General features: G+C 41.4%; 3 protein-coding genes across 9 annotated transcripts; all 3 read right to left on the bottom strand.

The window, feature by feature from the left end:
- Positions 1-3,727: 3,727 nt before the first annotated feature.
- On the bottom strand, positions 3,728-25,506 carry LOC120051113 (ADP-ribosyl cyclase/cyclic ADP-ribose hydrolase 1). Of its 2 annotated transcripts, none has more exons than XM_038997783.1 (10): positions 25,393-25,506; positions 24,061-24,183; positions 23,829-23,952; positions 8,628-8,754; positions 8,261-8,399; positions 7,672-7,754; positions 7,420-7,493; positions 7,236-7,328; positions 6,841-6,927; positions 3,728-3,984 (listed from the first exon to the last, which is right to left on the bottom strand). In XM_038997783.1, the coding sequence occupies exons 2-10, from the start codon at positions 24,113-24,115 to the stop codon at positions 3,888-3,890; spliced, it is 879 nt and encodes a 292-aa protein (XP_038853711.1). In that variant the 5' UTR covers positions 24,116-24,183; positions 25,393-25,506; the 3' UTR covers positions 3,728-3,887. The 2 variants fall into 2 exon arrangements, with proteins under 2 accessions (XP_038853711.1, XP_038853712.1); XM_038997784.1 differs by lacking the exon at positions 3,728-3,984 and adding an exon at positions 5,193-6,254.
- Positions 25,507-25,531: 25 nt separating this feature from the next.
- Positions 25,532-31,749, bottom strand: LOC120051111 (tripartite motif-containing protein 29-like). 5 transcript variants are annotated; one of them, XM_038997778.1, is made up of 10 exons: positions 31,130-31,749; positions 30,924-31,019; positions 30,249-30,482; positions 29,939-30,098; positions 29,625-29,671; positions 29,296-29,535; positions 29,029-29,169; positions 28,462-28,719; positions 28,201-28,305; positions 25,532-25,634 (listed from the first exon to the last, which is right to left on the bottom strand). In XM_038997778.1, exons 1-10 carry the CDS (start codon positions 31,715-31,717, stop codon positions 25,623-25,625), a joined length of 1,881 nt encoding a protein of 626 aa, XP_038853706.1. In that variant the 5' UTR covers positions 31,718-31,749; the 3' UTR covers positions 25,532-25,622. The 5 variants fall into 5 exon arrangements, with proteins under 5 accessions (XP_038853706.1, XP_038853707.1, XP_038853705.1 ...); XM_038997779.1 differs by lacking the exon at positions 25,532-25,634 and adding an exon at positions 27,772-27,992 and having other exon boundaries at positions 28,462-28,692; XM_038997777.1 differs by lacking the exon at positions 25,532-25,634 and adding an exon at positions 27,772-27,992.
- A 12,162-nt stretch (positions 31,750-43,911) lies between these two features.
- Positions 43,912-62,557, bottom strand: LOC120051114 (cingulin-like protein 1). Of its 2 annotated transcripts, none has more exons than XM_038997786.1 (17): positions 61,633-62,557; positions 61,284-61,373; positions 60,876-61,109; positions 60,558-60,707; positions 60,044-60,280; positions 59,752-59,856; positions 59,273-59,524; positions 58,769-58,864; positions 53,643-53,867; positions 50,138-50,249; positions 49,879-49,902; positions 46,633-46,682; positions 46,256-46,486; positions 44,937-45,062; positions 44,448-44,684; positions 44,258-44,362; positions 43,912-44,074 (listed from the first exon to the last, which is right to left on the bottom strand). In XM_038997786.1, exons 1-17 carry the CDS (start codon positions 61,666-61,668, stop codon positions 44,039-44,041), a joined length of 2,346 nt encoding a protein of 781 aa, XP_038853714.1. In that variant the 5' UTR covers positions 61,669-62,557; the 3' UTR covers positions 43,912-44,038. The 2 variants fall into 2 exon arrangements, with proteins under 2 accessions (XP_038853714.1, XP_038853713.1); XM_038997785.1 differs by having other exon boundaries at positions 46,256-46,489.
- Positions 62,558-72,089: the final 9,532 nt, after the last annotated feature.

The raw sequence follows: 72,089 nt of genomic DNA on the forward strand, positions 1-72,089 counted from the left end.
AAAACATTTTACCATAACTGAAAGGAAAGGGGTAACGCCGCTCACCATTATATTTGTTTTTATTTTATTTAAACAACTACTAAAAGCAGGGGTTGGAACCAAAATTATTTTTCAGACTTTTAGTTCTGAACAGAAGAACTATTTTTTTCGTTCAATTGCCACTGTTCCAACCAGCAAGATAAAGTTCTGAACCACTTCGAAACAAAACAAAGTACTGGCTTATATCGTTCATTTCTTTTCCTTTTTTAACCTTTCAAATCAACCGTTTTTTTCCTCCATTTTAGCTAATTAAATTAGGCTACTTAACCAATCAGTGCAGATAGAGTAGGCAAGATATTTGTTCACATGCACAATGGACAGACAAGTGTAGCCTATGACGCCAGATGCAACTGAAATGTTGCGGGTGGGGAGAGAGCGAGAGAGGGTTGAGGAGAAGTCTTGAAGCACTGGACATCTTGTTATGACATGCGTTATCTGAATTAGGTCCACAGAATTACAGTGCATTTGGATAGTATTAAGACCGCTTTACTTTTTCCACATTTTGTTATGTTACAGCCTTTTTCTAAAATTGATTAAATCATTTTTTCCCTCATCAATCTACACACAATAACACAATCCCTGCCGCTGAAAAACATCCCCACAGCATGATTCTGCCACAACCATGCTTCACCGTAGGGATGGTTCCAGGTTTCCTCCAGACATGACGCTTGGCATTCAGGACAAAGAGTTCAATCTTGGTTTCATCAGACCAGATAATCTTGTTGCTCATGGTCTGAGAGTCTTTAGGTGCTATTCGGCAAACTCGAAGGGGGCTTTCATGTGCCTTTTACTGAGGAGTGGCTTCCATCTGGCCACTCTACCATAAAGGCCTGATTGGTGGAGTGCTGCAGAGATGGTTGTCCTTCTGGAAGGTTCTCCCATCTCCACAGAGGAACTCTAGAGCTCTGTCAGAATGACAATTGGGTTCTTGGTCACCTGCCTGACTAAGGACCTTCTCCCCCGATTGCTCAGTTTGGCCGGGCGGCAAGCTTTAGGAAGAGTCATTGTGGTTCCACACTTCTTCCATTTAAGAATGATGGAGGCTTTTTTTCTGTTTTTAATTTTAATACATTTGTAAAAATGTCAAAAAACCTGTTCCCGCTTTGTCATAATGGGGTATTGTGGGTAGATTGCGGAGGATAAAAATAAATATTTTTTTTTTTAGAATAAGGCTGTAACATAACAAAATGTGGAAAAAGTCAAGGGGTCTGGATACTTTCTGAAGGCACTGTATAATAATGAATATTATCAAATCCATATCAATGATAACATAACAAGGGTGGCCTAATTTCTGTTGCAGATTTTCTGAAGTTATTGTGGTTCTTGAAGTATTCTAAGGATATTATTATTCTAAGGTTATTAGGTTGAATGTAGGCTACATGATTGATGATTTTTTCCCACAATGTCTTTTTCCACAATGTTGGCCTTCAAATGTGTTTTCTATAGACCCACACAATAATTGTCGGATTGTCGGAAACAGATTTGAACTTAAATCGCCAAAGATGTGTCTCTAATTCTGTAGCATTGTCACGTCGTGTGTGTAGGTGGCAGGGAAGTCAGGCGCAGGAGAATCAAACTTGGTATGAATGGAGTAGTTTAATAGCTTAAAAAACACAACTCCAAAACCATCGACAATAATAAAAGCAAAGTGGGTACGAGGACCCGTCGCGCACCAATACAAACTTCACGAGCATGAAAAACAAACAATCCCTGACAAGGACATGAGGGGAAACAGAGGGTTAAATACACAACAGGTAATGAATGGGATTGGAACCAGGTGTATAGGGAGACAAGACAAAACCAATGGAAAATGAAAAATGGATCAATGATGGCTAGAAGACCGGTGACGTCGCCCGCCGAGCACCGCCCAAACAAGGAGAGGCATCGACTTCGGCAGAAGTCGTGACAAGCATATACTAGAAAAACATTTAAAAGTATGTAATACAGCCAAATTTGTCTTTCCAATCACAAACTTGAGCGGAATAGAACTATTACGTTTTGAGAAATAGTACTCATGCAAGAGGCAAATCTCCACACTTCGCACTAGAAACTTTTTCCATTACTAAAAACATATTTTTTCTATATGCCTTTTTCAGATTGACTCCACTGTTCGATTACTTAGCCTAAAAGTTAGCTCACAGGTTTCAGGGTATGTTAATGGGAGAGAAGAAGGGAAGAAGGCAGGAGCAGCAGCATGCCGCGTGAGGTGCGTGTTGACAGGGTCACCAGCTACAACTCGGGACAACATAATTGGAGCCGCCAATGAATTACCTCGTACCCCTCCACATCGACTCGGTACTGGTAGCACTTGTATATAGCCAAGTTATCGTTACTCATTGTGTATTTATTATAACTTTTATTTTTACATGTATTACTTTTCTATTATTTCTCTATTTTCTTTCTCTCTGCATTGTTGGTAAGGGAAGAGGTCCCTGAACCAATAGTTGGTTGTATTTACTAAAGTAATATGGGGTGGAAGATATTGGAGTTTTAAGGAAGTATTTTGTATTTAAAGCCCATTTGCATTCATAGAAAATAACCAAAATCATAAAATACTAACTAATTGCCGTAGATTGTACAGAGGAGGCCCCTGAATCAATAACAGTTGGCACTATTCAGGCCAAAAAGATCATCAAGGACATCAACCACCCGAGCCATGGCATGGTCACCCCGTTATCATCCAGAAGGCGAGGTCAGTACAGGTACAACAAAGCTGGCTTCTATATCAAGGCCATCACACTGTTAAATAGCCATCACTAGCCGGCTTCCACCAAGTACCCTGACCTTATTTTTGAACGAAACTGAACAGCAAAAACAAGGGGTGTAACTTGTTCGCTATCGTCAGCTGATTTAGAATATGATATTTCTATCATCCTGGCATGTTCCTCGAAGAGGTATTGACGAGAAAAGTCTGAATCTTTAATATTAAGCCAGTGGTGTGTATTCATGGATGCCAGGGGAAGCCAGGCTTCCCCAAAAAATGTTTCAATAATTTACAAATAAAAAAATATAAAATGTATCTTTCGTCTCTGTGTTTCATAAAAACAACACCCCTCTCTGTATGTGTAGCCCATCTATCTGATGCTGTCTGGTCAAAAATAGTATGACATTGTTGCCACCTGTATCATTGAATGCAAGGGAAGCCAGCAGCATTTGGCATTCCTTGATAAAAAAAAAGTGTAATAGCCAATCAGCGTTGACCTAAACCAGAGAGTAAGAGGAAGCGAGAGGCCCAACTCGGCGGAAAATCTTTCTGTCTGTCCCTCGTTTATCAACCAACCGTACAATCTAATCCGACTGTAAAATAGCCTTGTGGTCATTTTCACGCAAAGATGTGTATTTATCAATGTGAATGTGATCGTTTGGTGTGCACAAATCCCAAGTCTGCTCTGAGCTGGGTGTACACAGTTTTACAGGTGAATAAGTGGTGCTGGTTTTGGAATACATGATAAAATAGAACATGATTGTCAAAGTACATAATAGACTAATAACTGGGTTTGATAAGTAAGCAAGATTAGGGACCAATCAGAGAGCAGGGTTATGATGATGTCATTATGAAAGGACCAATCAGAGCAGGGTTATAATGATGTCATTATGAAAGGACCAATCACAGAGCAGGGTTATGACCATCCCATTATGAATGGACCAATCAGAGAGCAGAGTTTTGACAATGTCATTATCACATAAATATAATTAATCTGTCTTTATTTCAGTTAAAATCAACAAACATAGTAAACAAACAGCAAAATGTGTGTATATCTAAAGACAACTTGGATAGAGTATAATGCATTGAAAAGTGACACATAGCCTACTATGGGGGTAATATTTTTAGGGTGGATGTAACCTATCTATAGATGTAGCCTCTGTCTGTGCAGTAGGCTGTTAGCACAGGGCAGGCAGGAGAACTGTTGAGGGTTCCGGATGCACTGGAGGATCATCAGAGTTCTGCGAGGAGACATGAAGATTCAAAATAACAATGTGCACTCTACCGTGTTTAGGGTTCTGTTCACTTTCCCAAAATTCCCAAGTTTTCCAGAAATCCTGGTTGGATATTTCCCAGAATCAGGATTGAACTAGAAAAGGACATTTCCTAAGGAAAATGTGTCTGCTTGCTAATCTTAAAGTGTTCATGCTTGTGAAATAGTAGTGTCAGTGACTGCAGTAATGGTAGTAGTAGTAATGGTAGTAATAGTAATGGTAGTAATAGGGTTGTCATAAACAATGGGTTACTTAAAAGTGAGTTATTTTGGGGTGGTTTGTAGGTGTAGTTATTGAAGTGGGTTATAGTGGGTTAGTATAGTAGGCTAGCGGGAGTACTATAGCATCTTAAGCCATATCATGTGTTTTTAAGCTCTCAAAATGTTTTAGTTTGTGGCAGAGACTTCAGTTTAGAATGTTGAAGCCTCCATACCGCCATTGAAATGAATGGGGATACAACAAACTTTATAGATTATGAAGTATGATGGCTTCCAAAAAGCGGTGTTGAGACAATCTAAGTTGAGTCAGTCTGCACAACGTTGGGGCGGTGTTTGTAGCTGGAACGGATCAAGCCAGCGGCAAATATTTGTTTTGCCTTTGAAGTCTATGGAGCTTTTATCCTAATTTAAAACGGTTATAGTCCAAAAAGTACAAATAGCAACAACAATCTTTTGACAAGCAATCTACAATGAACAAAAATATAAACGCAACATCCAACAATTTCTATTTTTTTACTGAGTTACAGTTGAAAGTAAATTGAAATAAATTCATTAGGTAGGCCCTAATCTATGGATTTGACATGACTTGGCATGACTTGACATGACTTGGGAGCCCACCCACTGAAGAGCCAGGCGTGGTTACACGTGGTCTGTGATTGTGAAACCGGTTGGATGTACTGCTAAATTATCAAAAATTATGTTGGAGGCGTCTTATGGTAGAGAAATTAACATTGAATTATCTGGCAACAGATGTGGTGGATATTCCTGCAGGCTCCCTCAAAACTTGAGACATCTGTGGCCTTGTATTGTGTGACAAAAGTATACATTTTTGAGTGGTCTTTTATTGTCCCCAGCACAAGGTGGAGCTGTGTATTGATCATGCTGTTTAATCAGCTTCTTGATATGCCACACCTGTCAGGAGGATGCATTATCTTGGCATAGGAGAAATGCTCACAGAGTTGTAAACATATTTGTGCACAACACTTTTGAGAAACAAGATTTTTGTGTGTGTGGAACATTTCTGGGATATTTTATTTAATTTTACAAGTTGAGTCAGTCTGTAACATGTCAAAGTTGGTTTGGTCTTTGTAGCTTTAACAGTTCAAGAACAGTGGAACATCCAAATGGCGTTTCTAGCTTTAAAGGTTGAAGACTAGTTACAGTCCAAACTTTTACCATGTTAACCTATGCCAATTGAAATGCATTGAGATTTATGCAAATATGGTTGTAGTGTCAAAAATAATCAGTAGTATCCCCCAATTTTTTTTCAAGCAAAAGTCTCATGGTAATGTGTGTGCTGGGAGTCGGGAAGCAAGTTCAGGGAGTGAATAATTTCATAAATGAACGAAACATAATACAAAACAAGAAACACGAACAACGCACAGACATCAAACTGAAACAGAGAGGGAGCACATGTGACAGCATCCCCTCCCCAACACGTGGCTCCAGCCGCAGGACACCGACCAAAATGACGATCCCGGGGATCAGGAGCGGACCGCTCACCTCTGCTAAGGCGCAAGAAACCTGTCGATCCTGCAGAGGCACGGGAGCATGGCGACTTAAAGCACTGGAGAGCGCATACGTGACATTACCCCCACCCCGGCGCGCGGCTCTGGCCGCAGGACGCCAACCACAGGGACGATCCCAGGGATCAGGAGCGGACCGGTCACCTCTACTGAGGCGCAAGAAACCTGACGAACCGGCTGAGGCGTGAGAGCCTGATGAGCCGGCTGAGACCTCCCTGGTTGCCTTGGTTGAGGCACGGGAACCTGTTCACCTAGCTGAGGCATGGGAGCCTATCGAACCCGCTGACGCATCACAGCCTGTCTATCCCGCTGAGGTATGGAAACCCGTCGAGCCATCAAAGGCAGGAGAACCCGTCAAACCCGCCGAGGTATGGAAACCCGTCGAGCCAGCAAAGGCAGGGGAACCCGTCAAACCCGCCGAGGTATGGGAATCCTACAAACCGGCTTAGGCCTCCCAGGTAGTTCCGGTTCTGACTCCCGGACCAGACATCACCTCCAACACAAAAACCAAAAAAACTCTGATGCTTCCCTTTGGTGAGGCGTCATTGTGTAACGTGTGCGCTGGGAGTCGGAAAGCAAGTTCAGGGAGTGAATAACATAATACAAAACAAGAAACATGAACAACACACAGACATGAAACTGAAACAGAAACAATGACACCTGGGGAAGGAACCAAAAGGAGTGACATATATAGGGCAGGTAATCAAGGAGGTGACGGAGTCCAGGTGAGTGTCATTATGTGCGTGATGCGCGTAACGATGGTGACAGATGTGGCCATAATGAGCAGCCTGGTGACCTAGAGGCCGGACAGGGAGCACACATGACAATCAGTGGTAGTCTGAACGTTTTAAAATTGCTTTGGTGTTGGTAGCTTTTACGGTTTTGGCGCTAGAGGTTCCAGCAGATGGCAAATAATAATAATAAGTACGAACAGTTTCTAAAGTTTGCTTTGCTTTCAGCAAGCATACCTAATAAGCAGGAATACTCAGGATTTCTGGAAAACTAGAAAGTTACCGAAATGTTCAAAACAAATTGTGTTTTAGTGAAGTAGGAAGTGATGAAAAGGTGATGTGACTTACAGGTCACTGTCTGTGCAGGTCCAGCGGAACCCTCTGGTCTGTAGGACATTGATCAAATCCACAATGGAACCCTGAGTGCAGGATTCTCTAAAGGAGGAGAGAACGAGGATACATAAAGTACATAATATAGTATTTCTAAAGGTTGTTGTATTGTAGACAAACCATTTGTATCTGATGCAACTTGACAATAACATAATTTGCATGACATTTGCATAGATAAACTTATTTTGTGTTGATATTGAAAGATATGCCCAGTTCGTAACTTGGGTGTTTATCTAGGGTTCGTTCCAAATGGCACCCTATTCCCAATGTGGTGCATTACTTTTGACCAGGGCCCAACGGGCTCTATGTAGGGAATAGAGTGCCATTTGGGACGCATTCCTAGTCATTCTCACAGGAAGGGTCCCTCCAGGTTGGCCACCACCTTGATGTTGACATGATCCACCATTCTGGGGTTCAGGCTGTCCAGCTCCACACCCCCAAACATGCTACAACAAGATGAAAAGGACCAGAGTGAAACAATCACTACCACTGTTAGACCACTATGTACTGTCAGTGGCTGTCACGTCTTCGCCTTACCTTTTCCTGTTGAAAGCATTCTCTATGGATCCATTGAGCAGCACTGTGATGTTGCCACATGCCGCTGCAGCAAACTGGCAAACATACAGAGATGAGGCAATCATAGCCAGACATAGTACACAATATACAGTAGACATGTCATGCAGTCACCCAGTATCTCAAAATCACAAGGAATATCCCTACCACAAAAATATTGCCATGAGATTAGTGGCATTCATGTAATTTAGGCTACCATTTTGTGAGTGAGCTTACGTTTTGTGAGGCTTGTCTCCACAAGGAATAGACAGGATGGTTTACACACGTTGACCAGTCTGGGCAAGAGTTGAAATCAAAGCCTAACAAAGAGAAACACATGAAGGAGCTTCATAAGAAAGAGACAGCCATTTTTTACATAGAAAAACCACCACAGAGACAAAGTCAATGATATCTGCTGTGAAGAGTACGTTATCCTTCTAAGGAAAAGGAAAGTCATTCTCCTTGTTTGATTCGTGTGCAGAGCAGGAGGGGGATCTCTCCTGTGCAAAATTGGAAGAGTTTACCACAGAGATGGGGGTGTAACACATGGTGTTGTGATACAGCTGCACTACATAACACCCTATGTGTGCGATATCCCCCACTCGGTCTCAACTTCCTGTAAGCACTGATCCAAACATTACATCTGTGGTCAACCACAGAGCCCCAGCCTGTCATATTGTGACCTCTCTCCTCATCAGGGGCTTTGGAGTGATGACTTGGCACCCACTGGAACAACTGTTCCTTCAGTTCTTTTGTGAACAATGTGAAGAGAGGAATCATAACTCTCTCTCTCTCTCTCTCTCTCTCAGACCATGATGAATCCTACCTCTGTCTTTCTCTTCCTGTCCGCACCAGATGAGGTCATTGAACATGTATCCCACCAGCGTGTCCTCCAGGGTCCAGAAACGACGTGTTACAGCTGCATAGCTGTGCATCAGCTCCCTGGTCTTACTCCAGAACAGCAACTACAAAAACCACAAGGGCAACAAGCACAAACCAGATACTAGATATCAGAGGAATCATACAGTAGATACTCAATAAATCAAAGATACTCAAAAACACAACACAGTCAGTTACATCCTCAGAGGATTCAGGGCCCGTATTCATAAAGTGTCACAGGGTAGGAATGCTGATCTACGATCAGGTCCCACCTGTCTCGGATAAGAATCCAGCGCTGCCATGGTGATACTCACCTTACCACATGTCAGAGTCTGTGGTGTGGCATGGAACATCCTTTTGTAGTCCTTAATCTTCACATTACAGCGAGACTTCCTCATTACAGCCTCCTCAAACTCCCTCCAGATCTCCTCACAGTCATAGCTACAGTAACACACACAGCACTTTTACCTACAGTACCAGTCAAAAGTTTGGACACACCTACTCATTCCAGGGTTTTCCTTTATTTTTACTATTTTCTACATTGTAGAATAATAGTGAAGACATCAAAACTATGAAATAACACATATGGAATCATGTACTATGAAATAACACAAATGGAATCATGTAGTAACCAAAAGAGTGTTAAACAAATCAAAATATATTTCATATTTGAGATTCTTCAAAGTAGCCACCCTTTGCCTTGATGACAGCTTTGCACACTCTTGGAATTATCTCAACCAGCTTCATGAGGTAGTCACCTGGAATGCATTTCAATTAACAGATCTGCCTTGTTAAAAGTTAATTTGTGGAATTTATTTCCTTTTTAATGGTTTTGAGCCAATCAGTTGTGTTGTGACATGGTAGGGGTGGTATACAGAATATAGCCCTATTTGGTAAAAGACCAAGTTCCTATTATGGCAAGAACAGCTCAAATAATCAATGAGAAATGACAGCCAATCATTACTTTAAGACATGAAGGTCAGTCAAGCTGGAAAATTCCAGGAACTTTAAAGTTTCTTCAAGTGCAGTCGCAAAAAACATCAAGCGCAATGATGAAACTGACTCGCATGAGGACTGCCACAGGAAAGGAAGACCCAGAGTTACCTCTGCTGCAGAGGATAAGTTCATTAGAGTTAACTGCACCTCAGATTGCAGCCCAAATAAATGCTTCACAGAGTTCAAGTAACAGACACCTCTCAACATCAACTGTTCAGAGGAGACTGCGTGAATCAGGCCCTCATGGTCGAATTGCTGCAAATAAACCACTGCTAAAGGACACCAATAATAAGAAGAGACTTGCTTGGGCCAAGAAACACGAGCAATGGACATTAGACCGGTGGAAATCTGTCCTTTGGTCTGATGAGTCCAAATGAGATTTTTGGTTCCAACTGCCTTTTCTTTCTGAGACACGGAGTAGGTGAACGGATGATATCTGCATGTGAGGTTCCCACCGTGAAGCATGGTATAGGAAGTGTGATGGTGTGGGGGTGCTTTGCTGGTGACACTGTCGGTGATATATTTAGAATTCAAGCACACTTAACCAGCATGGCTACAGCATTCTGCAGCGTTCTGCAGTGATATTCCATCCAATCTGGTTGGCGCTTAGTGAGACTATCATTTGTTTTTCAACAGGACAATGACCCAACATACCTCCAGGCTGTGTAAGGGCTAATTGACCAATAAGGAGAGTGATGGAGTGCTGCATCAGATGACCTGGCCTCCACAATCACCTGACCTCAACCCAATTGAGGTTTGGGATGAGTTGGACCGCAGAGTGAAGGAAAAGCAGCCAACAAGTGCTCAGCATATGTGGGAACTCCTTCAAGACTATTGGAAAAGCATTCCAGGTGAAGCTGGTTGAGATAACTCCAAGAGTGTGCAAAGCTGTCATCAAGGCAAAGGGTGGCTACTTTGAAGAATCTAAAATTGATTTGTTTCACTTTTTTGGTTACTACATGATTCCATATGTGTTATTTTATAGTTTTGATGTCTTCAAAATTATTCTACAATGTAGAAAATAGTACAAATAAAGAAAACCCTTGAATGAGTAGGTGTGTCCAAACTTTTGACTGGTACTGTATATCTAATCATAGATAACATTTAAAAAAATATGTAATGTTGAGAACATGTTGCATATAATGAAATAAGATCCCTTACGAAAAAAACACATGAATTTCACGTAATCACGTGATCTCATGTGATTTTATGTGAAGTTAATGTGATAACATGTGACAACATGATCTCATGTGAAATAAATGGACAACATGCGGATGCAAAAAACATGTAATGCCATGAAACTACACATGACATTTGAGCACGTGATAACCCAGGTGTTAAATGCCATTGAGAATATTTTACTTTAAAAATGCTTAATTTACATTAATTCAATTTAAACAGTCTGCAGCGTTCTGCAGTGATATGCCATCCAATCTGGTTAAAACCCTGCAGGTTTTAGTTAGATTCTGTTTTTTTCCTTGGCCATCCCCAACAACATTTTTAAAACATAGTGTCATGGTCCTCTTGATTACTTGGGACTCAACTGCTGCGTCACCAGGTCTGTGGACATAAAGGAGATTGGCTATACATATTGCCTAGAATACATTTTTACATTTTTGCACTTTTCCTAAAGTATATACAACAACTTGAATGTGTTATTTCGATAAAATTACATTATGCTGCTCTATTCTGATTTCAATTAGTGTAAAAAATATTGTTTTATTTTGTACTGTGACCACACTTGGGACTCAGCCTTAATGGGCTGCAGGGGCAGTATTGAGTAGCCAGATAAAAGGTGCCCATTTCAAACGGCCTCGTACTCAATTCTTGCTCGTACAATATGCATATTATTATTACTATTGGATAGAAAACACTCTCTAGTTTCTAAAACCGTTTGAATTATATCTGTGAGTAAAACAGAACTCATTTGGCACAAACTTCCTGACCAGGAAGTGGAAAGTCTGAAAACTATGCTCTCTTCTAGGTCCTGCCTATAAATGGGCATGATACGTATTAGTATACATGCACGTCATACACCTTCCCCTGGATGTCAAGAGGCGGTGAGAGAAGAAATGGGGTGTTTATCTTGGTCTGAAGTGGAATAAAAGCTCTTGGAATGACGTGTCACCCATTTCCTGTTTTCAGGAAGGCGCGAGGAGGGACCTGGATTTGCCTTATGAAAAGCTTTCGTTATAGGCGACTACTATCTCCGGCTTGGATTTTATTTGATACATGTGACCATATCATCGTAAAGTATGTTTTTTCAATATAGTTTAATCAGATTATTGAAATTTTTTCGGGAGTTTTGCCGTGTTCCGTTCTCTTCCGTTTGTTGACATGGAGAGATTCGTGCCACTTGGCTAGTGTGCTTGCTAAATCGAGAGGGAAAGAGGCCGTTCTAAATCCAAACAACGATTGTTCTTGACAAAGGACCCCTTGTACAACATTCTGATGGAAGATCAGCAAAAGTAGGAAACATTTTATGATGCTATTTCATATATCTGTCGTACATGTGAACTAGTCGTCGGCGCCCAGCTTTTGGGTACTCTCTAGCTATACCGAAGCTGTATGTCGTAATGAAGTTATTTTTAGAATTCTAACACGGCGATTTCATTAAGAACTAATGGATCTATCATTTCCTATACAACATGTATTTTTTAGTTATGTTTATGAATAGCTATTTGGTCAGAATATGTGTGTCAGAAAAAGTGTCAGAAAAATATCCGGACGTTGTGGGAAAAAGTAGCTACGTTAGCACAATGTATAACCACTGATTTCAGCTCTAAATATGCACATTTTCGAACAAAACATAAGTGTATGTATAACCTGATGTTATAGGACTGTCATCTGATGAAGCATATCAAGGTTAGTCAAAAATTATATATCTTTTGCTTGTTTGTTACGATCGCTAACTTTTGCTACTGGGAAATGGCTTGTGTTTCTGGCTATTGTGGTAAGCTAATATAACGCTATATTGTGTTTTCGCTGTAAAACACTTAATAAATCGGAAATATTGTCTGGAATCACAAGATGCCTGTCTTTCATTTGCTGTACACTATGTATTCTTCAGAAATGTTTTATGATGAGTAATTAGGTATTTGACGTTGGTGTCTGTAATTATTATGGCTGCTTTCGGTGCAATTTCTGATTGTAGCCGCAATGTAAACTATGATTTATACCTGAAATATGCACATTTTTCGAACAAAACATAGATTTATTGAATAACATGTTATAAGACTGTCATCTGATGAAGATGTTTGTTGGTTAGTTTGGTTGGTTCTTGGTTAGTTAGGTTGGCTTTGTGCATGCTACCTGTGCTGTGAAAAATGTCTGTCCTTTTTTGTATTTGGTGGTGAGCTAACATAAATATACGTGCTGTTTTCGCTGTAAAACATTTTAAAAATCGGACATGTTGGCTGGATTCACAAGATGTGTACCTTTCATTTGCTGTATTGGACTTGTTAATGTGTGAAAGTTAAATATTTCTAAAAAATATATTTTGAATTTCGCGCCCTGCACTTGAAGTGGCTGTTGTCATATTGATCCCGACTTAGGGCTTGCAGCCCAAAGAAGTTAACTGGGATTTGAACTTAATTAAAACCTCTTGGTCGCTAGCAACCTGAAATGTCCTGCTGCATGTCCTTCCATACCGCCAATATTTGCAAATGTATAAAACAAAATATTTTTTAAATATCACATCTACATAAGTATTCAGACCATTTACTCCATACTTTTTTAAGCACCTTTGGCAGAGATTACAGCCAGACAGGATAGGGTTGAGGCACAGATCTGGGGAAGGGTATCAAAACATTTCTGCAGCATTGAAGGTCCCCAAGCACACAGTGGCCTCCATCATTCTTAAATGGAAGAAGTTTGTAATCACCAAGACTCCTCCTGGAGCTGGCCACCTGGCCAAAGTGAGCAACCGAGGGAGAAGGGCCTTGGTCAGGGAGGTGAGAAAGAAGCCGGTGGTCACTCTGACAGAGCTCAAGAGTTCCTATGTGGATATGGGAGAACCTTCCAGAAGGACAATCATCTCTGCAGCAGTCCACCAATCAGGCTTTTATGGTAGAGTGCCAGACGGATGCCACTCCTCAGTAAAAGGCACATGACAGCCCGCTTAGAGTTTGCCAAAAGGCACCTAAAGGACTCTCAGACCATGAGAAACAAGATTCTCTGCTCTGATGAAACCAAGATTGAACTCTTTGGCCTGAATGCCAAGCATCACATCTGGAGGAAACCGTGTGTGGTCCCGTGTGGCTCAGTTGGTAGAGCATGGCGCTTGCAACGCCAGGGTTGTGGGTTCATTTCCCACGGGGGGACCAGGGTTCAATTCCCACGGGGGGACCAGGATGAATATGTATGAACTTTCCAATTTGTAAGTCGCTCTGGATAAGAGCGTCTGCTAAATGACTTAAATGTAAATGTGAAACCTGGCACCATCCCTACGGTGAAGCATGGTGGTGGCAACCTCATGCTGTGGGGATGTTTTTCAGCAGCAGGGACTGGGAGACTAGTCAGAACTGAGGCAAAGATGAATGGAGTAAAGTACAGAGAGATCCTTGATGAAAACCTGCTCCAGAACGCTCAGGATCTCAGACTGGGGCGAAGGTTCACCTTCCAACAGGACAACAACCCTAAGCACACAGCCAAGACAACGCAGGAGTGGCTTCGGGACAAGTTTTTGAATGTCCTTGAGAGGCCCAGCCAGATCCCGGACTTGAACCCTATCGAACATCTCTGTAGAGATCTGAAAATAGCTGTGCAGCAACGCTCCCATTCAACATGACAGAGCTCGACAGGATCTGCAGAAAAGAATGGGAGAAACTCCCCAAATATAGGTGTGCCAAGCCCGTAGTATCATACCCAAGAAGACACGAGGCTGTAATCGCTGCCAAAGGTGCTTCAACAAAGTATTGAGTAAAGGGCATGAATACTTATGTAAATGTGATATTTCGTGTTTTTTATTATTATTTTTTGCAAAAATTTAAAAAATAAACAGTTTTTGCTTTTTCCTTGTTGGGTATTGTGCATAGATTGATTAGGGGAGAAAAAAATGTAATACATTTTTAAATAAGGCTGTAACGTAACAAAATGTGGAAAAAGTTAAGGTGTCTAAACACTTTCCGAATGCACTGTGTATACAAAGGTATGTGGACACCCCTTCAAATTAGTGGATTTGGCTATTTCAGCCACACTCGTTGATGACAGGTGTAATAAATCGAGCACACAGCCATGCAAACATTGGCAGTAGAATGGCCTTACTGAAGAGCTCAGTGACTTTCAACATGGCACTGTCACAGTATGCCACCTTTCCAACAAGTCCATTCAGCTGGAATGGTGTAAAGCTCGCCGCCATTGGACTATGGAGCAGTGGAAACACATTCTCTGGAGTGATGAATCTGGCAGTCCGTCGGGTTTGGCGGATGCCCCAATGCATAGTGCCAACTGTAAAGTTTGGTAGAGGAGGAATAAGGGTCTGGGGCGGTTTTTTATGGTTCGGGCTAGGCCCCTTAGTTCCAGTGAAGGGAAATCTTAACGCTATTGCATAGAATGACATACTAGATGATTCTGTGATTCCAAATTTGTGGCAACAGTTTGGGGAAGGCCCTTTCCTGATTCAGCATGACAATGGCCCTATGCACAAAGCGAGGTCAATTCAAGAAATTGTTTGTCGAGATCGGTGTGGAAGAACTTGACTGGCCTGCACAGAGTCCTGACCTCAACCCCATCGAACACCTTTGGGATGAATTGGAACGCCGACTGCGAGCCAGGCCTAATCGCCCAACATCAGTGCCCAATCTCACTAATGCTCTTGTAGCTGAATGGAAGCAAGTCCCCGCAGCAATGTTCCAAAATCTAGTGGAGTGCCTGAAGAGGGGAGGCTGTTATAGCAGCAAATGGGGGACCAACTCCATATTAATGCAGATAATTTTGGAATGAGTTGATCGACGAGCAGGGGTCCACACTTTTGGTCGTGTAGTGTAGTTGTCCTCCGGCTACACCATAATGCTACCCCAGAGAGTGCTGCTGAGGCTACTGTAGACCTTCATTGCAAAACAGTGTGTTTTAATCAATTATTTGGTGACAATATATTTTGTATAGTTTTACCTAAAAAGGATAACTTTAATGTTTCACAAAATAAAAAAAAATGAAATTCACTGTTGAGGGTGGTTCTTCCCTTCCTCCTCTGAGAAGCTTCCACTGATTTCACAGCTACACATATGAACTCACATGGTACAGTTCGCTACCTTGTAAGTACAATGGGAGGGCAAACTGTAAACGGGGGGACCGGAGGTCCCTTTTAAAATTTTAAAAGACATTTCCTGCAATTCTACACTTATTATTCCTTTCTTGATTGGTATTTTGAGGGGTATATGGAGGAGTATTTTGAAGATAAGTGGAAGACCCCCAACCTCAGAGAGATACATTTTCCGTTTTATAATGTTATTCTAGAAATGTTATGAGTGAAAGAGAAATGTGCAGTGTTTAAGCTAATTCCATGCAATTCTACACATTTTGACAATGGGCAGAGATAGAAATTTGCTGTTTTAATGCTGATCTCATGTTATTCTTCACATTTTGCCACGAGGATGAGAAAATATTGCAATTTTAAAGTGACTGTCCAGTGAAAATCTCACTTTTAAAAGTTCATATTCTGTTAACTCACACAGAAATAATGACTTACCCTTTTCTCGCATTTGTGGCCAAAGCATACATTCGAGAAAAAACACTTAATAAAAAAGCCCACCTCAAACAGACCATTTAAAAACTGCTTGCTATTTCCTCATAGAGGATGATGTCATCCTCCTGAGGAGGATGAGCTGGCCTATCAGCGGTCTACTTGCATTAATATCTTTAATGACCGGTATACACCCTCACCATTGTAATGGCTTCCGTCGGTAGAAGGAGAGGAGGACCAAAGCGCAGCGTGGTATGTATCCATATTTATTAGAATACTTTTTCTATAATGAACAAAACAATAAACAGACGAAAACCCAACGAAGCTACAGTCCCGAACTAGAGAACACAAAAACAGATGAACGCAAGAACAGGAACAATCACCCACAAACCAACAGTGAAAACAGGCTACCTTAATATGGTTCCCAATCAGAGACAACGTAAAACACCTGCCTCTGATTGAGAACCATATCAGGCCAATAAGACAAACCTAAACAAAGAAACACATAACATAGACTACACCCACCCAGCTCACGTCCTGACCAACTAAACAAAGACTAAACAAAGGAAATAAGGTCAGGAACGTGACAACCATTCTGTTGTTGCGGTATGCCCACAGCATTCCAACACAGAAAAGTTACTTTTTAACATACATCATTTAAAAAATGTGGAAGTAAAACAATTTCACTTATATTAAGGATTAATTAATTGTAGGTCATATTTCATAGAAATCTGGAAACACTGGACAGTTACTTTAAAGGTCGACTTTGGGCAAAAACAAAATAATAATGGCTTTATACTGTGCAACTGATCAATGCACCATCATACCAGGTCATTTAATGCTTAAAAAAAGGTATGAATAAGATATTTGGCTACAGAAGTGCAATTTCTTACCGATCTCTCTAGCTTTCATCTTCATCCAAAACCAAATCCTGTGAAATGACCTCAACACACACTGGAGGAGATACTGGCTAGCTACAAGTAGCTATCTTAGCTAACAAACTACCTACGTCGGTCATGGCGTGCATGACCAGAATGACACATCGATGAACCACCAAAGGCACACCTCGTTTCTCTTAAAAAAATTAAAAGAGGAGGACTGTTTTTTGTGCCCAAAAAGCGACCATTAAAGCTAATTTCCTTAAATTCTACACATTTTACCATGGCTTATGACGTGTTCATATGCTATCTGGGGTGACCCCGACCTCCAGGGACCCCCAACCAATTATACAGGTACTGGAGGTGCTGCAGCAATTCCTGGTTGTGATGGTAAAACTGGAAGAATTTGTGCTGTTGCAATAAAAAACTATTAAACAATTTTTTCAATATTGACTTAAATGATAATGTGATTGAGGAGGGGAGAGAAAAAAACATGAGATATTTATAAACGGCTCCCATTCTGCATGGAGAGCGCTCAGCTCTGTTTTGTAAGCAGTGCACCCATGATATGCTCTTATCTATTCAGTTGGGGGGGGGGTGTCTGGAGTCGGACACGAGCTCTGCTGTACTATAGGGCAGCCCCCCACACCTCTCTGATTCAGACACATTTCATTTGTACAACTGACTAGGTATCCCCCTTTCCCCTTATAGAGAGTTTAGTTTGGGTTAAGTTGGGTCTCTTTCCCTCTCCCCCTTTTCTTTCCCGCTCTCCTCACTCTCTCCCCCTTGAGATAGATATCAAGTGATCTGGAGCAGTACTCGCAATAGTTTTCCACTTCTACTTTCTTAACAGCAAGCATCATAAAACATTATGACACGGTCATAACCATGTCATAATATGTCTTAACAGCTGACATAACTTGTCATAACCTGTCATAATACAGTCATGACACATATTTAGACCTGTTGTGACATATATTGCATTATTTTATGGCTGGTTATGACACCTACATAAGAGTGTTAAAACCCACAAAACCTACCGCGGTAGTTATGTTATGTCTGGTTATGACACCTACATAAGAGTGTCAAATCCCACAAAACCTACCACACAAGGCGAAGCATTGTAGATTACACCATAGCCTACTTGAAAACTTCATGTGTATGTTATATAACATTTTCTGAAATGTACCATATTAAATTATTGTAATTGTGCACACATTGATGTCAGACATGTACCTACTGTACCCCAATGCTCTGTTGCTGATGACTGGGATGAATGCAGGAGCAAATTTCAGGAGCAGGACAAGACACTATCTTTTTGAGTGATGACTGACATATGGCCATGCTCGTGATAGGCCTATCTGGCTTATATGATTATGGTGGTCATAATTCTTCTTGACAGAATCAAAAAGTGTATTTTTTTTGTCCAAGTAAAACGACACAGGATGGTCATAATACTTCATGACAGTGTTTGCTAATTGACATCATTTGAGTCAATTGGAGGTGTACCTTTGGATGTATTTCAAGGCCTACCTTCAAACTCAGTGCCTCTTTGCTTGACATCATGGGAAAATCAAAAGAAATCAGCTAAGACCTCAGAATTTTTTTTGTAGACCTCCACAAGTCTGGTTCATCCTTGGGAGCAACTTTCAAACGCCTGAAGGTACCACGTTCATCTGTACAAACAATAGTACGCAAGTATAAACACCATGGGACCACGCAGCTGTCATACCGCTCAGGAAGGAGACACGTTCTGTCTCCTAGAGATGAACGTACTTTGGTGCAAAAAGTGCAAATCAATCCCAGAACAACAGCAAAGGAACTTGTGAGGATGCTGGAGGAAACAGGTACAAAAGTACGCTCGTCGTTGGAATGAGACCAAGGTGCAGCGTGGTAGGCGAACATCTTACTTTTATTTAAAATGAACACCAAAAAACCAACAAAATACAAAAACGAACGTAAAGTTCTGCAGGCTATAGAGCAACTAACAAAATCAAGATCCCACAACTGAAGGGGGAAAAAGGGCTGCCTAAGTATGATACCCAATCAGAGACAATGATAAACAGCTGCCTCTGATTGGGAACCATACTAGGCCAACAAAGAAATAGAAATATAGATTTGCCCACCCAAGTCACACTCTGATCTAACCAAATAGAGAATAAAAAAGGCTCTCTAAGGTCAGGGCGTGACAATATCCACAGTAAAACTAGTCATATATTGACATAACCTGAACGGCCGCTCAGCAAGGAAGAAGCCACTTCTCTAAAACCGCCATAAAAAGCCAGACTACGGTTTGCAACTGCACATCGGGACAAAGGTGGTACTTTTTGAAGAAATGTCCTCTGGTCTGATGAAACAAAAATATAACTGTTTGGCCCTAATGACCATCGTTATGTTTGGAGGAAAAAGGGGGAGGCTTGCAAGCCAAAGAACACCATCCCAACCGGGAAGCACGGGGTTGTCAGCATTATGTTGTGGGGGTGCTTTGCTGCAGGAGGGACTGGTGCACTTCACAAAATAGATGGCATCATGAGGCAGGATAATTATGTGGATATATTGAAGCAACATCTCAAGACATCAGTCAGGAAGTTAAAGCTTGGTCGCAAATGGGTCTTCCAAATGGACAATGACCCCAAGCATACTTCCAAAGTTGTGGCAAAATGGCTTAAGGACAACAAAGTCAAGGTATTGGAGTGGCCATCACAAAGCCCTGACCTCAATCCCATAGAAGATTTGTGGGCAGAACTGAAAAAGCGTGTGCACCAGCTCTGTCAGGAGGAATGGGCCAAAATTCACCCAACTTATTGTGGGAAGATTGTGGAAGGCTACCCAAAACATTTGACCCAAGTTAAACAATTTAAAGGCAATGCTACCAAATACTAATTGAGTGTATGTAAACTTCTGACCCACTGGAAATGTGATGAAAGAAATAAAAGCTTAAATAAATATTTCTCCCTGCTATTATTCTGACATGTCACATTCTTAAAATAAAAAGTGATGATTCTAATTGACCTAAAACAGGGAATTTTTACCCGGATTAAATGTCAAGAATTGTGAAACCCTGAGTTTACATGCATTTGGCTAAGGTGTATGTAAACTTCCGACTTCAACTGTATATATGCATTCGTGAAATGGTAGGTGCTTTGTGTTTGTTTTGCATGGCCACTGATGTGATTGATTTGCGGTATAATTACATCGGAGTGGAAGGTGGCGAGATGACATGTCCTTTTAACAAATTGACGTCTGGTTTCACGAGGTTATTGTCATTCATTGTGCATTTGTACGTATTGCGCAATTTTTTTAGCTACTGTAACCATGTTTTCAGACTTGCTTCGAACTTTGCCTGCTTTGATAGAGTCATAAGAGTAAAAATTAACCACCATAACTCCGTACCGAAACAGGAAGTACTTTAAAGGCCGATTGCTAGAGGTTGACGAAAACCCACACGCGAAGGATGTATTGACTTTTAGGCTGGGTTTCTGTACAGCACTTCTGTACAGCACTTCGAGATATTAGCTGATGTACGAAGGGCTATATAAAATAAACTTGATTTGATTTGATTTGATTGACTGTGACTGTCAATCCCATTTCTTTTTTATTTCTTTTTTAAATCTTTTTTTTAGTTATTTATTTATTTTTATTTTTTTGTATTTGTATTTTTATTTTAGTTTTTTTTTCTTTTTTTTTAAATTAAATTTTATCCCCTTTTCTCCCCAATTTTCGTGGTATCCAATCGCTAGTAATTACTATCTTGTCTCATCGCTACAACTCCCGTACGGGCTCGGGAGAGACGAAGGTCGAAAGCCACGCGTCCTCCGAAGCACAACCCAACCAAGCCGCACTGCTTCTTAACACAGCGCGCCTCCAACCCGGAAGCCAGCCGCACCAATGTGTCGGAGGAAACACCGTGCACCTGGCCCCCTTGGTTAGCGCGCTCTGCGCCCGGCCCGCCACAGGAGTCGCTGGAGCGCGATGAGACAAGGATATCCCTACCGGCCAAACCCTCCCTAACCCGGACGACGCTAGCCCAATTGTACGTCGCCCCACGGACCTCCCGGTCGCGGCCGGCTGCGACAGAGCCTGGGCGCGAACCCAGAGACTCTGGTGGCGCAGCTAGCACTGCGATGCAGTGCCCTAGACCACTGCACCACCCGGGAGGCCCTCGTCAATCCCATTTCTTACTCAGTAATGGAGGTACAGTGAAACTTTTATGTTTTATGAGCACTTGCATTGCACCGCTGTGATCATTCCAATGAAAATGAAGGGTAATTGAATGAATAAATCAAGTGTGAGCACACTGAAGCAGTTTGCACTCAGCGTTCATGACACAGGCAAACAAACAAACACGCACACACACACACACACACACACACACACACACACACACACACACACACACACACACACACACACACACACACACACACACACACACACACACACACACACACACACACACACACACACACACACACACACACACACACACACACACACAGAGTGCCTGGACACAGCCCTTAGCTGTGGGATATTGGCCATATATCACACACCCCCAAGGTGCTTTATTGCTATTATAAACTGGTTACCAACGTAATTAGAGCAGTAAAAATACATGTTTTGTAATACCAGTGGTATACGGTCTGATATACTATGGCTGTCAGTCAATCAACATTCAGAGCTCGAACCACCCAGTTTATAATTAAGCCATTAGGCACAAGGCGGTGTGGTATATGGCCAATATACCATGGCTAGGGGCTGTTCTTAAGCACGACGCAATGCGGAGTGCCTGGATACAGCCCTTAGCCATGGTATATTGGCCATATACCACAAACCCCCAAGGTGCCATATTGCTATTATAACATGTTTACCAATGTAATTAGAGCAGTAAAAATAAATGTTTTGTCATACCCATGGTATACGGTCTGATATGCCATGGCTCTCACCCAATCAGCATTCAGGGCTCGAACCACCCCGTTTATAATTAAACATACCACAGCATTATTGAATACTCACTTCTGATTGGTTAAAAGGGCATTCTAGAATGGACATTAAAACCAGATAACTGGACAGTTCGAAAAGATATCGGGACACCTTGCAATCATGACGCAATAAGCGCCTACACATGCAGACCGTACTTGCTACAAAGTTACAGAATGCTAAACCAACAACCACACAAAACGGAATTAGATACATTGTAAATGCAGGTCCTACGAGAAACAAACTTTGCTAGCAGACTTTCATTGATTTGTTTTTGCAGAGACATATTTTTTGGGGAGCGTCTGACGACTTAACGTGGTGAGTGATGAACAAGAATGTATCTGGTCCCTACTGTTGCAGTCATGACACAAGTGGCGCTATGCTGTCAAATACTTCCATGTTTCTAGTTTGACCAGCTGTTTTCAGCAACTGATATTTTTTTATTTGGTTGTCATATAGGCAGGTTTGCTAGCAACAAACAATTGTTAAAATTTCGAGCCTAGTGTTGGATATACAATGCGATCTCCTCATTATGAAGTGTTGAGTGTCCTGACGAGAAGGAAAACTTTTCTACCTATGCCAGGCAAAATCAGCCATTATCAGCTCATTGTTATGGATGTATCAGAAAACAGAAAACAGCTACTTTGCTGTTACTCTACCTGCAAAGGTTGTGACTGTGTTAGCCGTAGCTAGCTGGCTAGCTAACAAGCAAGGGATAAGAACGTTGCCATGGAACATAAAAAACGAATGGCTGGGTCGCGTCCATAAATATCGAACTAAACGAACGAATGACTGGGTCCAAAAGATGAGAATGTATGAATTCATTTATAAAGATGAAAATATCAACAACAACAAAACAGTATTTCTACCGGTAAAGTAAATGTGTGCTTTCATATTGTTTTCTCTCTTTCTTTCTTTCTCTCTCTCGGAGGACCTGAGCCCTAGGACCATGCCTCAGGACTACCTGGCATGATGACTCCTTGCTGTTCCCAGTCCACCTGGCCGTGCTGCTGTTCCAGTTTTAACTGTTCTGCCTGCGGCTATGGAACCCTGACCTGTTCACCGGACGTGCTACCTGTCCCAGACCTGCTGTTTTCAACTCTCTAGAGACATCAGGAGCGGTAGAGATACTCTTAATGATCGGCTATGAAAAGCCAACTGACATTTACTCTTGAGGTGATGAATTGTTGCACCCTCGACAACTACTGTGATTATTATTATTTGACCATGCTGGTCATTTATGAACATTTGAACATCTTGGCCATGTTCTGTTATAATCTCCACCCGGCACAGCCAGAAGAGGACTGGCCACCCCTCATAGCCTGGTTCCTCTCTAGGTTTCTTCCTAGGTTTTGGCCTTTCTAGGAGTTTTCTAGGGAGTTTTTCCTAGCCACCGTGCTTCTACACCTGCATTGCTTGCTGCTTGGGGTTTTAGGCTGGGTTTCTGTACAGCACTTTGAGATATCAGCTGATGTAAGTTTAACGTTAGTCCGTCCCCTCGCCCCGACCCGGGTGCGAACCAGGGACCCTCTGCACACATCAACAACAGTCACCAACGAAGCATCGTTACCCATCGCTCCACAAAGGCCGCGGCCTTTGCAGAGCAAGGGGAACCACTACTTCAAGGTCTCAAAGCGAGTGACGTCACCGTTTTTGAAAGGCTATTAGCGTGCACCACCGCTAACTAGCTAGCCATTTCACATCGGTTACATTAGAAGGGCTATATAAATACATTTGATTTGATTTTTCTTTGGCAACTGTAAGCAATTGTATTTTATTGTTAGCCTGCAATACTTTATTATAAAAGGTGGCTATTTTGCCTATGTTCCACAAACACTTTTTCACATGTGAAATCATGTTATTTTCCACATGTGAAATCATGTGGTTTTCCGTAAGGGATTCCATGTTAGAAATGCATTTGATTTGTCAAGACACTAAGTCGGTCAAACTGCCTACTTTTTCATGTCTTACCCACACTTTACCTGGAATTAGGGCAAACTAGTGTTATGTAGCTGTAACATCGACCAATCACAATGTGTTTCAGGTTAGGTGTCGTCCCCATCTCAGCTCTCAAACCATCAGCGCAGAACAGGACAATGACAAACCCTGATGGAAGAAATAACACAAGTACAATACCTCTTTGAATGTATTCAACAATGTATATAAAGGTGTTCTTTCACTCAGGTTATGGAGGTACTATAGAAAATAACTCACATAATATGAGCATGTGGAATATGCTAGAGGTCGACGAAGACTTCTGAAAGGTCATGGTGTTCAGAGCTCATGGATGGAGCTCTCCAAGGTACGCCCCAGACCCCTCTTACTTAGGCCCTGTCACTGTCAATAGAGAAAGAAAGAGTGAGTGAGAGTAACGAAGTGTGTGTATGTGTGTGCACGTGCTTGGTGACATCAATTGACATCAAGAGTGTGAACTCAATGGAGAGACCAACTCAGTGTTATCACCAAATCAAATCAAACTTTATTTGACACATGCCCCGAATACAACAAGTGTAGACAGTGCAGTTCAAGAAGAAGAAAATATTTGCCAAGTAGGCTAAAATAAAAAGTAATAATAAAAAGTAACACAATAAGAATAACGAGGCTATATACAGGGGGCACCGGTACCGAGTCAGTGTGCGGGGGTACAGACTAGTTGAGGTAATCTGTACATGTAGGTGGGGGCGAAGTGACTATGCATAGGTAACTAACAAACAGCGAATAGCAGCAGTGTACAAGAGGGGGGAGACTCTTATTATAATTTCATGCTCTCTCTCTCTGTGTGTGTGTGTGTGTTTGCATGCTTGGTGACCTCAAGTGTGAGGTAAAAGAAGAGATGACCCATGTGTTATCCCAAATGTGACTCCAATTATAATTTCACGCTATACTACTAGGAGGCACATTTGTGCAATGGGGGAGAGGTCAACCACTAGAAGTTTGCAGAAAGACATACAAACAGGCCATACATAGTGTCAGGTTAACATTTTTGGTAGGTAGTGTAAGATTCTGGTCAGTGTGTGTAATAGTGAGGAGTTGGTGAGTCGGAGGGTATGACTTTAGTTAGAGATAGGGTTTATGAGTTGGGTTAGTAGAGTAACCAGTGGCTGGCAGAGCTCCTTGCGTCTCTCACTACTCTCAAGAGAACACACACTGAGTTTGTTGCCTGTTAAATCTAATCAGCTAAGGGAATGTGGCTGTCTCTTCCCACTGTCTTTGTGTCCTGTCATAAAGGTGGTTGTCTTTCAGCTGTTTACAGTAGATGTAAGGGTCAACAGTCCATCAAGCACACACACTCAAATTAAGGCAGACATTACTGATGAATGACACATTTTTTTGTTAAAAGCCAATCATTCATTTTCTTATCACTCATGAAGTAAAGTACAGTTAAAACTCACCAACTCAACACCAATACCTTACCTACGATTAGAATAAATCAACAGGTAACAATAAGATGGTAATAAATCAGTAATCATGTCAAACATATTCAATAGAAACACTCAGTCAAAAAACGAATACATACAAACCAGACAAAGACCAAGAAGTGCTTACCACTGCATAAGAAGGGACACAAACATTGATGAGTTGATGAACAGTTAGCTCCACAACATCTGGATGTCCATAGGAGTGGTGTTCATTTCCCTCCCCGCACAGTAGCAGTGTCCTGGGGTTGTGCAGTGGACATTACCCTCCTCCCTTGGCCACTAAGAAACCGGAGGGGCTGGGCTCCCAAGACAGACACAGCCTTTTCCCAACCCATAGAGCTGGACTGAGGGAATAAATTAGGCCTTTTCCTGCCACAGACAGACGGCCCGCATGACTCTCATTACAACCGTCTCCACACAGGGCAGGAAAAGGACTCTGGGGAAGGACACTTACCATATGCAGGGACAGGGGCGAGCACACATATATCATATGAATACATAAAGATAAGCTTTTGAATTTACTTATATTTACTTTAAGGCTGGAAAAGGGGTGGATTGCCAATCAACATACGGTGTGTGCAGTATCACTTAGTGGCCAGTAGATGGTGTTAATTGTCTTGTTTGTATACGAGTTATGGTTTCAATCCCCATCAGCCTTGCACTGTTTCAATCATACAGTCGTGGCCAAAAGTTTTGAGAATAACACAAATATTAATTTTCACAAAGTCTGCTGCCTCAGTTTGTATGATGGCAATTTGCATACACTCCAGAATGTTATGAAGAGTGATCAGATGAATTGCAATTAATTGCAAAATCCCTCTTTGCCATGCAAATGAACTGAATCCCCAAAAAACATTTCCACTGCATTTCAGCCCTGCCACAAAAGGACCAGCTGACATCATGTCAGTGATTCTCTCGTTAACACATGTGTGAGTGTTGACGAGGACAAGGCTGGAGATAACTCTGTCATGCTGATTGAGTTCGAATAACAGACTTGAAGCTTCAAAAGGAGGGTGGTGCTTGGAATCATTGTTCTTCCTCTGTCAAACATGGTTACCTGCAAGGAAACACGTGCCGTCATCATTGCTTTGCACAAAAAGGGCTTCACAGGCAAGGATATTGCTGCCAGTAAGATTGCACCTAAATCAACCATTTATCGGATCATCAAGAACTTCAAGGAGAGCGGTTCAATTGTTGTGCAGAAGGCTTCAGGGCGCCCAAGAAAGTCCAGCAAGCGCCAGGACCGTCTCCTAAGGTTGATTCAGCTGCGGGATCGGGGCACCACCGAGCTTGCTCAGGAATGGCAGCAGCCAGGTGTGAGTGCATCTGCACGCACAGTGATGCGAAGACTTTTGGAGGATGGCCTGGTGTCAAGAAGTGCAGTAAAGAAGCCACTTCTCTCCAGGAAAAACATCAGGGACAGACTGATATTCTGCAAAAGGTACAGGGATTGGACTGCTGAGGACTAGGGTAAAGTCATTTTCTCTGATGAATCCCCTTTCCGATTGTTTGGGGCATCCGGAAAAAAGCTTGTCCGGAGAAGACAAGGTGAGCGCCACTATCAATCCTGTGTCATGCAAACAGTAAAGCATCCTGAGACCATTCATGTGTGGGGTTGCTTCTCAGCCAAGGGAGTGGGTTCACTCACAATTTTGCTTAAGAACACAGCCATGAATAAAGAATGGTACTAACACATCCTCCGAGAGCAAATTCTCCCAACCATCCAGGAACAGTTTGGTGACGAACAATGCCTTTTCCAGCATGATGGAGCACCTTGCCATAAGGCAAAAGTGATAACTAAGTGGCTCGGGGAGCAAAACATCGATATTTTGGGTCCATGGCCAGGAAACTCCCCAGACCTTAATCCCATTGAGGATTGTTCACAAGTTCTCAAGAGGCGGGTGGACAAACAAAAACCGACAAATTCTGACAAACTCCAAGCATTGATTATGCAAGAATGGGCTGCTATCAGTCAGGATGTGGCCCAGAAGTTCATTGACAGCATGCCAAGGCGGATTGCAGAGGTCTTGAAAAAGAAGGTTCAACACTGCAAATATTGACTCTTTGCATCAACTTCATGTAATTGTCAATAAAAGCCTTTGACACTTATGAAATACTTGTAATTATACTTCAGTATTTCATAGTAACATCTGACAAAAATATCTAAAGACACTGACGCAGCAAACTTTGTGAAAATTAATATTTGCGTCATTCTCAAAACTTTTGGCCACCCCTGTACATTACCAGGAAGTTGTTCCTTCCATCACATACAGTATAATAAAAATTGCATGATTATAATGAGTAGATTATAACCCCTCTCCTCTCCCCTAGAACTCTTCCCCCGTGTTGTTGCTGTAAAATAGACTGTGGTTTCTCTTAGCCAATTTACCTGGTCAAATGAACACATACGTTTTAATGTCTGTTTCATGCAAATCCTTATTTCTGCTGATATCTTGGTAAACCAGGTTACACAAAACTCTGATATAGAACTACAGACACTTTCGGGTAATATACATATTGTAGGGAATACATGTTTAATTTCAGTTTAATTGTATATAGCAACAGCAAATAGTCTTACATTATCATATTTAATTTCACAAATAATTATATCCAATACATGTATTCACTCTTATCACATATTGATGTGTGTGTGTGTGTGTGTGTGTGTGTGTGCGTGTGTGCTTCCATCTTGTCCTGTGCACATGTTCTCCCCTACTATAGATAAAGCTAGAGACCGGAAAACATACATACAGAGAGAAACATTACATCACTCTTGTAATCACGCAATACAATAATCAGTATTGAAGGACTGTAATTCCTACAATTGATGCATACAAACTGTACTATGGCTTGCTATTTTTTGCAAGAAAAATAGGCAAGCAAACAACATTTTTTATGTAGACGTTAAACAAGGTTGAGGGATTACTGGTCATACCTTTCGGAGGTCCAGCACATCCTGCAGCATATAGCGGATTCTGGGGGAGGTTGTCCTATTCTTCACAATCTTCACAATCATGTTGTAGTACTGATCCATTCTGGGCTGTGGAAGTATAGACAGGCCAAGTGAATGTAGTTGACGGATTTATAGATCTGAATCTATTGGATTGATCTATCCAATCATTTGGGATTAAAATGCACTGTACTGTACTCATATAAATGTAACAGATCACATCAATAAATCAATACAGTGCTGTACCCTGGCCTTCTCTAAGCCCTTGCCGATGGTGGAGAGCATTGTGCACAGACACTCCAGAGAGTTATCGTCGCCATCCTTAGCAAGCTTTACGATGCAATTGTGCATAATGGCTTCTGTAAGTATCTTCAACTGGAACAACTCGCAAATGAATCTGATGTTGCCTAGAGACCGTCTGCACCACATGGCCTTGGCCTCCTCCGGCTCCTCCTTCAGTCGCTGGCTGACCTCCCCCTGGAAGGTTCGGACATGCTTCACAAGCTGCATCAGAGTTTTTTAAAGCACTTAATGGGAATTTAATTGGGAATAACACAATTTATTTCCACTGCAATGTAAGGAGCAAGTTCTGATGTCATATACTGTATGTCAAATATGTGTTCAGTGTGTTCTGTCTATGGAGTAACCAAGGAACATTTGATTTAATGACACACATCAGGGGGTAATCACAACCAGGGCTGGGATCTAGCAACTGTCAATCCAACCCCTTAGCTGTTAAACCAAGGGATCCAAACCTCTTTCCAAGGTCACAAGATGTCAGTTTAAGCTAGTCCCTAAAATATGTTATTGTACCTTGGTGGTGGTGTCCAGCTCCTTCTGCTTTCCTCCAAAGAGCTCAGATTTATTATTCTCAAACTCAAACTGGCATCGATTTAGCAGTAATTTACGGAAATTCAAAGTCACTCTTGGATTACATGACGTTGGCACGTTGAGCTGAAGAGTAAAAAGGATGTTACAAAAGTCAAAATGCCTGTGAATCAATGTTTTAAGTGGTCCTCACATTTGGCAAACAAGAGCTAAGACAACGGGAGACGGGCACAAACACAGTTGCAGACTTACCCCCACTAGGCAGCGGCACAAGTTGGCGTAGACCACAGAGCTGGCAGGGTGTGCTATGGCCCTCTCATATATGAGGTCAATGATGCCCTTCAGCTTGTCTTCTGTGTCAATGGTGAGCTCAGTCACTTCTACCATCAACTCCCTGAAGTTCTTAGGAGTCAGCCTGTCCAGGATGTGACCCATAGTGACAAACAGCTTCTGCATCTGTGGATCTTCAGCTTGCATGGTTTCCTTCAAGCCCTTTAGGACAGAAATGGGTGACATGGCAAAATATCACTGGCAATATTTATTTTAGAAGGTACTACAACACAACTACAGTAGGCACTTACCAGGTTCTGTTCTACTGAATCCTCACTGACAAGATTGCCAGTTATATCTAGACCAGATCCAAAGATTAGAGAGAGAGATATATAAGTAGAGAGACAGAGAGCAGAAAAAGAAATACATCAATGTTGAGCCGCTGGTAGTGTCCTAGTGGAGACTGTAGACAATGTACATTTTCACTGTCTGAGCTTTGCTACCTATAGGATATACTGTACACATCCTCAGCTGTCTAGATGAAGACATAAGGAAAAGAGAATGGAATGATCTTCTACACAGAACAATCCATTAAGAGACACATTGAGTCATATTTAACAAGTACCTGTTTTAGAGACCTTCCCCAGTTCCTCTGAGCAGACATCCTCTAGTTTTTCTTTCAGTGTAGAGGTGGACATCTTAACTTTCTGAAAATATACTTCATGACCAACAGGAATCCCAGGTATGTCTTCAAATCCAATGGGGGCAAATAGAGACGTGCAGCTCTAGATTCAAACAGAAATAAAAGAGAGATGCAGGATGGTACATAGAAATATTTCTGTTTTCTCTCTATGTAAATGAAAATGACAAAGGAGCATAGTTACCAGAACCATATATTTCTAATATGGTTCTGAGAGTTACTAATGCTGCAGTACCTGGAGGAAATGGATGTGATCCTCGGTCTGTGTCAGCAGTATAATGTTAGCATCAATCTTCCTCAGTTCAACATTGTCCTTCTCCAGTGTATGTAGAAGTCCTTCAGTCTCGCTCACTATATCCCTCTCCTTAGCTTTGATCATCTCTCTCACCTCAGAGCTTCTTCTCTCAATGAAGCGGATCAGCTCAGTGAACGTCCTCTCGCTGTCCACCACAGCTTCCTGTGCAGAGCACTGATAGGGAATTCGGAAAGTAGAAATGTAATTGAAGCCGCCATCGTAATGTACTTGTTTACAACCTACATTGTTGCGGTTCACAACTTACCTGGTTGTAAGTTTGAATAATTCCTGAAAACATTCTGTGGTTTTATTTTAGCATTGAAAATATGGCTCTTCTTGAGCTCCATGAAGAGGAACAGGTTGAGGGACTAATTTCTCTGCTAATCTAACTACAGGAGAGCCGCCCGGAAATGAGCCAAGAAATGCCCCTTACATGTTTACCGACAACAGCCTGTGCCGACGAACAGTTAATTAAAAGCTTTGACTAGTACATTAGAATTCATTACATGATTTCCTGTTGATATCCTGACACACTGCAGCCACCCTCTGCTTTTAGACGTTTCTCGTTGCAATTTTGTCCTTTAATGTTTCCATATTTTACAGGTCAAAACTTACCTTGACAGAACCCATCGTGTTTTGCAGGTCCAGCATCACAGTTTCCCTCTTCTTGATTTTCTGCTGACATTCCCTCTGTACCTTCCTCACCTGTTCCTGTGAATATACATATTAAACCCTATTTGATAGTATTAATGCTGTGATGACAACAAGAACAACAACAAGATTACATTGAAAGACAAAAGCTTTCTGGCAGTTGGGCATACCTGTTTCTTTGCCCTTTCAGCTGGAGCTACAACAGTTTCATGACCCCTGTGTTGATCTATAGCACACTGATAACAAATGCATTGTTGATCAGTGCAGCAGTAGACCTCCAACAGTTTGCCATGGTGAGGGCAGATCCTCTCCTTTAATTGTGTGGAGGCTTCACACAGAATATGTTTCTTCAAAGCTGTTGACTCATAGTGAAGCTGAATGTGAGTCTCGCAGTATGAGGCCAGACACACCAAACAGGACTTCACTGCTCTGTGTTGTTTACCAGTACAGATGTCACATGGCACATCTCCAGGTCCAGCATACGGCAGAGAAGAGGAAACTTCTTGTCCTGTCTTCTTCAGTTTCCCCACTACTTCAGTTAGCATGTTGTTTCTGCTCAGGACAGGCCTTGGGGTAAAGGTCTGTCTGCATTGAGGGCAGCTGTAGATAAGCTTTTGATCATCTTGATCCCAGTGACCCTTAATACAAACTTTACAGTAGCTGTGTCCACATGGAATAGTCACCGGATCGTTCAGTAAATCCAGACAGATTGAGCAACTAAACTCATCCAGGGACACTGAAATACAGGCCTCTGCCATGGTCACTGTCCTTAAAAACACTGAGAATAATCACATTCAGTTTCACTTCTCTGAAACAGTTCTTCCTCTTCGCAACAAACTGACAGGTGCATACACTGCCACCTACTGTACTGGAGTGTGAGTTTGGTCACAACCTATCTTTTAGTTATATAACCTTTATTTAACTAGGCAAGTCAGTTTCTTATTTACAATGACGGCCTTCCCCTGCGAAACCCTAACCCAGACGATGCTTGGCCAATTGTGCGCCGCCCTATGGGACTCCCAATCATGGCCAGTTGTGATACAGCCTGGAATCAAACCAGGGTCTGTAGTGACGCCTCTAGCATTGAGATGCAGTGCCTTAGACCGCTGCGCCACTTGGGATCTCTTTGTAACTATACCATTATATTCTCTTAACTAACCCTACATTTCTAATAAAATAAAATTCCCAACAAACCTCATTACTCCCATCACCCCCACAAAAAATACCAACCTCTCTTTTTATATATTTTTTATTTAACTTTTATTTAACCTCTCTGACCCTTTCAAACAACATCTCCCTTTCTACGTCATACATTTCACAAAATAATTCTAAATATTCAACCATTTCCTCTACCATACAGCCATTACAAATTCAAGTACCATGACTCCATCAATTTCAAAGAAAAATGTAATCCCGTAAACCCTAATCTCACCTACACAACATCAATTCCTCCCTTTCATCTCCATTATATGACACTATATCCCGTACAGATTTCCTTGTACTATAAAAATGTGTTTGCCCATTCTACATTCATCCCATTGTCTATGCCAGCAATCTAACCCATTTTTCAGAATCAATGTTTTAATTTCCCCTCTACACCTGTATATCCACAATATTATTTTGTTTTTGCTATTATATCTACTATATAATTTCCATAAACTCCTGTATGAGCCGTAATCCAACAGAACTGGATTTCAATACCAATACCAATAACCCCAACAACAGCAGCATTATTTATAATCCTAAATTCTCATGTTCTGACTTTCCAGATCTTAAACTACATCAAATTGATGCAGTCCCAACATATTACTACTCTTCTTGGTTGCACCTCCTCTATCCATGGCAATCCAACAATTATCACAACCATTTCTGTTGCATATACAGATAAATCATGTGTTAGTCTCTTCCATAAATTAAAGTCAGGAATTAATACACCTGCTCCTGTGGGATCCTTTGCACCATCTGTACACACTGCAAGACAATAATAATACAACTGATTACTAATATATTGATCCACTACTGTTCCTACATTATCTTCTTCACACCACTGTTTCTTTTCTTCAATCAGGCTAAGATCAACATGTGGTATTGAGTAAAACCATGGTGGCACATTTCTGAAAGTTTTTTAATGAGTCAGTGGGAGAGCGGCCTTTACCTGCAAGTGTAGAACATAGTTGGATAGAGGGTACACCTTTGCCATTATGGCTTCTGTGACAGCATGGGCAGCACCATTGAGGCTTATCTCCATGTGAAAGTAGTACATTTCTTCATCTTCTATTTCTATTAGTTGATTGACACTCGCTAAACAAACTGAAAGGGTGCATACTGCCACCTGGATTGTGTTGTTTGAACAGGCATTAAGCCAAGGTTGGTGATTCACTGCCACCTTCATTTTTGGAACGTTTGCTCAGGAGTATAATTCATAGGCTGATACTTCCTGCTGATCTGGATGTTATTTTCTGTGTGATCCTTCCTTAACCTAGGGTTTCCCAAACTTGGTCCTGGGGCCCCACTTGGGTCACATTTTGGTTTTTGCCCTAGCAGTACACAGCTGATTCAAATAACCCTGCCTTAACCCATGTCAAGTGTTAACAGTGTTTGGCCACCAAGTGCTAAAAGTCATTATCTAAATAATGTGTCTGAAATGCTAGATGGTGTATGTGATGTAAACAGAGAGGTCTACTTTCTTTTGGACCTGAATATTGAATGGTTTTCATCAAGCTGTCCGCTTAAGAGGAAGCTTCTCACTGTAACCAGTGCCTGTAATCTGGTTCAGGTTATTAATTAACCTACCAGGGTGTTTACAAACACTACATGAACAAGATCATCCACATGTATAGGTCACATTTTTACTAATACTGTAGAACTCTGTTCTAAAGCTGTACCCATACCCATTGGATGCAGTAATCACAATATAGTGGCTATATCTAGGAGAACCAAGGTTCCAAAAGCTGGGCCTAAAATAGTGTACAAGAGATCATACAAAATATTTTGCTGTGACCCTTATGTAGATGATGTAAAACATATTTGTTGATCTGATGTGATTAATAAGGAGCATCCAGGCGCTGCATTTCATGAATTTATGAAATAGCTTCTTTCAATTATTGATAAACATGCACCTGTTAAAATACTGTAAGGCTCCATGGATCGATGAGGAATTGAAAAACGGTATGGTTGAAAGAGATGGGGCAAAAGGAGTGCTAATAAGTCTGGCTGCACATCTGACTAGCTGACATTGTAAATTGAGAAATTATGTGACAGAGCTATTTATCTAATAGAACTCAGAGGGTTTTCTTTAATGGAAGCTTCTCTAAATGTCAAACATGTGGTGTACCCAGGGCAGTTCTCTAGGCCCTCTACTTTTTTATATATTTACCAATGACATGCCACATTTCTAAAATTAAGAGAATTGTATTTGGTACACATCATTCCCTAAGCTCTATTTTTATTTTAAATTAACTAGGCAAGTCAGTTAGGAACAAATTCTTAATTACAATGGTCAAATCCAGACGACGCTGGCCAATTGTGCGCCACCCTATGGGACTCCCAATCACGGACGATTGTGATACAGCCTGGATTCGAACCAGGGTGTCTGTAGTGACGCCTCTAGCACAGAGATGCAGTGCCATAGACCGTTGCGCCACTCGGGAGACCTCAGCTGAATCTGATAATTGTCATGACTTTCCAGTCCTGAGATGGAGATCGGGGGTGCCGGCTAGGCAACAACATTTCAATTTTTGAGAATGTGGAAATGTTCAGTGGATACTAGAAGAAACCTCATATCGAATTAATTTTGATGTTGTGACAGATGGTAGAACAACATAACTGTACCTCTGTCTACACTTCTCAATTATGAGGTTTGCATCTGAATGTTGTTTAAAATGAATGACTAAGTATCATACTTTTTAAAAGATAGAAATGTGATTTAAGTCTTCTAAATGAGAAAATGTTTTTTCATGTCAAGTTTACCAAGTCAGTAACCACACCCATATGAGCACAGAGATTATGCAAAATTTAATGGAACGCCCTTTTTCCCCAAGTGTTTAAAAGGACGCGCTGAAGAATTAACACATTAGACCAGTTACGTGCAGCGCCAGCTGAATACGTTACAAATGGTTGAGAAATCTACCACTCTATAGACCAAGCAGACTAAAGCGCGAGCCGTTTTTTTGCAAAATGGATTAAAACTACAATTCTAAAAACTAAAACTACAAGAACAGAGAACATGAGGACGCTGGTCCCCACGTTGAAATGGTTGCCACTCTATAGACCAAGCAGGCTGAGGTGTAAACCGAATGTTGCATAATGGTTTTCAACTTTGAAGCTATCGATCACTACAGAAGAAGCAAATCCTAGACGTCGCGTTATCAGTCTGCAGCTGGAAACGTACGTAGCCTAGGATGAGAACACCGACAACCTCTGAAGCATTCTAATGAGATCAACTCTGAGAACTACTGTACAGGGTAAGTCGAAGTATCCATTCTTAACACCACCATGACCAGGAGCTCTACCTAAGGACATGGTGAACTCTGGTGGCGAACCAGAGTCGTACACCCAACATCTCCGTGACCAAAGGATTTGGACGATCAAGGACAGCTCAATCATAAATACATAAATTGCATACTCTTTTTCCAAATGAGCGGTTATTAGAGTGTTTCAGATTTTGTATTTCGTGAGCGTAGCTTCCCAATGTCCGATAGAGTAACTCCTTTGTCTCCCTTCCTCCCCTCTCTGAATTCGCCACTGTTATAACCAAACTGTCCTGCTTTGTTATACTTCTTGGTACTATTTACTGTATAATGTTATTGTGTATTTGTGTATTCTGTAATTGTTTAATTAGTTAGTAAATAAATAATTGAGCCAACTTGTGTATCGCTGATTCATTAATAAAGTAGGGTTCAAGCATACTATAAGAAATGACAACGTTCAGAATGACTGATGAGGTAATAATACATTAATAAGTGACTGTAATCGATAAGATATGAAAATATCTGAAGAGTTAAATTCGGGAAATAGTAACTCTTTAAACATTTTCCCGTGGTGCCCCGACTTCTTAGTTAATTAATGTTACATTAGTTTAATCACATAATAATAATAATTACAAAGAGAATTGATTTGATATAAGTCTTCACATTAATGAATAGTCACGTCATGACATAATGAATGGTTTGGATGTTGAACAAGTTGAGGAGACTAAATTCCTTTGTGTTACCTTAGATTGTAAACTGTCATGGTCAAAACATATAGATTCAATGGTTGTAAGATGGGGAGAGGTATGTCTGTAATAAAGACATGCGCTGCTTTTTTTTACACCACACTCCACAAAGCAAGTCCTGCAGGCTCTAGTTTTGTCTTAATCTTGATTATTGTCCAATCATGTGGTCATGTACCTCAGCTGCAGCTGGCCCAGAACAGAGAGGCACGTCTTTCTCTTAATTGTAATCAGAGGGCTAATATAAATACTATGCATGCCAGTCCCTCTTGGCTAAGAGTTGAGGAGAGACTGACTGCATCACTTCTTTTTATAAGAAAAAATGTGTTGAAAATTACAAATTGCTTCCAGAGTCAACTTACGCACAGCTCTGACACACTTACACTACCAGACTTGCCACCAGGGGTCTTTTCATAGTCCCCAAATCCAGAACAAATTCAAGAAAGCGTACAGTATTATTATATAGAGATATTATTGCATGGATCTCCTTTCCATCTCATTTGCTAAAATGAACAGCAAACCTGGTTTAAAAAAACAGATAAAGCAACACCTCACGGCACAACACCTCTACCTATTTGATCTAGATATTTTGTGTGTATGTATTGACATGTAGGTTGTGTGTGGCATTTTTAAATGTATGTAGATCTGTCCTTGAACTGTTCATGTCCTGGGGCCGGATTCACGAAACATTACTGACGAAAAAACTTACGAAGCTGCTTAAAAAAAAGAAGAAGTTCATAAAATAGTTGAAGTCGGAAGTTTACATACAGCTTAGCCAAATACATTTAAACTCAGTTTTTCACAATTCCTGACATTTAATCTAAGTAAAAATTCCCTGTCTTAGGTCAGTTAGGATCACCACTTTATTTTAAGAATGTGAAATGTTAGAATAATAGTAGAGAGAATGATTTATTTCAGATTACATTTTTTTCATCACATTCCCAGTGGGTCAGAAGTTTACATACACTCAATTAGTATTTGGTAGCATTGCCTTTAAATTGTTTAACTTGGGTCAAATGTTTCGGGTAGCCTTCCACAAGTTTCCCACCATAAGTTGGGTGAATTTTGGACCATTCCTCCTGACAGAGCTGGTGTAACTGAGTCAGATTTGTAGACCTCCTTGCTCGCACACGCTTTTTCAGTTCTGCCCACACATTTTCTATAGGATTGAGGTCAGGGCTTTATGATGGCCACTCTAATACCTTGACTTTGTTGTCCTTAATCCATGTTGCCACAACTTTGGAAGTATGCTTGGGGTCATTGTCCATTTGGAAGACCCATTTGCGACCAAGCTTTAACTTCCTGAATGATGTCTTGAGATGTTGCTTCAATATATCCACATAATTATCCTGCCTCATGATGCCATCTATTTTGGGAAGTGCACCAGTCCCTCCCGCAGCAAAGCACCCCCACAACATGATGCTGCCACCCCCGTGCTTCACGGTTGGGATGGTGTTCTTCAGCTTGCAAGCGTCCCCCTTTTTCCTCCAAAAAGTAATTATGGCCAAACAGTTCTATTTTTGTTTCATCAGACCAGAGGACATTTCTCCAAAAAGTACGATCTTTGTCCCCATGTGCAGTTGCAAACCGTAGTCTGGCTTTTTTATGGCAGTTTGAGCAGTGGCTTCTTCCTTGCTGAGCGGCCTTTCAGGTTATGTCAATATAGGACTTGTTTTACTGTTGATATATGTCACGTTCCTGACCTGTTTTCTCTTGTTTTGTATGTGTTTAGTTGGTCAGGGCGTGAGTTGGGATGGGCAGTCTGTGTTGTTTGTTCTATGTGGGAGTGTGTTGGTTAATTAGCCTTATATGGTTCTCAATCAGGGACAGGTGTTATTCATTTCCTCTGATTGAGAATCATATATAGGTAGGCTGTTTTACACTGTTAGTTTGTGGGTGATTGTCTTCCGTGTCAGTGTATGTTGCGCCACACGGGACTGTTTCGGTATGTTTGTTCGTTTGGTTTTTTTGTAGTCTATTTTCCTGTTCGTGCGTTCTTCGTGTCATGTAAGTTCGTTTGTTCAGGTCTGTTGACTGCGTTTGTTATTTTGTAAATTCTCAAGTGTTTCGTGTTTGTCTATCATTTAAATAAATTCATTATGACTGCATACCTCGATGCGTATTGGTCCGACCCATGCTTCTCCTCTTCAGACGAAGAGGAGGAGAGCAGCCGTTACAATATAAATACTTTTGTACCCGTTTCCTCCAGCATCTTCACAAGGTCCTATGCTGTTCTGGGATTGATTTGCACTTTTCGCACCTAAGTACGTTAATCTCTAGGAGACAGAACGCATCTCCTTCCTGAGCGGTATGAGGCTGCGTGGTCCCATGGCGTTTATACTTGTGTACTATTGTTTGTACAGATGAATGTGGATACCTTCAGGCATTTGGAAATTGCTTCCAAGGATGAACCAGACTTATGGAGGTCTACAACTTTTTTTCTGAGGTCTTAGCTGATTTATTTAGATTTTCCCATGATGTCAAGCAAAGAGGCACTGAGTTTGAAGGTAGACCTTGAAATACATCCACACCTCCAATTGACTCAAATGATGTCAATTAGCCTATCAGAAGCTTCTAAAGCCATGACATTGTTTTCTGTAATTTCCCAAGCTGTTTAAAGGCAGTCTATTTAGTGTATGTAAACTTATCCCACTGCAATTGTGATTATAAGTGAAATAAACTGTCTGTAAACAATTGTTGGTAAAATTTCTTGTGTCATGCAGAAAGTAGATGTCCTAATTGACTTGCCAAAACTATAGTTTGTTTACAAGAAATGTGTGGAGTGGTTGAAAAACGAGCTTTTTTTTAAACTTCCGACTTCAACTGTAGTTCGTAAATGTAATTCCTCAATGTTCTTGGAAATGTGTAGTTTTCTTAGGAACTTCGTAAATATATTTCTTAAGAACTTCGTAAATATCTTATGTGGCATTGACAGTGACGTGCTTGAAACCAATACATAAGCACATAAGCCTATGTGACAGGGATGATAGGATTTGGCCCACTATAATAAAGTGTTGATATTTCAATTTTATTAAATGTATTTTTTTGCTTTGTCTCGAGAATAAAAATGTTTTAGTTGGCTCGCGAACCCTTTACACACAAACAATTTTTTTTTCTCCACACATTATAGCCATCAGACTAACGTTAGCTACTGTACATCAAAACCAAAAATGGATAACCAAGGAAAGCGCAATAAAAACTTCAGTAAACAAGAGCTTGAGGTGATGGTGGAGGAAATAGCAGCCAGGAAAAGGTTGCTGTTGGGGAGACTTGATAACTGCAAGTTCACTGCAGAGACCAAAAAGAGAGGATGGGCGAGAGTGGCCGAGTCAGTCTCTGCCATCTGGGGAATGGCAAGGGACAGTGACGCCGTAACAAATAAGTGGTCCGACATCAAGTCGGCTGCTAAGAAGGGAGCTGAGAGACCATTCATGTGGACCAGCTGGAGGAGAAGGTGTAATCCATCATAGAGATGGTGGTAGAGGGACTGCGCGACGGTTAAATTAGTTAGCTACGTTAGCTAGCTAACGTGTAAAGACATTATAGCCAACATAGCTAACGTTAACGTCGTTAGCGAAGTTCTTCTTTGCAAATTGACGAGATAGCGCCAGCTATTTAACACTTCTAGAATATTGTACTATATTGTTAATTACTAGCTAGCCAGATAATGCGTGTTTAATTTGTATTCTTGCTGTATTTAAATATCCTGAAGCCAACTGTTTCTGTGGCGCAAGAAAACATGAATGGTTACAAAAGTACCCATTCGTCTCAAGACAAGGGTTTAGCTGTCCTAAAGTTAAGTACATTTCCAAGAAGGAATCCTAAAGCATTATTTTCAAGAATCCCATTTCTTAACTTTTTTCTTAGGAAGAAACTTAGGTAAAACTTTAAGAACATTTCTAACAACTTTATTGAGGAATATCAACTTTGCTTAACTTTATTCTTAAATCCGAAGATAAAGGAAAAAATGCCAGTTAAGAAATATATTCTTAAAGTTTTGTTAATCCGGCCCCTGGACCCCAGGAAGAGTAGCTGCAGCTTTCACAACAGATAATGGGGATACTAATAAAATACAAAAAATACCATAGGAAGCCCCACCCAATTGACTAGTCCATGCTAAAACAAACTTTGGGGCAAGTTTGCCCTCTATCCAATTCTACTGTGTAGAGGTGTTGCCAAAATAGCTTAAAGGGAAATACTACTGTTTTATCAGATGGTCTTACCTGGCAAGTCATTTTTAAAGGATGGACCTAGAAAGTTAATTCTGGAACTGATGCCTGTAATTAATCTGTATAAACGTTGATGTTACCCCTGTAAATCACTAGTCACAATTTCCACTATGCTTATATCATCAGGTACTTTATTTGTTAGCATATTAAAGTAGCAATAAGTCATATTACAACACAAGCTAGGTTTCCACTCAATTAGCGACAGATTTTCATGCAAATATTCTAATATTTGCATTTTCCCACCAGAGATGTTTCCATCAAATTGACTTGTTGCTGATAAAAGGCTGTGGGTGATGACATAGTGCACATCAATACAACTTTTGAGGTTAAATTCCTGCATGTACCAAATGAAAAATCCCAGTAAAATGGGTTTACATTGCATTTTCAACTCTACTGATGGTTTTGTCACAAAATATGTTGCGTTATAGAGCGAATGTGCCCACTCTGGTATCTACTGTAGCCAACCGCTCGAAGATACAGTGGGGGTATAGCCTACATAAGATTATTATTTGCCAGAGAGGTATTTTATTTGTCAAAAAGCAGCCAAGCATCGATCATCATGTCAGAATAAGACCCTGGATGTTGATTGGAAAGGAGCATCAAGTTCATCACCTCGCACTTTCACCTCCCTGTGTAGTTCACCATCATTTATTTAATCTGTAGCTTAATAAACTTCAATGCTTTCCCGAGTCATAGTGGGAGGACCAGACAGCATGTCATTTTGTGACTCCAAGTTTACTTCGATATGATGTTTATTGTCCCCCATGATAAAACCGAGAAGGGGACTAGATCGGTCTCCATCTGAACGTTAGTCACACACGATCTCAGACACCACTGGCCCAATTTCGACAAAACTTGGGTGAATGATGCGTCCTGCGATAGAGATCCAGCATTTACAAAATTACACTGATTGGCCCAATAATAATAATAATTAACTGAAATGAGGAAGAGGTGAAGTGAGAGGGATAACTGGGCCCAAAATGTGTCTTCTCCAGCAGGTGGTGTTTTTTCTTTGGCACATGACATAGAGTACAGGGAGTGGATTAGCTAAAGAGACTGCAGCAGTCAACATCCAGGGCTGCCTGCTGGCCCGGCAACATCTGCCAAGCTCACCGGGCCAGTTAATCAAGCTTTCACAAGCAAGACCTGATGAGAAGTTTGATATGTGCCATAACCTACCACACAAAGGCACTATGGATTCATTTTCCCTGGTTGACACAGACATGCTCAGGAAAGTGATATCACAACTTAAGCCTTGAGCTGGCCTGGCAACATCTGCCTTCTCGATCCTATTCCCACCACCTTCAAAATAGTTTTTTAATTGCATATCTAAAGAAGTGCAATCTATTGTTAATCACTTTTTTTCATTTTTGAAAAAATCCAATCTGGTTTTCGTGCCCAGCAGACACAGCCTTAGTTAAAGTGGTAAATTATCTTAGAGCCAACACAGATGCCAATCACCTCTGTGCTTGCACTCTTATATTTAAGTGCTGCATTCGACACTGTTGACCATGATTTCCCTCTGAACAGATTGGAGAGATGGCCTCTCCGGTCCTGTTCTAAATTGGTTTAGGCTCTATTTAACCGGTCAAGAGTTTTTTTGTCACCCTTCGTGAACATAACTCAGAGAAAATACATACATGTTGCGTTCCACAAGGGTTAAATTTTGGGACTGGTACTATTCAGTTTATATATGTTACCCCTTGGCAGCGTGATCAGAAAGCACAGCATTGATTTTCACTGCTATGCAGACAATACACAACTTTACATTTGTGTCATCAGAGGATTTTAGCTCCACGGCTTAATTATTAGACTGTATTAGTGATTTAAATACTTGGATGGCTCACAACTTCCTCCAGCTAAATCAAGATAAAACCGAGGTAGTTATTGTTGGAGCCAAAGCACAAAGAGAGAATCTAGCCGCACATTTTAATTCACACGCGATCTCAATTGATCTCACACGCGATTTAGTCACACACGATCTCAATTGGGCCAAGGGGGGACAAAATGTTTAATATTGCCTTGTTATATAACAATATTTAAGCATTAATGCATTTCCACTGCCATTTCTCACATAATGAATTTTACCGACAAAAAACAATCTCACCTTGTTTTGCCAAACTTTGGAAAGTTTACAAAACAAATTAGCTGTTTCCATCAGGCCTGTCGTGATATTTTTTATGCGACATGTAGGATCTTAATTTGATCACTCTTGTTGATGAGAATCTTCTTGCACAGCAGGAAATGCAAACTTGTAGCGTATTCAAGGTTTAAAAAGCTTTCTAAAGTTTGTAATTTCCATTTAAAATGTCAGACTTGATTTGCCCTAACGTAAAATGCAGCAACCCCAACAAAAACCATCCACTATAATCCACATGTACTGTTGCTGCAGGATTATCTTCCTGCTGTAACAAACTGCCTCAAATTAAGATCCTACATTTTAATTTTAATTTATTTAACGAGGCAAGTCAGTTTATTTAGAATGACAGCCAAACTCTAACCCGGACGACGCTGGGCCAATTGTGCGCCCTGCCCTATGGAACTCCCAATCACTCCTTTAGCACTGAGATGCAGTGCCTTAGACCGCTGCGAACCTCGGGAGTTACATCTATACTTTACTTGCATAAAAAGGTTGAATTGAAACCTGGTAACCCACAAGAAACTTGCATTTCAATGCAAAACGACAAGGACAAAGATAGCAGTCGCTCCTTCCAACAGAGTAGGAGTGTACCACAGGCTATGTTCAGTTCTTGTGATTGGACTCTATACACTACCGTTCAAAAGTTTGGGGTCACTTCGAAATGTCCTTGTTTTTGAAAGAAAAGCACATTTTTTGTCCATTAAAATAACATAAAATTGATCAGAAATACAGTGTAGACATTGTTAATATTGTAAATTACTATTGTAGCTGGAAACGGCTGATTTTTTATGGAATTTCTTCATAGGCGTACAGAGGCCCATTATCAGCAACCATCAGTCCTGTGTTCCATTGGCACGTTGTGTTAGCTAATCCAAGTTTATAATTTTAAAAGGCTAATTGATCATTAGAAAACCCTTTTGCAATTACGTTAGCACAGCTGAAAACTGTGGTGCTGATTAAAGAAGCAATAAAACCGGCCTTCTTTAGACTAGTTGAGTATCTGGAGCATCAGCATTTGTGGCTTCGATTACAGGCTCAAAATGGCCAGAAACAAAGAAATTTCTTCTGAAACTAGTCAGTATATTCTTGTTCTGAGAAATGAAGGCTATTCCATGCGAGAAATTGCTAAAAAACTGAAGATCTTGTACAACGCTGTGTTCTACTCCCTTCACAGAACAGCGCAAACTGGCTCTAACCAGAATAGAAAGAGGAGTGGGAGGCCCCGGTGCACAATGGAGCAAGAGGACAAGTACATTAGAGTGTCTAGTTTGAGAAACAGGAAACAAGTCCTCAACTGGCAGATTCAATAAATAGTACCCGCAAAACACCAGTCTCAACATCAACAGAGAAGAGGCAACTCAGGGATGCTGGCCTTCTAGGCAGAGTTGCAAAGAAAATGCCATTTCTCAGACTGGCCAATAAAAAGAAAAAAGATTAAGATGGGCAAAAGAACACAGACACAGGACAGAGGAATTGAAAAAACACGTGGTCCTGGTCTTCAATGGTCTTCCTTTTGGCCCTTGTACAAATGGAGCTGGAGAGAGAAAGTGGAATCGTGCGTGAAACATTACATCAGACTTGAACAAGAATCTAATATCAGTGCTTTAAGATTAGAGAATAGGTGAGAGAGGGAGGGGGAGAAAGAGAGAGAGACAGACAACCGAAGACACAGAACAAACATAACAGGTAGTGGAGGTTGTGGGATAGCTGGTCATACCGTTCTGCGGCCCAGCACATCTTGAAGCATATAGCGGATTCTGGGGGAGGTCCTCCTTCTCTCCTTTATCAGATTAATCTGTGTGTAGTGCTCATCCATTCTGGGCTGTGGAAGTATAGACAGGCTAAGTGAATGCTGTTGACTGACAAACAACAGACGCACATCAATAAATCTATACAGACAGACAGACCTGGTTCTTCTCAGAGTCCAAGTCCTTGCCAATGGTGAAGAGTATTGTGCACAGACCCTCTAGCGAATCATCATCTCCATCCTTTATTAGCTTTACGATGCAGTAGTCTATGAGGCCCTCGGACATCATCTTCAACTTGAACAACTGGCAGATGAATGTGATGTTGCCTAGCAACTCCCGCTGCCCCTCTGCCTTAGCCTCCTCCAGCTCCTCCCTCAGTCGCTGACGGTCCTCCTCCTGGAAGGAAACCGGGATGACTGTTCAGCCTGCCTTGTACTAATACAAATTGCATTGGACTAAACAAGGTACAAGTTGTTACAAGTGTTACAATGATCAGTTGAAGGGAATACTTTAAATGTAATATCAATGTAAAGTTACTTAATCAATTACAATTGTTTATAAAGAATAAGGCATTATGAAGAGAAATGAAGTTTATGTAATGTGGATTTTGACATCTCAAAGATGAAATGTTGCTGTATGAGGTGCTACCTCAGTGGTGGTGTCGAGTTCCCTCTGCTTTTCTTTTAAGATCTTACTATTATCCTTCTCAAAGCCCTCCTGGCATTGGTTCAGCAGCAGCTTGCGGAAATTCACTGTCACTCCAGGTATTTTGAGCTGAAAGGGCAGGATATGTAGGAGACAAAAACTCATTGACGGGTTATCCGATTATGGAGCGAGAGAGACAGAGAAAGTTAGATTTTAATTAGTTCGGATTAGATTCTGAACGTTGACCACTATTACATTACTGTATTGGATACTTATTTGATATATATACAGTCACTAGTGAAGGTCTACACCCCTTGCACACAGTCTTCACATTTGGCTGCCTTCAAATAACAGAAGGGTTTAAAATCTGGATTTCTTCCTACAGATCTACACAAACTACTTCACATTTTCAAAATGAAAGACAAATTAATAAAAATTGTAATGTGAAGAAATATTGATTGCGTATGTCTTCACACCGCAGAGTTAGCCTAATACTTGGTGGAAGCACCTTTTGTAGCCATTACAGCTGTGAATAATTTTGAATAAGATTCTACCAACATTGCATAACTCCTAGGGCATTGTTTTTAGTCAAAATTGCTTAAGCTCAGTAAATTTGGTTGAGAATCATTGATGGACAGCAATTTTCAAACCTTGTCTATGATTTTCACGCAGATTTAAGTCAGGGGGTTGATACTGTACCACTCAGAAACACTCAATACTTATTGGAAAGCCATTTTGGTGTGTTTTTTGCATTAAAATGTGCTTAACTGTCCCGCTAAAAAGGAACTCTATCCCGTGGTTAAGTTTTTAGAAGACTATGGTGGGTTTTCCTTAAACCTTTCAAATGCATTTTGATCTTGACAAACTCCCCAGTCGCTGCCTGTGACAAGCATACCCATAACATGTTGCCACCACAATACTTGAAAATGTTGACTCCAATGCTTCCCACAGTTGTGTCAAGTTGGCTGGATGTCCATTGGGTGGTGGACTATTCTCAATACACACAGGAAACAGTTGAGCGTGAAAAAACCAGCAGCGTTGCAGTTCTTGACACATTCAAACCGGTGCGCCTGGCACCTTCTACCATACCCCGTTCAAAAGCATTTACATTTTTTGTCTTGCCCATTCACCCTCTGAATGGCACACATTCACAATCCACATCTCAATTGTCTCAAGGCTTAAAAATCCGTGTTCCTAATGTTTTGTACACTCAGTGTATGTTGCCCTAAGAGTTGGTAAAATTGTATTAAAAACAATAAACAGCTGTTGGTGACAGGCAAACACAAATACACACATGGAGACTTGTACAGATGCATACGTACCCACTTGAGTTGGTGGCACACCTTTGCATAGACCTCAGTGCTGGTATGGTTTAAGATGGCCCTCTCATATATAGAGTCAACGATGCCCTTGAGTTTGTCCTCTGTGTCAATGGTGAATGCACTCACTACCTTCATTGACTGATGGAAGTTCTTGGGAGTCAGGCTGGTCAGGATGTTATCCATTTGTTCATACATTTCCTCTGTCTTCACTGTCTCTAGGTCCACAAAGTCCTGCTTCAAGTAATACGTTAAGGGGGCAGAAGAGGGAGTACGCAGAGTTAAATAATAAAGGGGCAGATTCACCAACAGATATTATCTCCATCGATATTCAACCAGGAGCGTATACACATGTACATATTAATCTGACCAGATCTTACCAAGTCCTTTTCTTCCACTGCCTGTCTGCTAGTGCTAAGAGAACTGATAGCTGAGAGGGAGAAGAGAGAGGAAGAAAGAGAGAGGAAATGAAAACAAGAAGAAAGAGGAGGTTGTATGTTAGGTCCTTCACTTTATGCCAGTAATTGTGCTGTGATGGTACTACCCAACTAGCATATTTGGTTCCTTGGAAGTTGTGGGAACGTACGTTTTTGGTTTCCCATTGGTTCTGGCAACGAAGTCATAAGTTTCCTGACTGGTAAAACTGAACATTTTTTTAATTCTCCACACTTATGTCAAAGCATTGAATGGAAGTGAAAACGTAGCCTGTTCAGGGAACGTACATTAATGTTTCAGGGAGGTTCTGAGTGCGTTTTATTATGTTTCCCTGAATGTTTTCCTGGGCAGTGGTATTTACATTCTGAGAACAAAAATTATAGGTAATTAAATAACATTCTGAGAATGTTTCAACACTGCTAGTTTAATTTAACTGATTTCAATTCCAAGCACAGATTGGACATTATTTTGCTTAAGCTTTAATCATCCAAACACATTTATTTTTAATTGTGGCATGCCGTCAGTGAGACTTGAACCTATGATCTTCTATTGTCTAACCATGGAATTAGTCCACAGTGCCACCACGACGGAGCTATCACGCCATGTTTTTTTTACTTTACAATCATCACATTGTATGATATTTAAGTAATTAATTTGCATTTTATTGCATGACATAAGTATTTGATCACCTACCAACCAGTAAGAATTCCGGCTCTCACAGACCTGTTAGTTTTTCTTTAAGAAGCCCTCCTGTTCTCCACTCATTACCTGTATTAATTGCACCTGTTTGAACTCGTTACCTGTATAAAAGACACCTGTCCACACACTCAATCAAACAGACTCTAACCTCCCCACAATGGCCAAGACCAGAGAGCTGTGTAAGGACATCAGGGAAAAAATTGTAGACCTGCACAAGGCTGGTATGGGTTACAGGACAATAGGCAAGCAGCTTGGTGAGAAGGCAACAACTGTTGGCGCAATTATTAGAAAATGGAAGAAGTTCAAGATGATGGTCAATCACCCTCAGTCTGGGGCTCCATGCAAGATCTCACCTCGTGGGGCATCAATGATCATGAGGAAGGTGAGGGATCAGCCCAGAACTACATGGCAGGACCTGGTCAATGACCTGAAGAGAGCTGGGACCACAGTCTCAAAGAACCATTAGTAACACACTACGCCGTCATGGATTAAAATCCTGCAGCGCACGCAAGGTCCCCCTGCTCAAGCCAGCGCATGTCCAGGTCCGTTTGAAGTTTGCCAATGACCATCTGGTTGATCCAGAGGAGGAATGGGAGAAGGTCATGTGGTCTGATGAGACAAAAATAGAGCTTTTTGGTCTAAACTCCACTCGCTGTGTTTGGAGGAAGAAGAAGGATGAGTACAACCCCAAGAACACCATCCCAACCGTGAAGCATGGAGGTGGAAACATCATTCTTTGGGGATGCTTTTCTGCAAAGGGGACAGGACGACTGCACCGTATTGAGGGGAGGATGGATGGGGCCATGTATCGCGAGATCTTGGCCAACAACCTCCTTCCCTCAGTAAGAGCATTGAAGATGGGTCGTGGCTGGGTCTTCCAGCATGACAACGACTCGAAACACACAGCCAGGGCAACTAAGGAGTGGCTCCGTAAGAAGCATCTCAAGGTCCTGGAGTGGCCTAGCCAGTCTCCAGACCTGAACCCAATAGAAAATCTTTGGAGGGAGCTGAAAGTCCGTATTGCCCAGCAGCAGCCCCAAAACCTGAAGGTCTGTATGGAGGAGCGGGCCAAAATCCCTGCTGCAGTGTGTGCAAACCTGGTCAAGAACTACAGGAAACGTATGATCTCTGTAATTGCAAACAAAGGTTTCTTTACCAAATATTAAGTTCTGCTTTTCTGATGTATCAAATACTTATGTCATGCAATAAAATGCAAATGTATTACTTAAAAATCATACAATGTGATTTTCGTTTTAGATTCCGTCTCTCACAGTTGAAGTGTACCTATGATAAAAATTACAGACCCCTACATACTTTGTAAGTAGGAAAACCTGCAAAATCGGCAGTGTATCAAATACTTGTTCTCCCCACTGTATATGTTTTTAAATACAATTCTTAGAACCTTTTTTAAATGTTACTAATGTTTTCTTGTGTTTTTTATAGAATGTTTTCATGCCGTCCCTAGGAAGGGTGCGTCACTTGAGTGGGTTGAGTCACTGACGTGATCTTCCTGTCTGGGTTGGCGCCCCCCTTTGGGTTGTGCCGTGGCGGAGATCTTTGTGGGCTATACTCGGCCTTGTCTCAGGATGGTAAGTTGGTGGTTGAAGATATGCCTCAGGACTACCTGGCATGATAACTCCTTGCTGTCCCCAGTCCACCTGGCCGTGCTGCTGCTCCAGTTTCAACTGTTCTGCCTGCGGCTATGGAACCCTGACCTGTTCACCGGACGTGCTACATGTCCCAGACCTGCTGTTTTCAACTCTCTAGAGAATAGCAGGAGCGGTAGAGATACTCTTAATGATCGGCTATGAAAAGCCAACTGACATTTACTCCTGAGGTGCTGACTTGCTGCACCCTCGACAACTACTGTGATTATTATTATTTGACCATGCTGGTCATTTATGAACATTTGAACATCTTGGCCATGTTCTGTTATAATCTCCACCCGGCACAGCCAGAAGAGGACTGGCCACCCCTCATAGCCTGGTTCCTCTCTAGGTTTCTTCCTAGATTTTGGCCTTTCTAGGGAGTTTTTCCTAGCCACCGTGCTTCTACACCTGCATTGCTTGCTGTTTGGGGTTTTAGGCTGGGTTTCTGTACAGCACTTTGAGATATCAGCTGATTTGATTTGATTAATGTTCTGAGAACATGACTTTAAATAGAACATTGAAGAAACCTGTAGAAAACGTTATCATGAAGTTCTGAAATTCCCACAGAAAAACGTTATTTCTTAAAACATTCTCTGAACAATTTGAGAACATTATTTGAAATAGGACCATGAGGAAACCTGTATGAAATGTTAAGATGAAGTACTGAAACTTCCACCAAAGAAACAAATGGTTTTCAGAACATTGTGTGCTAGTTGGGTAATCTGCACCATTCCCAGAACGTTGTGGGAAGGTTGTATGCAAAATAACCATAGGACAACCACGCTCTCACCAAGCTCTAAGAAACATATGGTTCTCAGAACGTTGTGCTAGCTGGGTACTTACTGTATGGTCCCAGACTTTCTTCAACTGTTGAAAGAAAGAGAAAAAAAAGTGTTCATGTATGTAGGAATTTGGCTTGTGCACAGAAATAGTAGGCCTTGGGTTGCAAAAATCCCAGTAATTAAACCAATATTCCCAGGTTGGAAGATTTCCTGTATAAGGAGGGAATAAGCAGGGAATCTAAATTCCTCTAACCAGGATTTCTGGAAAATCTGGGCATGTTGGGAAAATTACTGGAATTTTGCAGACCTAAAATAAGCACCTGATTTAGAAAACTCCACAAATTGCAACTTGGAGGAATCTTCAAATTGCTGTTGCATTTCAGAGGCACATGTCCTCACTTCTTCAAAAGCCTCAGTGATGCTGGGCAATTTCTACAAACAGACAAGGAAACATGCAGGACATCAGATATACCACAAATCCATTTCAGAAAAACATCTTAATACACCGCAACATGGTAAAAGTCAACATATAAGGTGTTCATATAAATAGTTATATGTAGTGAGCAGAGATAGAAGTTTACTATATTATTTTTTAAATATATATTTATAATACCTTTTCAAAAAAGTTCAGCAAAAACAGATCAAAACAATGAACTAAAGGTTCACAAGATATTAATTAATCAAGTCTTCCTGGTTTGTGAATGATATCCATTTCTTCCAGTTACTTTCGAATAAAGGATTTTGGAGTCTTAAGGTATATATATGTATGTCAAGCTTTCCATATTAAAGATATCTTGGATTATCATGTTGGGGCTTCTACTTTATACCAGTTCCTGGTGATGGCTTTTTTACTTGCAGCAAGGTGCCTTTAACAAGTATTTGTGACTGCCCATCACATTCTCTGGGGCAAAAGAAAATGGGTGTGGTTGGCATCTACATAGCCACACAGCCGCCAGCATGGCTGTTGTATAGTTAGCTGTTGACTTTTGATTCTAGGAGTGATTAAAAAACGACTTGTTTCTCCAACAGAACTCTCCATGTTCTTGAGTTTGAAGAAGTACAGTGCATTCAGAAAGTATTCAGACCCCTTTCTTTTTCCAAATTTTGTTATGTTATAGCCTTATTCTAAAATTGATTAAATTAATACAAATCTTCAATCTACACACAATACCCCATAATGACAAGGCAAAAACAGGGTAAAATTTTTCTTAGCAAATATTCAGACCCTTTGCTATGAGACTCAAAATTGAGCTCAGGTGCATCCTGTTTCCATTGATCAACCTTGAGATGTTTGTACAACTTGATTGGAATCCACCTTTGGTGAAATCAATTGATTGGACATGATTTGGAAATGGACACACCTGTCTATATAAGGTCCCACAGTTGACAGTGCATGTCAGAGAAAAAAAACCAAGCCATGAGGTCGAAGGAAATATTCATAGAGCTCCGAGACAGGATTGTGTCGGGGGAAGAATACAAAAAAATGTCTGCAGCATTGAAGGTCCCCAAGAACACAGTGGCCTTCATCATTCTTAAATGGAAGAAGTTAGGAACCACCAAGACTCTTCCTAGAGCTGGCCGCCCGGCCAAACTGACCAATCGAGAGAGAAGGGCCTTGGTCAGTGAGGTGACCAAGAACCCGATGGTCATTGACAGAGCTCCAGAGTTACTCTGTGGAGATGAGAGCATTCCAGAAGGACAACCATCTTTGCACCAATCAGGCCTTTATGGCAGAGTGACCAGACTGAAGCCACTCCTCAGTAAAAGGCACGATAGCCCACTTGGAGTTTGTCAAAAGGCACCTAAAGGACTCTCAGATCATGAGAAACAAGATTCTCTGTTCTGATGAAACGAAGATTTAACTCTTTGGCCTGAATGCCAAGCGTCACGTCTGGAGGAAACCTGGCAACATCCCTACGGTGAACCATGGTGGTGGCAGCATCATGCTGTTGGGATGTTTTTCAGAGGCAGGGACTGGGAGACTAGTCAGAACCGAGGGAAAGATTAACAGAGCAAAGTACAGAGAGATCCTTGATGAAAACCTGCTCCAGAGCACTCAGGACCTCAGACTGGGGTGAAGGTTCACCTTCCAACAGGACAACAACCCTAAGCACACTGCCAAGACAATGCATGAGTGGCTTCGGGACACATCTCTGAATGTCCTTGAGTGGCCCAGCCATAGCCCGGACTTGAACCCGATCTAATGTAACGGATGTGAAATGGCTAGCTAGTTAGCGGTGGTGCGCGCTAATAGCGTTTCAAATCGGTTACGTCACTCGCTTTGAGACCTTGAAGTAGTGGTTCCCCTTGCTCTGCAAGGGCCGAGGCTTTTGTGTAGCGATGGGTAACGATGCTTTGTGGGTGACTGTTGTTGATGTGTGCAGAGGGTCACTGGTTCGCGCCCGGGTCGGGGCGAGAGGACGCCATAAAGTTAAACTGTTACATTGGTGTCGTGACCCGGATCACTGGTTGCTGCGGAAAAGAAGGAGGTTGAAAGGGGGGTGAGTGTAACGGATGTGAAATGGCTAGCTAGTTAGCGGTGGTGCGCGCTAATAGCGTTTAAAATCGGTTACGTCACTCACTTTGAGACCTTGAAGTAGTGGTTCCCCTTGCTCTGCAAGGGCCGTGGCTTTTGTGGAGCGATGCTTCGTGGGTGACTGTTGTTGATGTGTGCAGAGTGTCCCTGGTTCGCGCCCGAGTCGGGCGAGGGGACGCCATAAAGTTAAACTGTTACAAGGAGAGACCTGAAAATAGCTGTGAAGTGACGCTCCCCATCCAGCCTGATAGAGCTTGACAGGATCTTTAGAGAAGAATGGGAGAAACTCCCCAAATACAGGTGTGCCAAGCTTGTAGCGTCATACCCAAGAAGACTCAAGGCTGTAATCGCTGCTGCAGGTGCTTCAACAAAGTACTGAGTAAAGGGTCTGAATAGTTATGTAAATGTGATCTGTTTTTTATGTTTAATACATTTGCAAAAATGCCTAAAAACCTGTTTTTGCTTTGTCATTATGGGGTATTGTGTGTAGATTGATGAGGGAAAAAACAGTAAGCAATTTTAGTATAAGGCTGTAATGTAACAAAATGTGGAAAGTCAAGGAGTCTGAATACTTTCTGAATGCACTGTATGTTGGGTACTACATATATTGTCCCAGTCTTCCTCTGAGATGTCTATATTCAGTTCCTTTTCCCATTTTGCTTAAACATAACAAGTTGAGTCTATCAGGCCATGACACAGTGAAGAGGTTGTCTTGGACATTGCCTGTTTATATGCATTTTGAATCACATGGATAGTCATATGTGGTATGAAAGAAGGTTCTGTCATTTTTTTTCTCTTTTTCAAAATAGTCCATGAACTGTAAGTATCTGAAGAAATCTTGGTTTTCCATCCCATATTTCTCCTTGGAATGAAAACAGAGTTCTCCATCCTCTACAATGGCACACAATGCTGTCATGCCTCTCTCAGCACATTCCTTAAATGTTTTATCGTAGATACCTGGTTTAAATTTCGAATCAAACGCAAACCATTTCAACATTCTGATTTCCTTTTCCAGGTTGTGTTTTACAATCCAAAACAAGAGGTCTAGTGTAAATGATGATTATAGGGTTAAGTATTCCTGTATTCCCAAATTGGTCTTTATCCTCAGCTGAAGTTGTCTATATTATAAGTTCTGAATGATATTGACCGACCAATACAGAGAAAATAAATACCTTTGTTCAAAACTGATCCAAACATTTCCCCTTCTAAATGTCAGTGTTCAAACTTTACACTCTTCAAATGTTCTTGTAAACATCTGTAGCACTTTATTCGAGCGCTATTGATTTTACCTGTAGGAAATGGGGGTAGACCTCTATGTGTGGAAGCTGTCTACCCTCTGTTTCGGTCCTCTTCAGCTCATCAAGCTCCTGCTCCAGTGTTTGTAGGAGTCCCTCAGCCTCACTCACCATCTCCTTTTCTTTAGCTTGGATCACCTCTCTCACCTCTGAGCACCTTGTCTCAATCAGCTTGGTGAAGAACCTCTCACTGTCCTCCATTGTAGCCTGTGATAAGCACTATCAAAAGACAGAGAGAGAAAGAGGCGTCTTGTTGAGACATTTGGCTCAGAAACTTTGGTTAGCATTGTCTGAGTTCTCTGCACTTCTCCCAAAGTATTGACTTGCATACTCCCTGTCATGATTGATGGGCTGCGGTGGATAGCTGACGTTTTACGGGCTCCTGACAAATACTGCTAATTTGTGTTTTTTAATGCTGATCTTAACTTTTTGTTACATAATGTCTCCGCCATAATTTCCTATGATCGAAAACGGCTTCTGGACATCAGAACATTGATCACTAACCTCAATTTGGATGAAGATTTCTACTTCAACGAGTCAGCAGCTCTAGACGTTCTTCTTACTTTGTACCAGGCCCTAATCCCTGGGACTTGAAAGAGGAAGCAGCGGCTAAAAAGAGACAGGCGAGGCGGCATGCTAATGAGATTACGTCGGCGAACAAATAGGCTGCCATTTCCCTCTGTTCTGATGGCGAATGTGCAGTCACTGGAGAACAAACTGGATGAACTCCGTTCGAGACTATCCTTTCAACGAGACCTAAAGAACTGTAATATCCTATGTTTCTCGGAGTCTTGGCTAAACAAGGACATGGATAATAGATATCTCGTGGGTTTCTCCATGCATCATCTAGACAGGACGGCAGTCTCGGGTAAGACTAGGGGGTAGGGGTGTGTCTCTTTGTTAACAGCAGCTGGTGCGTGATCTCTATTGTTTAGCAAGTCTCTAGTTTTTGCTCCTCTAAGTTGTATACCTCGTAGCTGTCTATTTACCACCACAAACCAATGCTGGCACTAAGACTGCACTCTACAAGCTGTATAGAGCAATAAGCAAACAAAAAAAATGCACATCCAGAAGCAGCGCTTCTTGTCATCGCTGCAACACACGTACGGACTCAGGATAGGCGAAGGTCGAGAGCCATGCGTCCTCCGAAATACGACCCCGCCAAGCCACACTGCTTCGTGACACACTGCTCGCTTAACCCGGAAGCCAGCCGCACCAATGTGTTGGAGGAAACACCGTACATCTGGCAACCGAAGTCAGCGTGCACGCGCCCAGCCACCACAAGGAGTCGCTAGAGAGCGATGGGACAAGGACATCCCATCCGGCCAAACCCTCCCCTAACCCAGATGACGCTGGGCCAATTGTGCGGTGCCTCATGGGTCCCCCGGTCGCGGCTGGTGATTTTAATGCAGAGAAACTGAAATTCGTTTCAGCTCACTTTTACCAGCATTTCATCTGTGCAACTAGAGGTGACAAAACTCATCTTTGATCACCTTTACTCCACGCACAGAAACAAATACAAGGCTCTCCCCCACCCTCCATGTAGCAAAACTGATCATAACCGCATCCTCCTGATTCCTGCTTGCAAGCGAAAACGCAAAAAGGAAGTACCAGTGACGTGCTCAATACGGTAGTGGTCCGATGAAGTGGATGCTAAGCTACAGGACTGTTTTGCTAGCACATACTGGAATATGTTTTGGGATTTATCTGATAACATTGAGGTGTTTACCACATCGGTCACCAGCTTCATTAATAAATGCATCGACGACGTCCCCCCCCCACAGTGACCGTACGCACATATCCCAACCAGAAGCCATGGAATACAGGCAGCATCCTCACTGAGCTAAAGGCTAGAGCTGCCTCTTATATTTAACACTTTTTGGTTACTACATGATTCCATATGTGTTATTTCATAGTTTTAATGTCTTGACTATTATTCTACAAAATAGAAAATAGTAAAAATACAGAAAAACCCTTGAATGAGTAGGTGTGTCTAAACTTCTGACTGGTACTGTACGTCAATGATATGTCAGATACAGTAAAGTGCAAACTCATGCTTTACGCTGATGACTCAGCCATACTGGTATCAGGGAAAGATACAGTTTACATAGAGGAGACCCTGAGTAAGGAATTGCAATTTGGTAGAGATTAGTTGACTGACCACAAATTGTCGCTACATTTGGGAAAAACTGAATCGATTTTGTGTGGAACAAAACGTAGATTGCTTTGGGCTGACAAGATAAAGGTAAACTGTGCAGGCAAGGAGATTGAATCTAAAACAAGTGTAACTTATCTTGGTATGTCCCTAGATCAATCTCTTTCTGGAGACCTGATTTCTGCTAAAATTCTTTCAAAAAATCAAAATGTTTATATCGTAACACTAGATATTTTAACATCAAAGTTAAGAAACCGCTTGTCTCAACCTTGATTCAGTGTCATTTTGATAATACCTGCTCTTCTTGGTATAGTGGGCTATCAAAAAAGCTGAAAAAAGGAATGCAGGTCATGCAAAATAATGTTATCAGGTATATGCTTAATGTCCCCCCTAGGACCCACATAGGGGTACAGGAGTTACAGGAGGTGGGCTATACAGGCATTTGTCTATGAAATAGCCTCCCCTTGAAGATCAAGCAAAGAAAAAGTAGAAAATTGCTTTAAAAAGCAGGCAAAGGTTTTCCTTTGGACAAGGTTGTCTAAGTAAGACCAACCACTCCACTGCTGCTTGTGCTCCCTACCACTGGTCAGATGTATTTATTTGAATGATTGGTATGATGTGCAATGAATAGAATGAACAGCTTCCACCCCCAAGTCATAAGATTTCTGAACAATTAATCAAATGGCCACCGGACTATTTACGTTGACACTCCCCTGCATTTGTTTTGTACACTGCTGCTACTCGCTGTTTATTATCTATGCGTAGTCACTTCAGCCCTACCCACATGTACAAATTACAAATTGTATCCCCGCACAGTGACTCGGTATCGGTACCCCCTGTATATAGCCTCGTTATTGTTATTTTATTGTGTTACTTTTTATTATTTTTTACTTTAGTTTATTTGGTAAATACATTCTTAACTCTTCTTGAACTGCACTGTTGGTTAAGGGCTTGTTAGTAAGCATTTCATGGTAAGGTCTACATATGTATTCGGCGCACGTGACAAATAAAGTTTGATTTGATTGTTTTTTAAGGCCGACATGTGAAATGAATATGGTTGATTCTTAATGTTAGGGAAAAGTGCAGAAAATAGTGCCACTTTCTAGGTTGTCAATATAAATTAATGTATTTATGGTTGTTTGTAGTTTTGGAAACAAGCGTTTTTAATAATACTTTTAAGTGATACCCTCTGGGTCCACATTCTACATTTTGTTGGATACAGTGCATTCAGAAAATATTCAGACCCCTTGACTTTTTCCACATTGATACGCTAAAGCCTTATTCTAAAATAAATTAAATATATTTTTTCCTCATCAATCTACACACAATACCCCATAATGACAAAGCGAAAAAAAAGTTTTGAATTGTTTGCAAATGTATTAAAAACAAAAAACAGAAATACCTTATTTACATAAGTACTCAGACCCTTTGCTATGAGACTCGAAATTGAGCTCAGGTGCATCCTGTTTACATTGATCATCCTTGAGATGTTTCTACAACTTGATTGGATTCCACCTGTGGTAAATTCAATTGATTGGACATGATTTTGAAAGGGACCTGTCTATATATGATGCCACATTTAACAGTGCATGTCAGAGCAACAACCAGGCCACGAGGTCGAAAGAATTGTCCGTAGAGTGCCGAGACAGGATTGTGTCAAGGCACAGATCTGTGGAAGGGTACCAAATAATTTCTAAAGCCTTGAAAGTTCCCAAGAACACAGTGGCCTCCATCATTGTTAAACGGAATAAGTTTGAAATCACCAACACTCTTCCTAGAGCTGGCTGCCTGGCCAAACTGAGCAATCGGGGGAGAAGGGCCTTGGTCAGGGAGGTGACCAAGAACGTGATGGTCACTGACAGAGCTCCAGAGTTCCTCTGTGGAGATGGGAGAACCTTCCAGAAGGAGAATCATCTCTGCAGCAGTCCACCAATAAGGCCTGGTAGTGGCCAGATGGAAGCCACTCCTCAGTAAAAGGCACATGACAGCCCGCTTGGAGTTTGCCAAAAGGCACCTAAAGGACTCTCAGACCATGAGAAGTAAGATTCTCTGGTCTGATGAAACCAATATTGAACTCTTTGACCTGAATGCCAAGCGTCACGTCTGGAGGAAACCAGGCACCATCCCTACGGTGAAGCATGGGAGTGGCAGCATCATGCTGTGGGGATGTTTTTCAGCGGCAGGGACTGGGAGACTAGTCAGGATCGAGGGAAAGATGAATGGAGCAAAGTACAGAGAGATCCTTGATGAAAACCTGCTCCAGAGCGCTCAGGACCTCAGACTAGGATGAAGGTTCACCTTCCAACAGGACGACCCTGTTGGACATTTTTGTTGCTTTGTCATTATTGGGTATTGTGTGTAGATTGATGAGGGGGGAAAACTATCTAATTCATTTTAGAATAAGGTTGTAACGTAACAAAAAGTGGAAAATGTCAAGAGGTCTGAATACTTTCCGAATGCACTGTATGTTGGTTACCCCAAATAAATGCAAATAAAAAAAGCAAACACAATTGAGATGAGCCCATAGATGAGCCCTAAAACAGCTCATCACAGAGTGTGGGTGACTGCATACTTGGGAGTGTTTCTGAAAGTGGGCGTGGCAAAAGAAGTGTGTGGATCAACAGCGATGGGTCTAACATTAGCGCTCCACTATCGGTTAAACCAGCTTAATGTTTACATAGCAGGTGAAGAGAACCAACGTAGCAGATTAGGAGAATTAATGTGTCGGGTTGGGAGAATGAGGTTAAGGTTAGGAAAAGGTTTAGGCTTAGCTAAAATGCTACAGTTGTCAACAATCGACTCATCGTGCAGCCCAATCAGCTACGCAAAATGGTCTTGAGTGGCTACAAATCTGCCCAATTAGATGATTCGCTTTCCATACAACCACTTCTGTTGACACGACCACTTTCAGACACACTCCATGTGTGCAGTTACCCATGACTCCATCAGTCAGCTAATGTCGCACCTTTAGAGACTCCACTTCCTGTCTCAGTTTCTGTAGTTCCTCCTCTCTCTCCTGGATTATCTGCTGGCATGTCTTCAACTGCACATTCACCTTTTTCTGTGGACAAACATACAGACAGTTGTAATTGACATCACACAATGGATCAAAACAAATCCCTTTCTGATAGATACAGTACCAGTCAAAAGTTTGGACACACCTACTCATTCCAGTGTTTTTCTTAATTTTTACTATTTTCTAAAATGTAGAATAATAGTGAAGACATCAAAACTATGAAATAACATGCATGTAATCATGTAGTAACCAGAAAATTGTTAAACTAATGAAACTAGATTTTATATTTGAGAATCTTCAAAGTAGCCACCCTTTGCCTTGATGACAGCTTTGCACACTTTTGGCATTCTCTCAACCAGCTTCATGAGGTAGTCATGAATGCATTTCAATTAACAGCCTGCCACATATCTATGTACCTCTTATACTAAGCCTATAATGGCATCCCATCCATACCTTTTTGGTAGCCCCCCGAGCAGCAGCTGAGTTTTCAGCTTTCAGCTTATCATCATGATGAGGACATGTGTTCTCCTGTAGTGGTATAGATGTGCTGATCAGCTTCTGATTCTTCATGGCTAATGACTTATAGTGAGGACGCAAAACAGGTTCTGTGTCTCCAGGTCCCGTGTGTTTCTCAGCATCATTGTCAGCTTGCAGCCCGGTCTTCTCCATCTTTTCCACCAACTCACCAAGCTGGGCCGTTTCTTTCTAGAGAGAAAAATACACACACAACAGAAACATTACATCCCTCATCTAAAACATTACATTTTGGCAATGCAATAATCTGTAATATTATAGAATTGATAGAACTGTAATTCCTACAATTGATGCATATCAACTACATACTATGGGTTTAATAGCATAGAACAAGAAAATGAAACAACTAAGAGGTTAGATATGGGTGTTTAAAGAGGTAGACAAATAAATGGTCATACCTTTCGGCGGTCCAGCACATCCTGTAGCATGCTTGTGATTCTGGGGGAGGTCGTACTATCCTTCACAATCTTCACAATCATGTTGTAGTACTGATCCATTCTGGGCTGTGGAAGTATAGACAGGCCAGGTGAATGTAGTTGACTGATTTATAGATCTGAATCTATTGGATTGATCAATCCCAAAATGTGGAATAAAAATGCCATTGATTTTGCTGTCATGGATAAAAAATAAAATGTTTTTATTTTGTTCAAAAACAGACAGACGGATGGATGGACGGACAAAATGCTGTACCCTGGCCTTCTTCAAGTCCAAGTTCTTGCCGATGGTGTAGAGTAATGTGCAGAGACCCTCCAGAGAGTTATCATCTCGGTTCTCCAACAGCTTTACGATGACGTCGTGCACGATGCACTCAGTCAGCATCTTCAACTTGAACAACTCACACATTAACTTGATATTGCCTAGCGACTGCCTCCGCTCCTCGGTCTTGGCCTCCTCCAGCTCCTCCCTCACTCGCTGGCGCTCCTCCTCCTGGAAGGAATCAGGAAAGTTAACAAGTTAAACTATACAAATTGTTACTAGTTAGATAACAAACCGTGTTCCAATTATCAATTGAAGGGAATAGCACCACAATATATTACCAATGCACAGTTAGGGCAACATAATCAATCGCACATCAAAGCATTAAAGTCATACAGAGGAATGAATATAATTTTGATCAGATTAGAATAGAATACCTCAAAAAGATGTTTCAAAGTGTTGGTCTATAATCTAGTCGACAGTGTGTCTGAAGGGATGGATGTGCTACCTTGGTGATGGCATCCACCATCTCCTGTTGTTGCCGGAAGATTTCACGACTGCTTCTCGCCATGTTCTCAAAGTTTCTTTGGACTCGGTTCAGAAGCAGGTTGCGGAAATTTACTGTCACTCCTGGATTGGCAGCGGTGGGTACTTTAAGCTGAGGAGGAGGATATGCAGAAGGGAGAAAAAACTCAAGTTAAAAGCACAATATGTATGATTTACTGCTGTTCTTGGTGTGTGGTCACTGGCATTTGACAAAAATAGCAATCACCTCAGAGACAGACAAAGTAAACACAGACGGAGAATTGTATAGATGCAGACTTACCCCCATGAGGCAGCGGCAGATGTTGGCATAGGTCGCAGAGCTGGTAGGTTGTGCCAGGGCCCTCTCATATATGAGGTCAATGATGCCCTTCAGTCTGGCCTCTGTGTTAATGGTGAACTTAGTAATTGCCTTCATCGATTGCTGGAAGTTGTTTTGATTTACCCTATCCAGGATGTAATTCATTTGAGCATACAGTTTCTGTGTCTTCTCTGGCTCTGGATCCTGAAACTCCTTCTTCAAGTTATAAATTGGGGGACAGGTGAGGCAGTGACATAGACATCAAAGTTAAAGAGGGTAAGGAGGTCAGAGAAACAATTAGGGGGCAGTATGATATCACCAACAATTTAATCAGGAGGGTATCACTGAACACACATATACCTACTGTGTACATACAAACTCTGCACTTACCAAGTCCTGTTTTTCCACAGCCTGTCCACTAGAAGAGGGAGTTGGTGACTGGGTTTCTTGTTTGCATGTCTTGGTCCCACTCATCTTCTTCTGTGGACAAACATGCACTGGTATTGAGGCAATACTACCGTGGTATTACAACATTATACACTCTTCCTGAATGTTATATTGTGATAGATAGAAATGTGTCTTTGCCTTCTCTGGTAGATGGGAGGGGCCTGTGTAATTCACTGAACTCACATGACATGCAAAGTACAATGTACACGTAGGCTAATTTCATACTGTGCCACATTCAATGATACTCCATGTAATTTTGTCACTGCAGACATGAAAACGTTATTATCCATACCTTTTTCTTGCTAACCAGGTGCTGATTTCTCAGCATATGTTTGCTGAGTATTTCCTCAGTGTGTTTGCTATTTCCTCAGTATGTTTCCTCAGTATATGACTTGGAGTATATGACTATGTTTCCAGATCCAGTGTCATCAGTTTGCAATCCAGTCTTCTTTATTTTTTCAATTTCATCAAACTTGGTGTTTGTGTCTAGTACAGGTCTTGGGGTGTAGGTCTCTCTGCACTGGTAGAATATGTGATAAGGATTACGTTGGTCATCCTGATCCCAGTTACCAATACATAATTTGCAGTAACTCTGTCCACGGGGAATTCTCACCGCATTCAGTAAACCCACACAGATTAGACAACTTGTTTTTTTCTGATTCAAAATATCAATAGTTTGAGCCACAGTAGTTGAGTCACTGCAGGTCACTAACGTGCGATATTTCTGGTGCGTTACTGTACTGCTACAGCGCAGTTGTTGGTTTTGTTTCTGGTACTGCTAGCGTAGCACAATATAGACCACCGCCTGTAGTTTCCAATGTGAGCAAATGACTCCTAGTGGATAGAACAAACAACCAGGTGGGCAGAGCCAAGCACGAGCTAACGAGAGCCTATTGGCGCGTTCTAGCATATATTTGCGTATTTCTGTTAGGAAACGACTCTGAAGTGACCGTGTACAATAACTCAATTCGCCCTTGCACTCCTTCTAAACAACGACATTTTAGAAACGTTGGCAAAGGGTAAAGTCTAAAAAAAACTTTGTTCACTCTGTTCGTAACATATTTTAGTTTTGGAAACAGTGGAAAAAAGGAGGAACCCGCACACTGTTCTTGATAGTATCACTGCTATCATTAAGCATTTCGCTATACACTCGCAATAACATCCGCTAACCATGCGTATGTGACCGATTTGTGTTTACTTGTCACTCCGTATCACGGCCTTCGTCAGAGCTTTTGTGAGTTTCTTCTTCTTCTTCTTCTTCTTCTTCTATGAGGTTTAACGGTAGTTGGCATCCAATTTGTTGCTTTACCGCCACCTACTAGACTGGAGTACAACTCCATTACATTTAATGTATTCCTACCTCATGCCATCATCCTGAAAGGATGGGACATCACCACTTAACACACCCTGTAACTCTTCTGCTGTCAAGTCTCGCACACCCAAATACCTCTATGCAGCTGCCACCACAACCTCAATTTTCTGAGACTTCCGATCCATCCCTGCAGTACAATTAATAACCATTGCTATAAATGCTAAAAATCCCATTTTACTGAAACTTATATCACCTTTTGGCCTATCCCTCTGTACTGGTATATCTCTACTACTCTCACCACTCCTCCCCCTTAACCCATCTTCCTCTACTTTCTTCAATGCCTCAGCATATGACAACTTCTGCACTACTGTAACCCTGGAAACCTCAACCTGCCTCTCTCGCACAGGACATTTCTGATCCCCAGCTCCATGGGCACCCCTACAATTAACACATTCCACTACTTTCCCCAATACTACACATTCCCTTGTCTCATGCCCTTCTGCACATTTCTCACACCTTGGACCCTCCTTTATACACACTGCTGCCACATGCCCATAAGCTTGACACCTGTAACATTTTAATGTATTCGGCACATACGCTGTAACTTATATATCCTAACTTCACTTTGTCAGGCAAAGACTCAACTTCAAAACTCAAAAGAACAGACAATGAATCTTCTGTTTCCCAGCTCTCGCCACCCTGTCCGCGTCGCATCAAATGACGAGCATCACATACACCGGAGATCTTTGCCCTCAGCTAGGCAACTTTTATATCTACTGCCACCCCAGTTAACACTCCTTTCATTGGTGCTCTTTTCTTGAGAACAAAACCATTCACTTTTCTTACCCCCATTCATTTTACTTTGAGCGCATTCTTCCTCTGCCCAACAGAAACACAAACAATTATCACTAGACCACTTCTAGTTACCCTCACCGATTCCACATGACCCAACTCTTTTTTCACCCACTGTGAAACCACAAATGGATCAGCCAAAAGGCAAGAGTCCACTTTTTCCATAAACTTCACTCCTACTGTCACAGACTCTTCTTCACCCTGATCCTCAGTGCATACCTCGGTCTCCGAAAACTTTACCGCACCTATCACCTTCGATACTTCACCCTCATTCACTTCCCTTTCTCCTGTCTTCAGCTCCCTCTGCTTACACCTTCTAACATTCTTCTTTGACAAACCATCTCCTTTTTTTCCATAATTTTTATCCGACTCAAGCTCACCCTCTTCTTCCCTCTCTCTCTTAGGGCTCTTCTCCCTCTCTTTTTCCATCCATTCCTACTCCGTTTTCCAAGTACACGTCTTCTTATGATATTACTGCTGATCCATTCCTGACACTCATCTTGTTCTTGCTTTCTCTAGGGAAAAACTCAATTTTCCCCTTCTTTCTCGACACGTCATGACCCTCGACTCAATACTATCTCCTTTTGTGAGTTTTTTAAATTAGCACCCTTATGTAGACCTAGCCCCACCCACATCCGTTCCACGTATCGAATGACATTACTCAATGACATGGACCCCAATCTCAAATTCACTATTGAATGTGACACTAAACGTGTTCATTACCTTGATATGTCGACTGAGAAATCGACTGGAACCTTGTTTACAACTCTGTATAGAAAAGAAACGGACAGAAATACTCTATTACAGGGGGACAGCTTCCACCCTGACACTGTCACATTCTGACCTTTATTTTCCTTTGTTTTGTCTTTATTTTGTATGGTCAGGGCATGAGTTGGGGTGGGCAGTCTATGTTTGTTTATCTATGTTTTTCTATTTCTGTGTTTGGCCTGGTATGGTTCTCAATCAGAGGCAGGTGTTAGTCATTGTCTCTGATTGGGAACCATATTTAGTTAGCCTGTTTTGTGTTGGGTTTTGTGGGTGTTTGTTTCCTGTGTCAGTGTTTGTGCCACACGGGACTGTTTCGGTTAATATCACGTTGTTATTTTGTTTTGTGTCATGTGCAGTTTATTCGATTAAAACATGGACACTTACCACGCTGCGTCTTGGTCCGATCCCTGCTACACCTCCTCTTCAGACGAAGAGGAGGAAATCTGCCGTTACAGACACATTAAAAAGAGGACTTCCAAGAAGCCAGTTTTTCAGACTGCACAATACGTATATGCCACTCCACAGAGGACTATCTAGAAAAAGCAGCGGAGATGCGCAATAGGTTTCTAAGAAGAGGCTATTCTCCACAATGTGTGGATGAAGCTCTTAATTTGGCATTGGGGAAAACACGAGATGAACTGCTACAAAAAAAGACCGACTAGAGCTAAAGAACACTCTGTAATGTTCACAACCACATATACTTTGAACTCGCAAAAAGTGGGAGATGCTGTCAAGAAACAGTTGCATGTTTTATCATCGGACCCAGCTTTGACGGCTGAATTTAAGAATCCACCACTTATTGTGTATAGGAGAGGTCACAATGTACGCAATAAATTGGTCCATGCCAACTGCCAGCCACAAAAGAAAATCAGCCAGGCTCTTTTAAGCCCTCTTCCGAATGGTAGCTATAAATGCAGAGGTTCCGCACAGTGCAACAATATGATGAAGTGTGAATATTTCTGCCATCCACATACAGGAAAACGTTTCCAAATAAATTACATTATTACGTGCTCCACCACCCATGTTATCTACATTATTAAATGTCCATGTGGGCTGTGCTATGTACAGTTGAAGTCGGAAGTTTACATACACTTAGGTTGGAGTCATTAAAACTCGTTTTTCAACCACTCCACAAATTTCTTGTTTACAAACTATAGTTTTGGCAAGTCGATTAGGACTTTCTGCATGACACAAGTAATTATTCCAACAATTGTTTACAAACAGATTATTTCACTTATAATTCACTGTATCACAATTCCAGTGGGTCAGAAGTTTACATACACTAAGTTGACTGTGCCTTTAAACAGCTTGGAAAATTACAGAAAATGATGTCATGGCTTTAGAAGCTTCTGACAGGCTAATTGACCTCATTTGAGTCAATTGGAGGTGTACCTGTGGATGTATTTCAAGGCCTACCTTCAAACTCAGTGCCTCTTTGCTTGACATCATGGGAAAATCAAAAGAAATCAGCTAAGACCTCAGAAAAAAAATGGTAGACCTCCACAAGTCTGATTCATCTTTGGGAGCAATTTCCAAACGCCTGAAGGTACCACGTTCATCTGTACAAACAATAGTACACAAGTATAAACACCATGGGACCACGCAGCCATCACACCGCTCAGGAAGGAGACGCGTTCTGTCTCCTAGAGATGAATGTACTTAGGTGCAAAAAGTGCAAATCAAAGAACCTTGTGAAGATGCTGGAGGAAACAGGTACAAAAGTATATATATCCACAGTGAAACGAGTCCTATATCGACATAACCTGAAAGGCCGCTCAGCAAGGAAGAAGCCACTGCTCCAAAACGACCATAAAAAAGCCAGTCTACGGTTTGCAACTGCACATGGGGACAAAGATTGTACTTTTTGGAGAAATGTCCTCTGGTCTGATGAAATGAAAATACAACTGTTTGGCCATAATGACCATCGTTGAATTTTTACTAGGATTAAATGTCAGGAATTGTGAAACTGAGTTTAAATGTATTTGGCTAAGGTGTATGTAAACTTCCAACTTCAACTGTAGGTAAAACCTCCCGTTCTCTCAAACAGAGAATCAGTGAACATAAAAGTTAAATTAGGAGAAACGAGTGGGATTATCCAGTCGCAATACATTTTAAAACTTCTTCGGGATCGGTGTCCCTTCCACGGGACGTTTGAGCTAACATATACTAATGCGATTAGCATGAGGTTGTAAGTAACAAGAAAATCTCCCTGGACATAGACATATCTGATATTGGCAGAAAGCTTAAATTCTTGTTAATCTAACTGCACTGTCCAATTTACAGTAGCTATTATAGTGAAAGACTACCATGCTATTGTTTGAGGAGAGTGCACAATTTTGAACATGAAAAGTTATTAATAAACATATTAGGCCCATTTGGGCAGTCTTGATACCAAAGTTTGAACATAAATGCAAATGTTCATTGGATCAGTCTAAAACGTTGCACATACACTGATGCCATCTAGTGGCCAGAATCTAAATTGCTTCTGGGCTGGAATAATACATTATGGCCTTTCTTCTGCATTTCAAAGATAATGGTACAAAAAAATCTAAAGAACGTATGTTTTTTTCTTTGTATTATCTTTTACCAGATCTATTGTGTTATATTCTACTACATTCGTTTCACATTTCCATAAACTTCAAAGTGTTTCCTTTCAAATGGTACCAAGAATATGCATATCCTTGCTTCAGGGCCTGAGCTACAGGCAGTTAGATTTGGGTATGTCATTTTAGGGGGGGGAAAAAAAAAGGGGCTATTCCTTCTGAGGATTAATGTCCTAAAACATTACATTTCTACCTTTAGATTTTGTGGCATAGAGAAAGTTAAGATATCAGATAGGGGAGGTGATATAAATAATACTCTGAGCAAAAGAGAATGTTTTTGGATTTTCACCCTCCAGACATTATTTCCTAAAGGTCTTAATGATGAAATGCCTATATATATTATTTCAGATTATTCAGATTATTTCTTGTGCTGTACCCAATGATTTATGAAAACTTGCTTGGTAGGTCGATGTACTCATTGTGGTTTTACTGGCATGTTTAATATGTTTTATGTACACACTTTATTAGAATATTTATGAAATGCATATTGTTATATTTGGTGCACTTATTTTTTTTCCTTTGACTCCAGCCCCATTCGATGTGTGGAACGGATGTGGGTGGGGCTAGGTCTACATAAGGGTGCTAATTTAAAAAACTCACAAAAGCTCTGACAAAGGCCGTGACGCCGATACGTAAAGCTTATTAAAGAGCAGTGATACTATCAAGAGCAGTGTGCGGTTTCCTTCTTTTTTCTCATTTTATTCAACTGTTACCATGCACCAGCAAAATAGATAGCTCAGATGTGCGAGTGCCTTTTGAGTTTTGGAAACAGAAAACTGCATTGAGATCAAATGTTTCATCAATAAGAAAATGAACTAATTTAAGTTTCGGCCAAAATATTTCTCGCTCCATCTTCTCCCACTGCCGGTCACTGGGCTTCCTCTCACCATCATATTTGGTAGTGATTGGAAACGCCAACCGGAAGCTTCACATTTATATATTCGGTGAAATATCTGTCTCATTGTTCCTTCTGTGGCTCTGCTGTTGGTTTAGTTTCTTCAGAAAGAATTGTGTGTGAGAGACAGGTATAGGATCAATAGCATGTCAAATGTATTCACAAATGTAAAACACTTTCCACAAATGTAAATCGTAATCCACAAATGCAATTCGCTATCCACAAACAAACACCTTTTTATTTTTATTTTTAAATCAATATATTGCATTAGAATTTTTTTAAACTGCAGATATGCAGGTCATTTCCAAGGGTCTTAAGTAAAATGACTGCCATAAAGACAGAGTTATCACACGTAGAAAGCGATTTATAGTCATGTAAAAAAAGTTGATCCCATTGATGCCGTTGACCCTGATCACTGGTTGCTGCGGAAAAGGAGGTTGTCAAAGGGGGTGAGTGAAACCGGTGTGAAATGGTTAGCTAGTTAGCGGTGCACGCTAATAGCGTTTCAATCGGTGACGTCACTCGCTCTGAGACCTCGAAGTAGTTGTTTCTCTTGCTCTGCAAGGGCTGTGGCTTTTGCAGAGCGATGGGCAACGGTACTTTGAGGGTGACTGTTGTTGATGTGTGCAGAGGGTCCCTGATTCAAGCCCAAGTTGGGGTGAGGAGAGGGACGGAAGCAATACTGTTACAAAGTCTGATCCCATATCCTACACCTCCACTCTACCTATTGCATGCTTCTCCTGGGGAAATGGTTAGAGGCCTCAGGAATACGTCTCCTTGATACTCATCGTCTGTGCAACATGAGACAGAGGATGGATTATAATCACTTACAATGTATGACATACAGTATCCTTCACATTTAGTGGTGCTATCACACTGGCCAGCTAATTCAACTATTTGGTTGATGAACGGCTGTACACCGCAATAATGTTGCAATTATAGAGTAATCTAGGGCTAGGGTTATTTACTTTGGACATACCATGGTTACACATATGGTTAACATATTATGGTTACCATAATATAATTTCTGCAGCCTTGAAAGGCAGGCATCAACATGGCCGAACGAGAGGCTGCCAGTGATTTACAGAAATCGCTTTCTATGGTTCCGAACATTTTTTCTACGACTACAAATCTCTTTCACGCATGATAACTTTTTTTCTATGAGTGAGAAAAACAATTCTACACATGAGAACTTGTTCTTCTTGTCAAATCCCTGCCAAATGTCAGGTGACCTAAGCGCTTCCAAATATGGAGTTGCAGGCTTTCCATATCTGTCATGTTTGCGCATATCTCTCTTACAGTGGCTTGCGAAAGTATTCACCCCCTTGGCATTTTTCCTATTATGTTGCCTTACAACCTGGAATTAACATAGATTTTTGGGGGGGTTGTATCATTTGATTTACACAACAAGCCTGCCACTTTGAAGATGCAAAATATGTTTTATTGTGAAACAAACAAGAAATAAGACAAAAAAACAGAAAACTTGAGCGTGCATAACTATTCACCCCCCAAAGTCAATACTTTGTAAACCCACACTTCCTTCCATTCTGCTAGCAAACATGCAATCTTTGGACAATAAAATAGATGACCTACGTGGAAGATTAAACTTCCAACGGAACATTCAATACTATAATATCTTATGCTTCACGGAGACGTGGCTAAACGACGACACTATCAATATACAGCTGGCTGGTTATACGCTGCACCGGCAGGATAGAACAGCGGCATCTAGTAAGACAAAGGGCTGCGGACTGTGTATTTTTGTAACAGCTGGTGCACGATATCTAAGGATGTCTCGACATATTGATCGCCTGAGGTACTGTAGAGTATCTCATGATAAACTGTAGACCACACTACCATCCTAGAGAGTTTTCATCTGTATTTTTTGTAGCTGTTTACATACCACCACCGTCAGAGGCTGGCACTAAGACAGCTTTGAATGAGCTGTATTCCGCTATAAACAAACAAGGAAACGCTCACCCAGAGGCGGCGCTCCTAGTAGCCGGGGACTTTAATGCAGGGAAACTTAAATCCATTTTACCAAATTTCTATCAGCATGTTAAATGTGTAACTAGAGGAAAAGAAAAACTCTGGACCACCTTTACTCCACACACAGAGACACATACAAAGCTCTCCCTCGCCCTCCCTTTGGAAAATCTGACCATAATTCTATCCTCCTGATTCCTGCTTACAAGCAAAAATTAAAGCAGCAAGCACCAGCGATTAGATCAATAAAAAAGTGGTCAGATGAAGCAGATGCTAAGCTACAGGACGGTTTTGCTAGCACAGACTGGAATTCCTCCGATGGCATTGAGGAGTACACCACATCAGTCATTGGCTTCATCAATAAGTGCATCGATGACGTCATCCCCACAGTGACCGTACGTACATACCCCAACCAGAAGCCATTGATTACAGGCAACATCCGCACTGAGCTAAAGGCTAGAGCTGCCACTTTCAAGGAGCGGGACTCTAACCCGGAAGCTTATAAGAAATCCCGCTATGCCCTCTGACGAACCATCAGACAGGCAATTCGTCAATACGGGACTAAGATCGAATTGTACCACACCAACTCCTTCAAGAGTGTTGGAAAAGCATTCCAGGTGAGGCTGGTTGAGAGAATGCCAAGAGTGTGCAAAGCTGTTATCAAGGCAAAGGGTTGCTACTAAGAATCTAAAATCTAAAATATGTTTTGATTTGTTTAACACTTTCTTTTTTACTGCATGATTCCATATGTATTTTTTCATAGTTTTGATGTCTTCACTATTATTCTACAATGTAGAAAATATTAAAAATAAAGAAAAAACGAGTTTTTTTTTTATATATCTTCTAGATATAGGACAGACACTTCAAATCCTTGTTCCTTATGATTTATTTTTTGACTGTCTTTTTGTGCCATTTATGAATGTGTTATTCAATATGTTTCTATGGGCTATAATAGTAAAATCCAAATTCAACATTTTTGCAAATATTTTTAATATATATATTTTTCTGCTAAAATTCAAAATCAAATAGCTAAATGAACCATAGTGTGACCATCTTAAAAGAATTCCATATGTCAGTTTATACCCCCCCCCCCCCCCCCCAAACAGCTTAGACTTACAGGGGTTATAATGAGGTTTACAGTATTTACTGCACTAAAATGTCACTCTGTAACTGTTACATGTATTACAGTGTCTTATCACGGTGGCGATTCCCTTTCCACCAGTCAACGTCAGTACAACATACCATGGGGAGTCGCACTCTCGCAACTTCGGTTAAAGGATCTACAATCACGCCTGACAATGCCAAGTGTTAGGCTTGGATTCATTCCTTAAATTATTCCGCTCTTCATCTTGTTGTGAACAGGAACGATTCACGCCACTAAAATAAACAATTGGAACGCAAGACTGTCTTACATTGCGCCAACTAAACTATCCCTAATAGTGGTAGAGCGTGCTCACCGCCTTAATGTTGTGTACGGAAGTTTGTATGGCTCTCATAAGTTTTCTAATCACAAAAAATGTGTTATTCTTTGAATTTTTTGGCCTGGCTATACCAAAAAGTAAGATGGCCAATGCGACCGAAACAATGAAGGCTAACCAGGTTCAGGTTCGCGGCCATGCCCCAATTAATTAAAAGAACCTTACATTTGTTGTCTTGTATGTCTCGGCTCGGTGCCCTTGGTCGAATCACTTTGTGAGACTAGCGGACAGCTGGCACTGTTCCCCTACTAATCCGCGGCACAGGTTCTGTTGGCAATTGTGTGGCATTCTTTAGGGGGCTTGGTGGTTCCGATTCCGACTATCTCTCCTGGATGCCCTTACCACGGCTGAGTCTGAGTTGCGGATAGCGGAGATGGTTTGGGTCGTTGGACGCATTCCATGGTGTTCACAGGGTCAATCTCCCCAGGGTATGAGTATTACATTGGGCCATTCACTCTCTGTCCACAAGGGGGAAACCCTCCCCATAGGTGGCGCATTACTGGGATTAATTGCTGATTCCTGCCTGTAGCTCACCAATCCCTAAAAGGTAGGTGTCTAGTGATACAGGTTATGGACCCTGTAGGCGATTTGTGATTGGTAGCAGAGTCGAGGGAACAAGCAGGGTTGGACACATGTGGTTCATATGAACCCCGAAATGAGCTGTCTTCCTCCAGCTCAGCGCTTTTTATTCCTTGGAATTAGAGTTGATTACAAATTGCCCCTGTCTGTTACATCAGAAGGGGTCTATTTTTCAGAGCTGTCTGTCCCATTCCCAGCTAGGTTACAAGGCACTTTGTCGCCAGTAGGCTGCCTATGACTGGTCAGTAGGGTAACCTCCATGATAATATTGTGACA

The sequence above is a fragment of the Salvelinus namaycush genome, chromosome 7 (assembly GCF_016432855.1).
Source record: "Salvelinus namaycush isolate Seneca chromosome 7, SaNama_1.0, whole genome shotgun sequence".
Taxonomy (NCBI): Eukaryota; Metazoa; Chordata; class Actinopteri; order Salmoniformes; family Salmonidae; genus Salvelinus; species Salvelinus namaycush.

Bases quoted from the DNA above. Each gene is read 5' to 3' on its own strand.
- LOC120051114 (XM_038997785.1), bottom strand. From the start codon at position 61,668: ATGCTGAGAAATCAGCACCTGGTTAGCAAGAAAAAG. The intron at 58,865-59,272 runs GTATGGATGGGA...GTTTGTCCACAG, and splicing joins CTCGGGGGGCTACCAAAAAG to AAAAAGGTGAATGTGCAGTT. The intron at 53,868-58,768 runs GTGCGACATTAG...GTCTTTTGATAG, and splicing joins AGGAAGTGGAGTCTCTAAAG to TGCTTATCACAGGCTACAAT.
- LOC120051113 (XM_038997783.1), bottom strand. From the start codon at position 24,115: ATGACCTTTCAGAAGTCTTCGTCGACCTCTAGCATATTCCACATGCTC. The intron at 8,755-23,828 runs GTAAAGTGTGGG...GTGTTACTGTAG, and splicing joins CTAGTTTGCCCTAATTCCAG to CTATGACTGTGAGGAGATCT. The intron at 6,928-7,235 runs GTGAGAATGACT...CTCCTCCTTTAG, and splicing joins AACCTGGAGGGACCCTTCCT to AGAATCCTGCACTCAGGGTT.
- LOC120051111 (XM_038997778.1), bottom strand. From the start codon at position 31,717: ATGGCAGAGGCCTGTATTTCAGTGTCCCTGGATGAGTTTAGTTGCTCA. The intron at 30,483-30,923 runs GTAAGTTTTGAC...ATTCCCTATCAG, and splicing joins ACACGATGGGTTCTGTCAAG to TGCTCTGCACAGGAAGCTGT. The intron at 29,672-29,938 runs GTACTTGTTAAA...GATCTGGTCTAG, and splicing joins GGGGAAGGTCTCTAAAACAG to ATATAACTGGCAATCTTGTC.